General features: G+C 49.0%; 1 protein-coding gene across 1 annotated transcript; it reads right to left on the reverse strand.

The window, feature by feature from the left end:
* Positions 1–32,186: 32,186 nt before the first annotated feature.
* Positions 32,187–39,383, reverse strand: LOC109781720 (uncharacterized). The gene is made up of 4 exons (XM_020340319.4): positions 39,035–39,383; positions 35,318–38,347; positions 34,840–35,165; positions 32,187–33,967 (listed from the first exon to the last, which is right to left on the reverse strand). Exons 2-4 carry the CDS (start codon positions 38,250–38,252, stop codon positions 32,345–32,347), a joined length of 4,884 nt encoding a protein of 1,627 aa, XP_020195908.2. The 5' UTR covers positions 38,253–38,347; positions 39,035–39,383; the 3' UTR covers positions 32,187–32,344.
* Between the last annotated feature and the right edge of the window lie 32,706 nt (positions 39,384–72,089).

Raw genomic sequence — 72,089 nt, forward strand, 5'->3', positions numbered from 1 at the left:
CATCGGCCACCAGAACTATTGTTGCGGGACGTCGGGTGCCGGATTCACTTGTGGGATGTGGATCTAGTGTTCAACGCCGAGCGCCACATGTATCTCGCACCGACGATACTCGATATTTAGGGTTCCATCGACGCCAACGAACCCCCTAACCCGCTCGCCCTGTTGTAAATATTTAGTTAGGTCAACGGAAAAAAAACAAAATTGCTATGTTACTCATCTTTCGATTTAAATGTGCAGTTTTTTCGTCGCTGCGAGGGTCTAGTGTTCGACGAGCTCTACCCTGCGTTCGTGGGTGAGCACAAATGACATCTCCTCCTCCCCCCTTCATTTGCTCTGTTCCGGTCTTCGTGCTGATGAAACTTGCTAGCTATAGGTGTCTTCAATCATCAGTATGTGTGACCACTATGCGTCTCCCGTTCGAAAGGGTTACATCTATACATATGCATGCATTTGTAAATTTATAACCGTGATTCTTTCGAATTGTCCAACGTTATCCATGGACAGCCCGAGTATGTGTAGATTGGGTTCGTTTTCCCATATGCTCTGCTCCGGATCCGATGCAGAATTTCGTCAGTGCCTCCCTATTGTTCTCCGTGTACACATCCTCTCTGCTTATTGCCGAGACACGGGAAAACGAACCCAATCTACACATACACGGGTGGGATTAGGACCTATCTTTACCTATTAGCGTCTAGGTTGCATGGATGTAATAAAAGTGACAAACTCCAGTAACTGATGAATATATACATGCTGATATATATATACATATATATATATATATTATGTGTCCAGTAGCTAGGCAAGATGACTGATCGTGCGTGGATGTACACCGGTCACACTAGTCAGAAAGACATGACCATTGAATGGTTAACAAAAACCAAGGGGTTTCTGAGAGCCGCATTTGCAAATGGCCAGAGGACAACATGGTGCCCCTGTGCCGGGTGCAACAATTGGCACAAGAGGACAGAGGATTGATAACCCACAAGTATAGGGGATCGCAACAATTTTCGAGGGTAGAGTATTCAACCCAAATTTATTGATTCGACACAAGGGGAGCCAAAGAATATTCTCAAGTATTAGCAGTTGAGTTGTCAATTCAACCACACCTGGATAACTTAGTATCTGCAGCAAAGTATTTAGTAGCAAAGTAATATGGAAGTAACGGTAACGGTAGCAAAGTGATATTTTTGGGTTTTGTAGTGATTGTAACAGTAGCAACAGAAAAGTAAATAAGCGAAGAACAATATGTGAAAAGCTCATAGGCATTGGATCGGTGATGGAGAATTATGCCGGATGCGGTTCATCATGTAACAGTCATAACATAGGGTGACACAGAACTAGCTCCAATTCATCAATGTAATGTAGGCATCTATGCCGAATATAGTCATACGTGCTTATGGAAAAGAACTTGCATGACATCTTTTGTCATACCCTCCCGTGGCAGCGGGGTCCTAGCGGAAACTAAGGGATATTAACGCCTCCTTTTAATAGAGTACCGGACCAAAGCATTAACACATAGTGAATACATGAACTCCTCAAACTACGGACATCACCGGGAGTGGTCCCGATTATTGTCACTTCGGGGTTGCCGGATCATAACACATAGTAGGTGACTATAGACTTGCAAGATAGGATCAAGAACTCACATATATTCATGAAAACATAATAGGTTCAGATCTGAAATCATGGCACTCGGGCCCTAGTGACAAGCATTAAGCATAGCAAAGTCATAGCAACATCAATCTCAGAACATAGTGGATACTAGGGATCAAACCCTAACAAAACTAACTCGATTACATGATAAATCTCATCCAACCCATCACCGTCCAGCAAGCCTACAATGGAATTACTCACGCACGGCGGTGAGCATCATGAAATTGGTGATGGAGGATGGTTGATGATGACGATGGCGACGGATTCCCCTCTCCGGAGCCCCGAACGGACTCCAGATTAGCCCTCCCGAGAGGTTTAGGGCTTGGCGGCGGCTCCGTATCGTAAAACGCGATGAATCCTTCTCTCTGATTTTTTTTCTCCCCGAACACGAATATATGGAGTTGGAGTTGAGGTCGGTGGAGCGTCAGGGGGCCCACGAGGCAGGGGGCGCGCCCCCCACCCTCGTGGACAGGTGGAGGCCCCCCTGACGTGGATTCTTCTTCCAGTATTTTTAATATTTTCCAAAAAATACGTTCCGTGGAGTTTCAGGTCGTTCCGAGAATTTTTGTTTCTGCACATAAATAACACCATGGCAATTCTGCTGAAAACAGCGTCAGTCTGGGTTAGTTCCATTCAAATCATGCAAGTTAGAGTCGAAAACAAGGGCAAAGGTGTTTGGAAAAGTAGATACGACGGAGACGTATCAACTCCCCCAAGCTTAAACCTTTGCTTGTCCTCAAGCAATTCAGTTTATAAACTGAAAGTGATAAAGAAAAACTTTTACAAACTCTATTTGCTCTTGTTGTTGTAAATATGTAAAGACAGCATTCAGGTTTTCAGCAAAGATTATGACTAACCACATTCACAATAACTCTTAGGTCTCATGTTTACTCATGTCAATGGCATAATCAACTAGCGAGCAATAATAATAAATCTCGGATGACAACACTTTCTCAAAACAATCATGATATGATATAACAAGGTGGTATCTCACTAGCCCTTTCTAAGACCGCAAAACATAAATGCAGAGCACCTTTAAAGATCAAGGACTGACTAGACATTGTAATTCATGGTAAAAGAGATCCAATCATAGTCATACCCAATATAAATTAATAGTAATGGATGCAAATGACAGCAGTGCTCTCCAGCTGGTGCTTTTTAATAAGAGGGTGATGACTCAACATAAAAGTAAATAGATAGGCCCTTCGCAGAGGGAAGCGGGGATTTGTAGAGGTGCCAGAGCTCGATTTTAAAATAGAGATAAATAATATTTGAGCGGCATACTTTCATTGTCAACATAACAACCAAGAGATGGCGATATCTTCCATGCTACACACATTATAGGCGGTTCCCAAACAGAATGGTAAAGTTTATACTCCCCCTCCACCAACAAGCATCAATCCATGGCTTGCTCGAAACAACAAGTGCCTCCAACTAGCAACAGTCCCACGGGGAGTTTTGTTTGCAATTATTTTGATTTAGTTTGCATAAAGCATGGGACTAGGCATCCCGGTGACCAACCATTTTCTCGTGAGTGAGGAGCGGAGTCCACTCCTCTTGAGAATAACCCGCCTAGCATGGAAGATACTGACAGCCCTAGTTGATACATGAGCTATTCAAGCATACAAAACAGAATTTCATTTGAAGGTTTATAGTTTGGCACATACAAATTTACTTGGAACGGCAGGTAGATACCGCATATAGGAAGGTATAGTGAACTCATATGGAATAACTTTGGGGTTTAAGGGATTGGATGCACAAGCAGTATTCCCGCTTAGTACAAGTGAAGGATAGCAAAAGACTGGGAAGCGACCAACTAGAGAGCGACAACAGTCATGAACATGCATTAAAATTAATAAACATTGAGTGCAAGCATGAGTAGGATATAATCCACCATGAACATAAATATCGTGAAGGCTTATGTTGATTTCTTTCAACTACATGTGTGAACATGTGCCAAATCGAGTCACTTAAATCATTCGAAGGAGGATACCACCCTATCATACCACATCACAACCATTTTAATAGCATGTTGGCACGCAAGGTAAACCATTATAACTCATAGCTAATCAAGCATGGCACGAGCAACTATAATCTCTAATTGTCATTGCAAACATGTTCATTCATAATAGGCTGAATCAGGAACGATGAACTAATCATATTTACAGAAACAAGAGAGGTCAAGTTCATACCAGCTTTTCTCATCTCAGTCAGTCCATCATATATCGTTATTATTGCCTTTCACTTGCACGACCGAACGATGTGAATAATAATAAGAGTGCATGTGCATTGGACTAAGCTGGAATCTGCGAGCATTCAATAAACAGGAGAAGACCAGGCAATATGGGCTCTTGGTTAAATCAACAATAATGCATATAAGAGCCACTTCAACAATTTAATCATGGTCTTCTCCTATCGACCCCCAAAGAAAAGGAAATAAATAAAACTATTTACACGGGGAAGCTCCCAACAAGCAAAAGAAGAACTGGAAATCTTTTTGGGTTTTCTTTTAATTATTACTACTACAGCAAGAAAGGTAAACTAGCTTAAAGCTACACTATTTTTTTTTTGTTTTTCTTAAGATTTAACAAACACACAAGAAGAAAGCAAGAAAGATAAAATAAACTAGCATGGATATTACAGTGAAAAAGTATGAGCACCGACATCTAGCAATGAGTGTGTGAACATGAATGTAATGTCGGTGAGAAATACGTACTCCCCCAAGCTTAGGCTTTTGGCCTAAGTTGGTTTATTGCCACGGATGGCCTGGCGGATATCCATAGTTGTAATTGGGGTCGTACTCAGATGAAGCGGTCATTGCATCGTGTGCTGCAGCTTGGAGGCGAGCTATCTCAGCCCTCCTCTTATACTCCTCCGCCTCCTCTCTGGTTATGTAATGTCTCCCTTTTCCCTGAAAGTCAAAGAAAGCGGGAGCAGGGAGAACAATATTGACAGCGTGACGCCTGTTGAAGATTAGTCGGTACTGGAGAGGTGGTTGGTGCCTCTCGACAAACTGATGGTGAACCATAGCATTAAAGTCTAGATAAGTAGGAGGCAATTCAATATCATCATCACGTATGGTTACACCAAGAAAATCAACTAAGCGGGTTGCATAAATTCCTCCAAAGAAATCTCCATTAATTTTATTATTATGCAACCTGCGTGCAACAATAGCTCCCAAATTATAAGATTTATCTCCTAACACAGCACTCCTAAGAATACTGAGGTCAGGGACACACATGTGACATGCTTCATCCTTACCATTTATGCACCTACCTATGAAGAGAGCAAAATAATGTATAGCAGGAAAATGAATCCTCCCTATTGTAGCTTGTGTTATGTCTCTAGATTCCCCCACAGTTATACTAGCAAGAAATTCTCTAAATTCAGATTTGCGAGGTTCACTAGTACTACCCCATTGTGGAAGTTTGCAAGCATTGGTAAAATCCTCTAAGTCCATAGTGTAAGATTTTTCATAGAGATCAAATAGGACAGTTTCAGAATTACGTGAAGATGAATATTCAATCCTCCTCACAAATGAACTAGTGAGATAGTGGTACTGGCGGCACTTTTCTCCCTCGAAGCTCACAAGATCAGCGTTACGCAAATACGCGTTAAATTCTTCCTTGATTCCTGCTCGATCCATAAAGCCTTCTGAAGGCCACTCACAAGGCCGCACTGGAGCGTTCCTTGGTGGCTCATCATCGGCATCGCGCATTGTGATCCTGGGTCCTTGCTTCCTTGAAGGACCACCATGGTACATTTTCCTAAACATATTTCTTCCTCTGAAAAATTTCTGAAAATTTTAGTAACTTCAAATAAAAAGTGAACCAAGCTCAACAAAATTGATAGCAACTACTCCTACAAGTGCTTAGAGCATATATCATGCATTAGAACTACTTAGAACCATATAAATTTGACATGCAAGCTCAAGAACATGGTCACATAAGCAGCACAAAATTGCAATGAATAAAGCAGTAGAACAAAAACTTGGACCAATGGAGGAGTCACACACCAAGGAACAATCCCCTCAAGCAGTTTTGTGAGAGGTGCTTTGAGCAAGGAGATCGAAAATCGCAGCAAAATGAGCTAGAACTCGTGCTTGAGCTGGATAGTGATTTTTTTTGGGAGGAAGAAGTGTGTGGGTGCAGGAATAAGTGGAGGGGAGCCACCATGGGCCCATGAGGCAGGGGCGCGCCCTGTAGGGGTGGGAGCGCCCTGGACCCTCGTGGCCAGGTGCTTGCTCCCCCTGCTATGTTCTCAGTGCCAGATATTCTCAAATATTCCAGAAAAAATCATATTTCAATTTCGGGGCATTTGGAGAACTTCTATTTTTGGGGTATTTTTATATTGCACGGATAATTCAGAAAACTGACAGAAAAATACTATTTTTACTTTATTTCAACTAAATAACAGAAAGTAAAAGGAGGGTACAGAAGGTTGTGCTTTCTAACTTCATTCATCTCATGCTCATCAAAAGGAATCCACTAACAAGGTTGATCAAGTCTTGTTAACAAACTCATTCCGAATAACATGGAACCGGAGAAATTTCGAATAACACTATGTTACCTCAACGGGGATATGCACATCCCCAATAATAAGAATATCATATCTCTTTTTGACAGTAGGAAGAGGAAATTCAAAACCTCCAAAAACAATTGATGGAATTTTTCCAATAGAGTTGATACTATGAACTTGAGGTTGTTTCCACGGAAAGTGTACCGTATGCTCATTACCATTTACATGAAAAGTAACATTGCCTTTGTTGCAATCAATAACAGCCCCTGCAGTATTCAAAAAGGGTCTTCCAAGAATAATAGACATACTATCGTCCTCGGGAATATCAAGAATAACAAAGTCCGTTAAAATAGTAACGTTTGCAACCACAACATGCACATCCTCACAAATACCGACAGGTATAGCAGTTGATTTATCGGCCATTTGCAAAGATATTTCAGTAGGTGTCAACTTATTCAAGTTAAGTCTACGATATAAAGAGAGAGGCATAACACTAACACCAGCTCCAAGATCACATAAAGCAGTTCTAACATAGTTTCTTTTAATGGAGCATGGTATAGTGGGTACTCCTGGATCTCCAAGTTTCTTTGGTATTCCACCCTTAAAGGTATAATTAGCAAGCATGGTGGAAATTTCAGCTTCCGGTATCTTTCTTTTATTAGTAACAATTTCTTTCATGTACTTAGCATAAGGATTCATTTTGAGCATATCAGTTAAACGCATACGCAAAAAGATAGGCCTAATCATTTCAGCAAAGCGCTCAAAATCCTCATCATCCTTTTTCTTGGATGGTTTGGGAGGAAAAGGCATGGGTCTCTGAACCCATGGTTCTCTTTCTTTACCGTGTTTCCTAGCAACAAAGTCTCTCTTATCATAATGTTGATTCTTTGATTGTGGGTTATCAAGATCAACAGCAGGTTCAATTTCTACATCATTGTCATTGCTAGGTTGAGCATCATCATGAACATTATCACTAGTTTCATGTTCATTTCCAGATTGTGTTTCAGCATCAGAAATAGAAATATCATTAGGATTCTCAGGTGGTTCAGCAATAGGTTCACTAGAAGCATGCAAAGTCCTATCATTTTTCCTTTTCTTCTTTTTAGAAGGACTAGGTGCATCAATATTATTTCTCTGAGAGTCCTGCTCAATTCTCTTAGGATGGCCTTCAGGATACAAAGATTCCTGAGTCATTTTACCAGTTCTAGTAGCCACTCTAACATCATAGTCATTATTCTTACTATTCAATTCATTGAGCAAATCATTTTGAGCTTTAAGTACTTGTTCTACTTGAGTGGTGACCATAGAAGCATGTTTACTAATGAGTTTAAGTTCACCTTTAACTCTAGACATATAATCACCCAAGTGTTCAAGCATATTTGAATTGTATTTCAATTGTCTACTAACATAAGCATTGAAGTTTTCTTGTTTAACAATAAAATTGTCAAACTCATCTAAGCATTGTCTAGCAGACTTATAACGAGGAATATCACCTTCATCAAATCTATAGAGAGAATTTACCTTCACTACCTGTGTCGGGTTATCAAGACCATGAGTTTCTTCAATAGGTAATGGATTAAGATCATATGTTTCTTCAACAGGCGGTAAATTAAGACCATATATTTCTTCAATAGGAGGTAAATTCTTAACATCTTCAGCTTTAATACCTTTTTCTTTCATAGATTTCTTTGCCTCTTGCATATCTTCAGGACTGAGAAATAGAACACTTCTCTTCTTCGGAGTTGATTTAGGAATAGGCTCAGGAGTTGGCTCAGGAAGTGTCCAATTATTTTCATTTGTTAGCATATTATTCAATAGAATTTCAGCTTCATCCGGTGTTCTTTCCCTGAAAACAGAACCAGCACAACTATCCAGGTAATCTCTGGAAGCATCGGTTAGTCCATTATAAAAGATATCAAGTATTTCATTTTTCTTCAGAGGATGATCAGGCAAAGCATTAAGTAATTGGAGAAGCCTCCCCCAAGCTTGTGGGAGACTCTCTTCTTCAATTTGCACAAAATTATATATATCCCTTAAAGCAGCTTGTTTCTTATGAGCAGGGAAATATTTAGCAGAGAAGTAATAAATCATATCCTCGGGACTACGCACACAACCAGGATCAAGAGAGTTGAACCATATCTTAGCATCACCCTTTAATGAGAATGGAAATATTTTAAGGATATAAAAGTAGCGAGTTCTCTCATCATTAGTGAACAGGGTGGCTATATCATTTAATTTAGTAAGATGTGCCACTACAGTTTCAGATTCATAACCATAGAAAGGATCAGATTCGACCAAAGTAATTATATCAAGATCAACAGTGAATTCATAATCCTTATCAGTAACACAGATAGGTGAAGTAGCAAAAGCAGGGTCAGGTTTCATTCTAGCATTAAGAGATTGCTGCTTCCATTTAGCTAATAATTTCTTAAGATCACTTCTATCATTGCAAGCAAGAATAGCTCTCGCAGATTCTTCATCCAGAACATAACCCTGAGGCACAACAGGCAATTCATATTTATTAGGGGGAGAGTCTTCATCATCACTGTCTTCAATATTATCAGTTTCAATAATTTCATTCTCTCTAGCCCTGGCAAGTTGTTCATCAAGAAATTCACCAAATGGCACAGTAGTATCAAGCATAGAAGTAGTTTCATCATAAGTATCATGCATAGCAGAAGTGGCATCATCAATAACATGCGACATATCAGAATGAATAGCAGAAGCAGGTTTAGGTGTCACAAGCTTACTCAAAACAGAAGGTGAATCAAGTGCAGAGCTAGATGGCAGTTCCTTACCGCCCCTCGTAGTTGAGGGATAAATTGTTGTTTTCGCGTCTTTCAAGTTCTTCATAGTGACTAGCAGATATAAATCCCAAGTGACTCAAAGAATAGAGCTATGCTCCCCGGCAACGGCGCCAGAAAATAGTCTTGATAACCCACAAGTATAGGGGATCGCAACAGTTTTCGAGGGTAGAGTATTCAACCCAAATTTATTGATTCGACACAAGGGGAGCCAAAGAATATTCTCAAGTATTAGCAGTTGAGTTGTCAATTCAACCACACCTGGATAACTTAGTATCTGCAGCAAAGTATTTAGTAGCAAAGTAATATGGAAGTAACGGTAACGGTAGCAAAGTGATATTTTTGGGTTTTGTAGTGATTGTAACAGTAACAACGGAAAAGTAAATAAGCGAAGAACAATATGTGAAAAGCTCGTAGGCATTGGATCGGTGATGGAGAATTATGTCGGATGCGGTTCATCATGTAACAGTTATAACATAGGGTGACACAGAACTAGCTCCAATTCATCAATGTAATGTAGGCGTGTATTCCGAATATAGTCATACGTGCTTATGGAAAAGAACTTGCATGACATCTTTTGTCCTACCCTCCCGTGGCAGCGGGGTCCTAGCGGAAACTAAGGGATATTAAGGCCTCCTTTTAATAGAGTATCGGACCAAAGCATTAACACATAGTGAATACATGAACTCCTCAAACTACGGTCATCACCGAGAGTGGTCCCGATTAATGTCACTTCAGGGTGAGCATCATGAAATTGGTGATGGAGGATGGTTGATGATGATGATGGCGACGGATTCCCCTCTCCGAAGCCCCGAACGGACTCCAGATCAGCCCTCCCGAGAGGTTTTAGGGCTTGGCGGCGGCTTCGTATCATAAAACGCGATGAATCCTTCTCTCTGATTTTTTCTCCCCGTACACGAATATATGGAGTTGGAGTTGAGGTCGGTGGAGCGTCAGGGGGCCCACGAGGCAGGGGGGCGCGCCCCCCACCCTCGTGGACAGGTGGAGGCCCCCCTGACGTGGATTCTTCTTCCAGTATTTTTAATATTTTCCAAAAATACATTCCGTGGAGTTTCAGGTCATTCCGAGAACTTTTGTTTCTGCGCATAAATAACACCATGGCAATTCTGCTGAAAACAGCGTTAGTCCGGGTTAGTTCCATTCAAATCATGCAAGTTAGAGTCCAAAATAAGGGCAAAAGTGTTTGGAAAAGTAGATACGATGGAGACGTATCAAGGATGAAATGGGCAAACACCTGCAGAAGTGGGGTTTTACGCCAGATTATACGGTGTGGACATTTCATGGCGAGTCTGCCCAACGTGCCAGAGCTGAGGTGATTCGTCGCCGCACCGATGAGCATGGTACCGGGATGCAAGACATGGTGCAAGACTTTGATGATGCTCGGGACTCGGATGATGAGATGGAGGAATCTGCAAAGGCCTTCAATGGAATGTTGGAGTCTTCAAAACGTCCTCTCCATGAGCACACTGAGCTTTGTCAGCTGGATGCCATCTCACAAATAATGGCTCTGAAGGCTCAATTCAACTTGGGCAGAGAATGCTACGATGCAATGATGACAGTATTTGGACGTTTTCTACCCAAAGGCCATGTACTACCTGCAAACCTATACCAGTCAGACAAAATCCTCCGTGCTCTTAAGATGCCCTATGAGAAGATACATGCCTGTGAGAAAGGATGTGCCTGCAGACTAAGGCATAGCCTAGTGGTGGGAAGGGGCTGATGCCTTCCCACCCACCCAAGTTCAAGGCATGGTACTTGCAATTTGGGTTTGTTGCACCAATTATACTGTAGGGGGTTCCCTAACAGTCTTTCTGTCAAAAAAATAAAAAAGAAAGGATGTGCCTTATTTAGGCTTCAGTATGCGGACTTGAACTATTGTCACATTTGCAAGTCACCAAGTATGTTGTGGTAGACAATGGTATGGGTGAGAAGACGCAGACCAAAATACCCGTTAATGTTCTTCGGTATATGTCAATCGTACCAAGACTTCAACGTCCTTTCATGGTCAAAGAGACGGCCAGGCAGATGACATGGCACAAAACGGGCAAAAGAACCCAACTAGATGCAGATGGGAAGCTGATGATGGTGCACACATCGGACGGTGAAGCATGGAAGAGCTTCGATGCATTACATGATGACAAAGCGGCAGATCCGACGGCAAAGCTGCCACGTGTCAGCTACCTGTGCAACCTAGGGTAATAGGCTTGCTATTTGGATGCTTTGCCGTCTGCTGGCAGACGGCAAAGACCATTGCATCTTTGCCGTCAGCCAGCAGACGGCAAAGAAATCAAATAGGCCAGCCCCCAAGGTGCTGCCACGTGGACTGCTATGCCGTCCGCTGGCAGACGGCAAATATGCCAAGTTCTTTGCCGTCTGTCAGTAGACGGCAAATATGCAAAGGTCTTTGCCGCCTGCCAGCAGACGGCAAAGCACACTGTTAACCCACTAACGGCCTGTAGCTGACATGTCTGCCGTCCATGTCCTTTGCCGTCTGCTGGCCGACGGCAAAGACCATTTCATCTTTGCCGTCCGCTAGCAGACGACAAAGAAGTATTTGTCGTAGCTCGTTTAGCCGGACCTGTTACCGTCTGCTGACAGACGGCAAAGGCATTTGCCATCCGCCAGGCATGCCTTTGCCGTCCGCCATGGCTGACGGCAAAGTTCCTGATTCCTGTAGTGTGTCGTACTAAGCAAAATAAGATGCATAAAGGATAAACATCACATGCAATCAAAATATGTGACATAATATGGCCATCATCATCTTGTGCCTTTGATCTCCATCTCCAAAGCACCATCATGATCTCCATCGTCACCGGCTTGACACCTTGATCTCCATCGTAGTGTCGTTGTCGTCTTGCCAATTATTGCTTCTACACTATCGCTACCGCTTAGTGATAAACTAAAGCAATTACATGCCGATTGCATTTCATACAATAAAGCGACAACCATAAGGCTCCTGCCAGTTGCCGATAACTTCTACAAAACATGATCATCTCATACAACAATTTATATCTCATCACGTCTTGACCATATCACATCACAACATGCCCTGCAAAAACAAGTTAGACGTCCTCTACTTTGTTGTTGCAAGTTTTACGTGGCTGCTACGGGCTTCTAGCAAGAACCGTTCTTACCTACGCATCAAAACCACAACGATTTTTCGTCAAGTGTGTTGTTTTAACCTTCAACAAGGACCGGCCGTAGTCAAACTCGATTCAACTAAAGTTGGAGAAACAGACACCCGCCAGCCACCTGTGTGCGAAGCACGTCGGTAGAACCAGTCTCATGAACGCGGTCACGTAATGTCGGTCTGGGCAGCTTCATCCAACAATACCGCCAAATCAAAGTAAGACGTTGGTGGTAAGCAGTATGACTATTATCGCCCACAACTCATTGTGTTCTACTCGTGCATATCATCTACGCATAGACCTGGCTCGGATGCCATTGTTGGGGAACATAGTAATTCAAAACAATTCCTACGATCACGCAAGATCTATCTAGGAGATGCATAGCAATGATACGGGGAGAGTGTGTCCACGTACCCTCGTAGACCGAAAGCGGAAGCGTTATGTTAACGCGGTTGATGTAGTCGAATGTCTTCACGATCCAACCGATCCAAGTACCGAACGTACGACACCTCCGTGTTTAGCACACATTCAGCTCGATGACGCCCCTCGAGCTCTTGATCCAGTAGAGGGTCGAGGGAGAGTTCCTTCAGCACGACGGCGTGGCGACGGTGTTGGTGATGTGATCCACGCAGGACTTCGCCTAAGCACTACGACAATATGACTGAGGTGGTAAACTGTGGAGGGGGGCACCGCACGCGGCTAAGAAACAACTGTTGTGCCTTTGGGGTGCCCCTGCCCACGTATATAAAGGAGGGGGGAGGAGGAGGCTGGCCCAAGGGGGGCGTGAAGAGGGGGGAGTCCTACTAGGACTCTGTTCCTAGTAGGATTCGCCCCCCCCCCTTTCCTTCCAACAGAGAGGGGGAAAGGGGAAAGGAGGGAGAGGAAGAAGGAAAGAGGGGGCCGCGCCCCCTCCGCTTGTCCAATTCGGATTGGGCAAGGGGGGCACGTGCCACCTCCCGTGGCATGCCTCCTCTCCACCACTATGTCCCAATAGGCCCATTAACTTTCCCGGGGGTTCCGATAACCTCCCAGTACCCCGAAAAATACTCGATCTTCTTCGGAACCATTCCGGTGTCCGTATGTAACCTTCCAATATATCAATCTTTACCTCTCGACCATTTCGAGACTCCTCGTCATGTCCGTGATCTCATCCAGTGTCGGATTTTGGGTTCTGGCAAAACCCTTAAGGTTCGAACACTGGGGTGCGCGCGAAGATCTCCCCCTCACGGATCACGCCTTCACACACTTCGCGATCTCTAGGCTAGGCACGACGAACTCACAACACACGAGACACAAGATTTATAATGGTTCGGGCCACCGTTGTGGTGTAATACCCAACTCCAGTGTGGTGGTGGATGATACGTCGCCAACGTATCTATAATTTTTTATTGTTCCATGCTATATTATATTCTATTTTGGATGTTTAATGGGCTTTATTATACACTTTTATATTATTTTTGGGACTAATCTATTAACTGGAGGCCTAGCCCGAATTGCTGTTTTTTTGCCTATTTCAGTGTTTCGCAGAAAAGGAATATCAAACGGAATGAAACCTTCGGGAACGTGATTTTTGGAACAAATGTGATCCAGAGGACTTGGAGTCTACGTAAAGCAATCAACGAGGAAGGCACGAGGCAGGGGCGGCGCCTACCCCCCCCCCCCCCCAGGCGCGCCCTCCACCCTCGTGGGGGCCACGTTGCTCCACCGACGTACTTATTCCTCCTATATATACCGATATACCCTAGAAACATCAGATACGGAGCAAAAACCCTATTTCCACCGCCGCAACCTTCTGTACCCGTTAGATCCCATCTTGGGGCCTTTTCCCGCGCTCCGCCGGAGGGGGCATTGATCATGGAGGGCTTCTACATCAACACCATAGCCTCTCCGATGATGTGTGAGTAGTTTACCTCAGACCTTCGGGTCCATAGTTATTAGCTAGATGGCTTCTTCTCTCTCTTTGGATCTCAATACAAAGTTTTCCTCGATTCTCTTGGAGATCTATTCGATGTAATCTTCTTTTGCGGTGTGTTTGTCGAGATCCGATGAATTGTGGGTTTATGATCAAGTTTATCTATGAACAATATTTGAATCTCCTCTGAATTCTTTTATGTATGATTGGTTATCTTTGCAAGTCACTTCGAATTATCAGTTTGGTTTGGCCCACTAGATTGATCTTTCTTGCAATGGGAGAAGTCCTTAGCTTTGGGTTCAAGCTTGCGGTGTCCTTTCCCAGTGACAGCAGGGGCAGCAAGGCACGTATTGTATTGTTGCCATCAAGGATAAAAAGATGGGGTTTATATCATATTGCATGAGTTTATCCCTCTACATCATGTCATCTTACTTAAAGCATTACTCTGTTCTTATGAACTTAATACTCTAGATGCATGCTGGATAGCGGTCGATGTGTGGAGTAATAGTAGTAGATGCAGAATCGTTTCGGTCTACTTGTCGCGGACGTGATGCCTATATACACATGATCATACCTAGATATTCTCATAACTATGCTCAATTCTATCAATTGCTCGACAGTAATTCACTTACCCACCGTAATACTTATGCTCTTGAGAGAAGCCACTAGTGAAACCTATGGCCACCGGGTCTATTTTCCATCATATTAATCTTGCAAGACTTAGCTATTTTTATTGCCGTTTATTTTACTTTGCATCTTTATCATAAGAATACCAAAAATATTATCTTATCATATCTATCAGATCTCACTGTCGTAAGTGATCGTGAAGGGATTGACAACCCCTTTTATCACGTTGGTTGCGAGGTTCTTATTTGTTTGTGTAGGTGCGTGGGACTTGAGCTTGATCTTTTACTGGATTGATACCTTGGTTCTCAAAAACTGAGGGAAATACTTACGCTACTTTACTGCATCACCCTTTCCTCTTCAAGGGAAAACCAACGCAGTGCTCAAGAGGTAGCAAGCAGGATTTCTGGCGCCGTTGCCGGGGAGATTCGCGCCAAGTCAAGTCAAGTCAAGACATACCAAGTACCCATCAGAAACTCTTATCCCCCGCATTACATTATTCGCCATTTGCCTCTCGTTTTCCTCTCCCCCTCTTCACCCTTGCCGTTTTATTCGCCCTCTCTTTTTTGTTCGCCTCCCTCTTTCTTTTGCTCCTTGCACTTTCTACCATTATGTCTGAAATTGGGGAAATTATTGTCGATATGGACAATAATAATAACATGGAAAATTCTGATGCTCTTGTTGAAGAACCCCCTATCTTACATACAAAAAAATTCGGAATCGGTAGTGGTAATATTATTGGAAAGGAGTTATCCAAGATTTCTTTACTTGTGCCGGTGCTTTGCCTTCTATGGGTAGTTCTATTCTTCATAGAACTAGTAGTCTTGCGGACGCTATCGCCATGCTTGTACTTTAACTTGAAAGGCAATTTATGCACATGCATCCTTGCATACAAAGGATTTTCCTAGAATTTTCTAATATTGAGCATTCTTCTGTTAAGCGTGCCGCTACTATCTTTTTGGCTCATGAGTTCAGATTATAATAAAAGAGGCCAAATAAATCTTTGTGCACTATAGGGTGGACGCTGGCAGTCCTCCCATAGAGGCTATCCTCTTTGATCAAGAGGAAATAATGCGTTTTCAATCTCTAGACTATGTTGCTTTTAATGAAAACCTTAGAAAAAGGGTTCCTACCAATGTTCTAGTTGATAGAATTTCTGAACTTAATAATGATTTTGCTATTCGAAATAATGAGCTAGGATATTCTCTCGAGTCTAGGCTCACGAAGTTCTGTCAGAAGAATGCTTATAATGATGAATTGGTTGTGCAATACGAAGGGCCAAAGGAGGAACCTATACCTCCCAAAGTTGATCTTGGGGACATGTGTCCCATTAAATTTAGCCCTTTTGATTACTTTTGCTTGCCTCAAAGAAAACTTGCTCCTGAACGTAGAGAATATGAAATGAGTTTTCGTGATCTATCCTATTATTATGGCAATACCTAGATCTATCCTTACTTTTATGCCTAGCTAGGGGCGTTAAACGATAGCGCTTGTTGGGAGGCAACCAAATTTTATTTTTAGTTTTTTTTTGCTTTTTGATTATTTTTAGGAATAAATAATTGATCTAGACTCTGGTTAGATTTGTTCTTATGTTTTAATTAGTGTTTGTGCCAAGTTAAACCTATAGGATCTTCTTGGATGATAGTTATTTGATCTTGCTGAAAATTCCAGAAACTTTCTGTTCACGAAAACAATTGTTAAAAATCACCAGAACGTGATAAAATACTGATTCCAATTGCAGTAGACCAATAAACAAATTGTCTAGGTTGTCCTATTTTGGTAGAATTTTTTGAGTTCCAGAAGTTTGCGTTAGTTACAGATTACTACAGACTGTTCTGTTTTTGACAGATTCTGTTTTTCGCGTGTTGTTTGCTTATTTTGATGAATCTATGGCTAGTAAAATAGTTTATAAACCATAGATAAGTTGGAATACATTAGGTTTAACACCAATATAAATAAATAATGAGTTCAATACAGTACCTTGAAGTGGTGTTTTGTTTTCTTTCGCTAACGGAGCTCACGAGATTTTGTGTTGAGTTTTGTGTTGTGAAGTTTTCAAGTTTTGGGTAAAAGATTTGATGGATTATGGAACAAGGAGTGGCAAGAGCCTAAGCTTGGGGATTCCCATGGCACCCCAAGATAATCTAAGGACACCAAAAAGCCAAAGCTTGGGGATGCCCCGGAAGGCATCCCCTCTTTCGTCTTCGTCCATCGGTAACTTTACTTGGAGCTATATTTTTATTCACCACATGATATGTGTTTTACTTGGAGCTATATTTTTATTCACCACATGATATGTGTTTTTCTTGGAGCATCTTGTATGATTTGAGTCTTTGCTTTTTATTTTACCACAATCATCCTTGCTGTACACACCTCTTGAGAGAGACACACATTTATTAGAATACTCTATGTGCTTCACTTATATCTTTTGAGCTACATAGTTTTTGCTCTAGTGCTTCACTTATATCTTTTAGAGCACGGTTGTGGATTTGTTTTATAGAAACTATTGTTCTCTCATGCTTCACTTATATTATTTTGAGAGTCCTACAAAACAGCATGGTAATTTGCTTTAATCATAAAAATTGCTCCTAATATGATAGGCATCCAAGATTAGTATTTTTTTCTTATGAGTGTGTTGAATACTATGAGAAGTTTGATGCTTGATAATTGTTTTGAGATATGAGGATGGTGATATTAGAGTCATGCTAGTTGAGTAGTTGTGAATTTGAGAAATACTTGTGTTAAAGTTTGTGATTCCCGTAGCATGCACGTATGGTGAACTGTTATGTGATGAAGTCGGAGCATGATTTATTTATTTATTATCTTCCTTATGAGTGGCGTTCGGGGACGAGCGATGGTATTTTCCTACCAATCTATCCCCCTAGGAGCATGCGCGTAATACTTTGCTTTGATAACTTGTAGATTTTTGCAACAAGTGTATGAGTTCTTTATGACTAATGTTGAGTCCATGGATTATACGCACTTTTCATCCTTCCACCATTGCTAGCCTCTCTAATACTTCGCACTTTTCGCCGGTATCATACACCCACCATATACCTTCCTCAAAACAGCCACCATACCTACCTATCATGGCATTTTCATAGCCATTCCGAGATATATTGCCATGCAACTTACCACCGTTTCGTTTACTATGACGCGCTTCATCATTGTCATATTGCTTTGCATGATCATGTAGTTGACATCGTATTTGTGGCAAAGCCACCGTTCATAATTCTTTCATGCATGTCACTCTTGATTCATTGCATATCCCGGTACACCGTCGGAGGCATCCACATAGAGTCATAATTTGTTCTAAGTGTTGAGTTGTAATTTTTGAGTTGTAAGTAAATAAAAGTGTGATGATCATCATTATTAGAGCATTGTCCCAAGTGAGGAAAGGATGATGGAGACTATGATTCCCCCACAAGTCGGGATGAGACTCCGGACGAAAAAAAAGAGGCCATAAAAAAAGAGAAAAGGCCCAAAGAAAAAAATGAGAGAAAAAGAGAGAAGGGACAATGCTACTATCCTTTTACCACACTTGTGCTTCAAAGTAGCACCATGATCTTCATGATAGAGAGTCTCCTATAATATCACTTTCATATACTAGTGGGAATTTTTCATTATAAAACCTGGCTTGTATATTCCAATGATGGGCTTCCTCAAAATGCCCTAGGTCTTCGTGAGCAAGCGAGTTGGATGCACACCCACTTAGTTTCTTTTGTTGAGCTTTCATATACTTATAGCTCTAGTGCATCCGTTGCATGGCAATCCCTACTCACTCACATTGATACCTATTAATAGGCATCTCCATAGCCCGTTGATACGCCTAGTTGATGTGAGACTATCTTCCCCCTTTTTTGTCTTCTCCACAACCACCATTCTATTCCACATATAGTGCTATGTCCATGGCTCACGCTCATGTATTGCGTGAAGATTGAAAAAGTTTGAGAACACCAAAAGTATGAAACAATTGCTTGGCTTGTCATCGGGGTTGTGCATGATTAAATACTTTGTGTGATGAAGATAGAGCATAGCCTGACTATATGATTTTGTAGGGATAACTTTCTTTGGCCATGTTATTTTGAGAAGACATAATTGCTTAGTTAGTATGCTTGAAGTATTATTATTTTTATGTCAATATTAAACTTTTATCTTGAATCTTTCGGATCTGAATATTCATACCACAAATAAGAGAATTACATTGAAAATTATGCTAAGTAGCATTCCACATCAAAAATTCTATTTTTATCATTTACCTACTCGAGGACGAGCAGGAATTAAGCTTGGGGATGCTTGATACGTCTCCAATGTATCTATAATTTTTGATTGTTCCATGCTATATTATGTTATATTTTGGATGTTTAATGGGCTTTATTATACACTTTTATATTATTTTTGGGACTGACCTATTAACCGGAGGCCTAGCCTGAATTGCTGTTTTTTTTGCCTATTTCAGTGTTTCGCAGAAAAGGAATATCAAACGGAGTCCAAACGGAATGAAACCTTCGGGAACGTGATTTTTGGAACAAACATGATCCAGAGGACTTGGAGTCTACGTAAAGAAATCAACGAGGAAGGCACGAGGCAGGGGGCGCGCCTACCCCCCAGGCGCGCCCTCCACCCTCGTGGGGCCCACGTTGCTCCACCGACGTACTTCTTCCTCCTATATATACCCATATACCCTGGAAACATCAGATATAGAGCAAAAACCCTATTTCCACCGCCGCAACCTTCTGTACCCGTTAGATCCCATCTTGGGGCCTTTTCCGGCGCTCCGCCGGAGGGGGCATTGATCACGGAGGGCTTCTACATCAACACCATAGCCTCTCCGATGATGTGTGAGTAGTTTACCTCAGACCTTCGGGTCCATAGTTATTAGCTAGATGGCTTCTTCTCTCTCTTTGGATCTCAATACAAAGTTTTCCTCGATTCTCTTGGAGATCTATTCGATGTAATCTTCTTTTGCGGTGTGTTTGTCGAGATCCGATGAATTGTGGGTTTATGATCAAGTTTATCTATGAACAATGTTTGAATCTCCTCTGAATTCGTTTATGTATGATTGGTTATCTTTGCAAGTCTCTTCGAATTATTAGTTTGGTTTGGCCTACTAGACTGATCTTTGTTGCAACGGGAGAAGTGCTTAGCTCTGGGTTCAATCTTGCGGTGTCCTTTCCCAGTGACAGCAGGGGCGGCAAGGCACGTATTGTATTGTTGCCATCGAGGATAAAAAGATGGGGTTTATATCATATTGCATGAGTTTATCCCTCTACATCATGTCATCTTACTTAAAGCATTACTCTGTTCTTATGAACTTAATACTCTAGATGCATGCTGGATAGCGGTCGATGTGTGGAGTAATAGTAGTAGATGCAGAATCGTTTCGGTCTACTTGTCACGGACGTGATGCCTATATACATGATCATTCCTAGATATTCTCATAATTATGATCAATTCTATCAATTGCTCGACAGTAATTCGTTTACCCACCGTAATACTTATGCTCTTGAGAGAAGCCACTAGTGAAACCTATGGCCCCCGGGTCTATTTTCCATCATATTAATCTTCCAACACTTAGCTATTTTTATTTTGGTTTATTTTACTTTGCATCTTTATCATAAAAATATCAAAAATATTATCTTATCATATCTATCAGATATCACTCTCGTAAGTGACCGTGAAGGGATTGACAACCCCTTTTATCGCGTTGGTTGCGAGGTTCTTATTTGTTTGTGTAGGTGCGTGGGACTTGATCGTGATCTCCTACTGGATTGATACCTTGGTTCTCAAAAACTGAGGGAAATACTTACGCTACTTTACTGCATCACCCTTTCCTCTTCAAGGGAAAACTAACGCAGTGCTCAAGAGGTAGCAGTGGTGGATTGCCTCTTGGGCTGAGGATGAACAGTACAAGGGGAAGAACAGCCTCCTGAGGAGAGGTGTTCTTGTGCTTGGTGAACTTGTGGGTGTGAGGATGGAAAGTTGAACCCTCTCTCCTACTGTGGTGGCTAGTCCTATTTGTAGAGGCCTGGTCCTCTTCCCAAATATTGAGAGGGAAGGGATCCCACAACGGCCAATTTGAAAGGGGAGAGCTAGTACAGCTTATCTTGACAAAAGTAGTCTTCGCCTGCCAAAGGCTCTGGTGGTGACGCCGTCTTGGGCTCCATGGTGACCTCCGTCTTGCCGTCCTGCTGGTCTTGGTCTCGTTGCACCGATATGGAAACCTTTTCTTGACGCCTCGGTACTCCTCGCCTGCGCTTGCCTCCTTAGCACCAAAGAGGAAACAAGGACATTGTGTGCACTGGCGCCCGCCTGGTCTCGATCGTCATGGCTTGCATCTTGAGATCCTCGCGAGGTTTGCCTTGCCTTGATCTCTCCGCCCCTCGCGAGCCAGCCTGGCGAGGCCGCTCCTGAGGAGGTCTTGCGTCGTCCGCCTCGCGAGGCTTGGCCCCTCGCGAGGGTCTTGAGTGCTAGCTGGTGAAGATGGGTCGTACGGGCCCACTCGCAGAGCCACGCTATGGGCCGCAGGCAGGCAAGTCTGGGGACCCCCGTTCCCAGAACGCCGACAGTAGCCCCCGGGCCCAAGGCGCGCTCGGACTTGGCTTCGAGGCGAAGCCAAAGGGTAAGTGTGGAGCGCCGCGGGCCCCAATAGCCTGCCGCCTTGGTCGACGCGTGGCGGTTGATTGGATGTGGGCGTCTCCGCTTCTCCACGCTGCCTTGATACCCGCCTGGCTAGGCGGCCACCGCAGTCTACACGATTTCCTTCCCATCGTTGCGGCGCACTCCCCCAATTCTTCCGCTTCCCCAAAGCTCTACCCCTTATCCCAATCCGATCTGAGCTTAGTCCTCCCGTCGACATGGCACCGGACCAAATGGAGAAAGGGAAGGAGCCCCTGTCCTCCGCCGAACTTTGTCCGGCCATTGAGCCTGCCGTTGGCAGGTCGCTGGTGCTCAACCAAAAAGCCATGGGCAAGGTGCGCCCCATGCTCGCCTCTAGCTTCAATGAGTGGGGAAGAACGGTGGCCTAGCCTATGTCTCGAGCTTGTGTCGACAAGACAGCCAACGAGGTTCCATTCTTCGTCAACGCCCTCTGGGCTGGCCTGGTTCCTCCTTTTTCCGCCTTCTTCGATGCAGTGCTCGCCCATTATCAGATCCACTTGCTGCACCTTGATCCTCAATTCGTGAACCTTCACGCCGTCTTCACCTTTGTTTGTGAGGCCATGGTGGGCATTGCTCCTTCCGTGGCTCTTCTCCGCCACTTCTTCTTGTTGCACCTGATTGATCCCCGGCAGAGCTCGGGATGCCTGAGCTTCCAGACCGTGGCAGCGACGGCCGGCGCAGGGATTGACTTCGAGCTTCCACCATCCACGAGCGGTTTTCGGACACGGTGGGTATTTGTTGATGTCAGAGTGCTCAGCCCCCTGCTCTCTTCTTCGTCGGCGCCCGCCATTCCCAACTCCGGTTGGTGCCACCAGAGGCTCGCCGATCCACGCCTTGTCTCTGTCTGGCTCAGGCTGAAGAGGTTGAAAGACCACGGCGTGACCGCGCCTATGGTGGTGAAGGAGTTCGTCCGGCACCGAGTCGCTCCGCTTCAGCGCCACTCTCGACCAATGTGGGCCTTGCTCAGCAGCAATGACCACATGAGACTTCAGGATTCCGGGCTCCCCCTTGAGGCGCGGCGAACGGTGCTCGAAGTCCTGATGGGCGTCCAGTTGCCCGACGACATGCTAGGGAAGATTTGTCTTCTGTACCGCTGCCTGAACAAGGTGCAATTTGTGGAGCACATGCCCTCCTTCGATGAGTGGGGGTTGCATCCAGTCGGCCTCGTGGGGCCCCGCGAGAACCCCATCATCGTGGCTCCTCTCCTTCCCACCAGCCCCGACCTTGCCCCAAGAGTGGACGCTGGGGGGCAAGCACGGTCGGAGGCCGGGGGCGCGGGTGCCGATGTGTCAATGCTGCCTGAGGCTCCCGAGGCGTCATCCTAGGGAACCCGTGATTCCCACGCTGGGGCGGCAACTGAAGGGGCGACGCAGTCCGCTACTCCTGAGGTCGAAGCTCCTCAGGCCTCGGCAGGTCGTCGTGAGGCGGAGCCTGACAGCTTCCCCCAGCTTGGCGCTCCTGAGGCTTCCTCGGGCACCTCTCCAGTTGCGCCCCGTGACGGTCGCCACGTCCAACGCTTCGGCCGGCTTTGCGTGGACTTTGAGGAGCTCCGCAAGAGGAAGGGATCCCCAAGCGGCGGCGGCGCCTTTAGGCCGTTGAAGCGGAGGAAGTATATCGCCATCGATGAGTAAGTACCTTATCTCTGTCATTCCTTGTGCGCCACTTCCCTTCCTGACAGTTGGTTCCTCAGGGTCCCTTCCGCCAAGGCCGCGGGACCTCCCGAGGGGCATCCTCCCCTCGCTCCGTCTTCCTCGCCAGCCTTGAGCGCCCCGAGTCTGCACGCCGCCCCTGGCGCGGGGTCTGCCGATGGAGCAAGCCTGCCGGTGGGGCGCCTTGAGCTCGTGCCTTCAACGTTTCCCTTTTGCGTCCCTGCTTGGAGCGCGGCCAGTGCGCTAAGGGCCCCTCCTCTGATCGTGGACGGCTGCTGGTTGGCTTCGATCCTGGGATCCCCTTCAAGCAACGGGCCTCCACTCATCCGGGCCCCTCGCGAGGCTTGGCCAGCCGCCGGGCGGGCGCCAGCCCCCAGCCCCCAGCTAGAAGGGGCGAGCCGCTTCGGGCCCCGTCCGCTTCCCCCGCAGTGGAGGACGGAGTCAGCAGCGTGCTCTTCCAGGATGCGATGGGCGCGATGAACCGGCTTGGTGAAGAACTTGCGGACGTAGACGCGCGCCTTGTGGCCGAGGGTCTTCGGTTGTTGGAGGAGCAGCACAAGCTGAAGGTGGCCATCAACCTCGGGTGCCACCAACATGAGCTTGACAATGCGAAGGCCGAGGCATCCCTCGCGACCTCGCGCGAGGCCTGCTCCCGAGCCTTGGAAGAAGCCCGGGCAGCTGACCGCTGCCGCGAGATCGCGAGGAAACGCTGGTGGGAGCTCCAAGCCTGGAGCACCTCCTTGGAGCAGCAGGTGGAGGCGCGCCAAGCCGCCCTCGCGTCGATGCGGGGGACGCCTGCCGAGGAGGAAGAGATCCTGAAGCGTGAGGAAGCGCTGGCGCTAGAAGCTATGGAGCGCAGCCTTGAGCTTGAGCGGTTGGAGACGAGGGAACGCCAAGTCGCCCAAGCGGAGGATGCTGTTGGCGCGCGCGAGGCCCGGGTCCAGGAGGAGGTCGACCGCCGCATGGCCGAGGCTCACGCAGATCTTGTGGGCAGGTACGACTTGAAGCTGAAGCGCGTTGAAGCCGAGACCGCGGGCAGGACTGCTGCCCTCAAGTCCAAGCTCGCTAAGGCGGAGCGACGCGAGAAGGCCGCCGCAGATGCCCTGGTCTCGGCGCAGGCTGAATTAGCATCCGCCTGTGCCGAGTTGTCTCCTCTTCAGCAGCGGGTTGCCACCGCTGAGTCCATCGCGCGGCAGAACAGGGAGGAAGTGCTTCAGCGGCGGACGCTGGAGCGCGTGCACGCCCCCATGCTCCAGGGCCTCAGGAACAGGGCCAACATTGCGTTGGGCCACATTTGTGATGAAAATGCCCCTCATCCCCACACGGACGACTACGCCAGTCACCTCCGCTTCTTCACCGAGGTGGTGACGCGCCCGGAGAACCGTTCCGAGAGGGCTCGCCAGCTTGTCAAAGAGAGGAGTCGCAGCCTGCTCGGGCGCGCGTTCTCCCGCGTCTTCAACCATCTCCAGAACACCTATCCCAATTTTGACTATGACGCTGGAGGCCATTCGGGGCGACCTGGCGCGGTGGGTGGAAGACAATGTGGACGCGCTGGTCAGGGCCTTCACCTCCGAGGACGACGTAATTGTGGTCGCGGCGGACGAAGGCGACGTGGTCGACGATGGTGATGGGGGCACCGTAGAAGGTAATGGTGATGCCAGCGATGGTGACAACGATGCCAGCGACGCGTCTGAAGGCGACCCGGGGGACGCGGCGAGCGACATGTCCGATTGATTTCGTGTTTCCCTGCTGTTTATCCTGCACGCAAAAGCTCGGGCGCAGCCCCAGAGGTTGTAAGAGCATTTTGGGAGGGGAAGCCCCTCATGTAAACAAATTATTGCCTTTATTATTTTAGGCCAAGTTGAACATGTGCCTTCGTGAGCTCGCGAGCCTCATGGTGAGTTGCTGTTGTAATTTACCTTAACCTGGGCAGGTTTCGAACGGGCTCGCGGGGTCGTGAGTCTGTGAGGAGCTCCTGAGGGGCCTTCCGACCCATCTGAGAGGGCCTCGCGAGAGGCATGCGCCAGCCGCGGCATGACCCTGCGTGCGGTGCGCGTGCGTTGTGCCCAGCCCCGCTGAAAGATCGTGGATGTCGCCTAGAGGGGGGTGAATAGGCGCTTTAAAATAATTACGGTTTAGGCTTGAACAAATGCGGAATAAACCTAGCGGTTAATTTGACAAGCACAAAACCTACAACAACTAGGCTCACCTATGTGCACCAACAACTTATGCTAAGCAAGATAAACAACTAAGTGATAGCAAGATAAATGACAAGAAACAATATGGCTATCACAAAGTAAAGTGCGTAAGTAAAGGGTTCGGTTAAGAGATAACCGAGGCACGTGGAGACGATGATGTATCCCGAAGTTCACACCCTTGCGGATGCTAATCTCCGTTTGGAGCGGTGTGGAGGCACAATGCTCCCCAAGAAGCCACTAGGGCCACCGTAATCTCCTCACGCCCTCGCACAATGCAAGATGCCGTGATTCCACTAAGGGACCCTTGAGGGCGGTCACCGAACCCGTACAAATGGCAACCCTTGGGGGCGGTCACCGAACCCGTACACTTTGGCAACCCTTGGGGGCGGTCACCGGTACCCGTCAAATTGCTCGGGGCGATCTCCACAACCTAATTGGAGACCCCGACGCTTGCCCGGAGCTTTACACCACAATGATTGAGCTCCGAACACCACCAACCGTCTAGGGTGCCCAAGCACCCAAGAGGAACAAGCTCAAGGGCACCAAGCACCCAAGAGTAATAAGCTTCTCAACTTGTAACTTCCACGTATCACCGTGGAGAACTCAAACCGATGCACCAAATGCAATGGCAAGGGCACACGGAGTGCCCAAGTCCTTCTCTCTCAAATCCCACCGAAGCAACTAATGCTAGGGAAGAAAATGAGAGGAAGAACAAGAAGGAGAACACCAAGAACTCCAAGATCTAGATCCAAGGGGTTCCCCTCACATAGAGGAGAAAGTGATTGGTGGAAATGTGGATCTAGATCTCCTCTCTCTTTTCCCTCAAAAACTAGCAAGGATCCATGGAGGGATTGAGAGTTAGCAAGCTCGAAGAAGGTCAACAATGGGGGAAGAACACGAGCTCAAAGGATAAGGTTCAATGGGAAGAAGACCCCCTTTTATAGAAGGGGAAAAATCCAACCGTTAGTGTGCTCAGCCCGCACACGAGCGGTACTACCGCTCCACGAGCGGTACTACCGCTCTGGCGGAAGAAGCAGGGAAAAGGAGCAACCAAACATGAACCTTGGGGCGGTAGTACCGCTTATAAGCGGTACTACCGCGCACCCCAGCGGTACTACCGCTGGAGGAGCAGAACACGGGACCAAAAAAAACAGTAGCGGTACTACCGCCCGACCGGAGCGGTACTACCGCTTATAGGCGGTACTACCGCCCATCAGGGCGGTACTACCGCTTATAGGTGGAACTGCCGCGCCTTACTGCCGTGCAACTACTGCAAAACTCGACACGAAAAATGCAAGACCCAAAATCGAGGCGGTACCAGCGCGGAACCATAGCCGTACTACCGCTTATGGCCATAGGCGGTACTACCGCTTTGGACAGCGGTACTACCGCTTGGGGTGATAAGCGGTACTGCCGCTCTGGCCGCGGTACTACCGCTAGGAAACCAAGGCTGCCATAACTTCTGCATATGAGCTCCGAATTGAGCAAACTCAAGCTTGTTGGATAGAGAAAGACGAGTAGTATCAAAACCGAGAAGTAAGAAGAGGCAGGGGAGGTATGCCAAAAAATAGAGGAGTGAAACCTCCAACCGAGAAGAACCGGCATAACCTCCAACATCGAAAACATCATAGAAGATGCGAGTGAACCCCGTTTTCGATGAACTCGAGCTTGTCATCAAGATGACCATAAGCTCCAAAACTCACAAAGAGAAGAACCAAACCAGAACCAACAAAGATGATGCAAGGATGCAATGGTTTGAGCTCTCTATGAACGATACGATCAAGCTACTCATCGAGAGCCCCCCTTGATAGTACGGCAATCGATCCTATAACCCGGTCTCCCAACTACCATCATGAGACCGGTAAAATAGAAAACCTATCAAGAGCAAACCTTTGCCTTGCACATGGTCCACTTGAGCTAGATGATGACGATCTTGACTCCCTCAAGTTGGACCACCTTTCTTGGTTGTGTTGGCTCGATGAAGACTAGTTGATTGCTCCCCCGTACTCCACTATGGGTGAGCCACTCTTCCGCACATCTTCACCAGTCCATTGTCACCACAATGGACGGCAAGCTTCAAGCATTTGATCTCGTCATGATGCTTCACTTGAACTTGCGCACCGCAACATCTTCACAAGTCCATTGTCGCCACAATGGACGGAAAGCTTCAAGCATTTGATCTCTTCATGATGCTTCACTTGAACTTGCACACCGCAACCTAACCCCACAAAGAACTCTCACGAAGATCATGGGTTAGTACACAAAGCGTAATCGACAATGCTTACCACACCATGGGATCGCTTGATCCCTCTCGGTACATCTTGTGCGCTTTGTGTGTTGATCAACTTGATTCACTCTTGACTTAGTCTTGATCAACCTTGACTCTTTCCAACTCTCTTCATTTGGATGATGTCTTGAAGGTAAACATGAATGATCACACAATCTTCTTCTTCAAGACATGCTTGCAATAAGTTCTACTCTCACATGACCAATCTTTGGATAATTCCTTAATAACACCTTGGTCACCACATAAACTCCTTGAAACCAACACATGGACTTCAAGAAATGCCTATGGACAAATCCTTCAAATATAACTCAAGGCAACCATTAGTCCATAGAGATTGACATCAATTACCAAAACCAAACATGGGGGCACCGCATATTCTTTCACCCGCTCGCGAGGGGCTCTCGAGGGGAAGGCAGTAAGCGCGGGCTCCGAAGTAAGGCAAGAACCAGAATGCAAGAAATAGCTCGAACAAGAAAGGCACCCCCCGCGCGTTTCAATGAAAATTCAACTCCAACTTAAATCCAAAGCCAGAAAGCAGGGCTACAGAAAAAAGGTTAAAAGCAAAAGACCGCGTCCGGCGCCTAGTCTAGTCTTCTTGTCTTCGAGTCTTCTCACCAGCGCAGAGCTAAGTGCCGCCACTAGGATGTGGGAGGGAGCCCCCGAGGCCCGAGGCCGGCACTCCTGAGGCTCCGAGGTGTGTACAGCCCCACTCATTATTACGTGAGAGTGTCACGAGTGGAGACCTTCATAGGCGTGAGCCTTACTTCATATCGCCAGACGAGGGCCCCGCCTTGCGCCACCCTCTACCACCGTTGGGACGACCGGAAACCAGGACGGCACCAAAGGGGGCAGAGGGGACGCCAGCGGCGCCCTCGGCGACCACGGGTCCTCTGCCGGGGGAAGGCTCGCCGGCGCCTCCCCGGCAGAGGGCCTACCTCCGGGCAACGCCTTGCTCCGTGCGACGCGGGGAGGGGCCTTGCTCCTGGCTCCTCCCGCGCAGCCCCTAGTGAGTCTCTCCTGGTGAGACGGATATCGCCGTGCTGGAACTGTCACCTGGCGCTGTGACCTGATTCACTTGCGATTCATGGTTAGCGTAAGCCTGCCCCTGGGAGATTAGTGGTACCCTATAGCTGTTGTCGACGGCGTGGTTGGTGGGGCTCTCAGGCGGCTCGTGGAAGGCCTCAGCTCCTAGCGCCTCCTCTTCCCAACCTGGCTCGAGGAACGAGCCGGGGTCATCCTCCGGCGTGTACTCCTGGTTCATCATGCGGGGCACGTAGGCCTCCGAGGCCTTTGCCCCGAAGACCTCACCGAAGTGCCCCACGCTCCATGTCGCTCGGCCCATCACGCCGTCCTAGGGATGGTAGGGTAGTGCCCTGTTGGGGTCGTGTGCGGCAACGCTCGTGCCCGCACCCATCTGGGGTGGTGCGGGTGCGATGGGGCGCCCTCCACCGTGGATTGCGCTGATGTTGACGAGACCCCCAGGCGCACTTGGGGGCATGCGGGCGCGGCGAGGCCCGCCGTGGGATCTGGCCGCTGCCTGGGGCGTGATCTGGTAGCAGAAGGGTGGCGCTCCCGTGGCCGCTGCATCCAGTAGCTCGGCGACGCGTTCCAGCAGCGCATCCCGACTGTTCTCCACCAGTCGGCACAGTAGCAGCTCCCGCGCCACCGTGAGTGCAGCCCGCATGTTCGCCTGCTCCCACCGGGTGTGCAGCGCCGTCGTCGTGGCGTGGCTTGTGGCCCTTGCAGCAGCTCGCGCCTGTCTTGGGGTAAGGGTGGACGGCGCCTAGCCGCGCCGCCCGCGCCCCACAGTGTTAGGTGGCGCTCGTGCCGCCTGGAGTGCGGAGTTGAGGGCTTCCTGGGCAGGCGGCGGCGCCCGGGCTGGCCAGGCTGCCCAGTGGTCGGCGTAGGTCGTTGAGTCGCCGGACATCGGAACGGCGGAGCATCGGTGAATCGACTGGCGGGAGAGAGGCTCCGGCGCACCCCTACCTGGCGCGCCAAATGTCGGATTTCGAGTTCCGGCAAAACCCTTAAGGTTCGAACACTGGGGTGCGCGCGAAGATCTCCCCCTCACCGATCACGCCTTCACACACTTCGTGATCTCTAGGCTAGGCACAACGAACTCACAACACACGAGACACAAGATTTATACTGGTTCGGGCTACCGTTGTAGTGTAATACCCTACTCCAGTGTGGTGGTGGTGGATTGCCTCTTGGGCTGAGGAGAACAGTACAAGGGGAAGAACAGCCTCCTGAGGAGAGGTGTTCTTGTGCTTGGTGAACTTGTGGGTGTGAGGATGGAAAGTTGAACCCTCTCTCCTACTGTGGTGGTTAGTCCTATTTATAGAGGCCCTGGTCCTCTTCCCAAATATTGAGCGGGAAGGGATCCCACAACGGACAATTTAAAAGGGGACAGCTAGTACAGTTTATCCGGACAAAAGTAGTCTTCGCCTGCCAAAGGCTCTGGTGGTGACGCCGTCTTGGGCTCCACGGTGACCTCCATCTTGCTGTCCTGCTGGTCTTGGTCTCATTGCACCGATATGGAAACCTTTGCTTGACGCCTCGGTACTCCTCGCATGCGCTTGCCTCCTTAGCACCAAAGAGGAAACAAGGACACTGTGCGCGCTAGCGCCCGCCTGGTCTCGATCGTCATGGCTTGCGTCATGAGATCCTCGCGAGGTTTGTCTTGCCTTGATCTCTCCGCCCCTCGCGAGCCAGCCTAGCGAGGCCGCTCCCGAGGAGGTCTTGCATCGTCCGCCTCGCGAGGCTTGGCCCCTTGCGAGGGTCTTGATTGCTAGCTGTTGAAGATGGGCCGTACGGGCCCACTCGTAGAGCCACGCCGTGGGCCGCAGGCAGGCAAGTTTGGGGACCCCCGTTCCCAGAACGCCGACATCCAGGACTCCGAACAAACTTCGGTCACCAAAACACATAACTCATAATACAAATCGTCATCGAACGTTAAGCGTGCGGACCCTACGGGTTCGAGAACTATGTAGACATGACCGAGACATATCTCCGGTCAATAACCAATAGCGGAATCTGGATGCTCATATTGGTTCCTACATATTGTACGAAGATCTTTATCGGTCAAACCGCATAACAATATACGGCATTCCCTTTGTCATCGGTATGTTACTTGCCCGAGATTCGATCGTCGGTATCATCATACCTAATTCAATCTCGTTACCGGCAAGTCTCTTTACTCGTTCCGTTATGCATCATACCGCAACTAACTCATTAGTCACATTGCTTGCAAGGCTTATAGTGATGTGCATTACCGAGAGGGCCCAGAGATACCTCTCCGATACTCGGAGTGACAAATCCTAGTCTCGATCTATGCCAACTCAACAAACACCTTCGGGGACACCTGTAGAGCATATAAAAATCACCCAGTTACGTTGTGACGTTTGATAGCACACAAGGTGTTCCTCTGGTATTCGGGAGTTGCATAATCTCATAGTCAGAGGAATATGTATAAGTCATGAAGAAAGCAATAGCAATAAAAACTAAACGATCGTAATGCTAAGTTAATGGATGGGTCTTGTCCATCACATCATTCTCCTAATGATGTGATCCCGTTCATCAAATGACAACACATGTCTATGGTCAGGAAACTTAAACATCTTTGATTAACGAGCTAGTCTAGTAGAGGCATACTAGGGATACTATGTTTTGTCTATGTATTCACACATGTATCAAGTTTCCGGTTAATACAATTCTAGCATGTAATAAACATTTATCATGATATAAGGAAATATAAATAACAACTTTATTATTGCCTCTAGGGCATATTTCCTTCAGTTAGGTCTAGGTGTTTCAGAAGTTCATCCAGATTGTCATGTCCCGATCCCGCCGTCTTGGCGAAGTTAATAGCTTGAGGGACCTAGTCCCTGCAACACCACGCTCCGTCTGCCGGCAACCGCGGTGACAGACGAGCGCTCGACAATCGGTAGATAGATAGACGAAAAACCTCATGGGGCGATCAGATCAGCGCTGGAGTACTAAACCCTAGCAGAGAGGGTAACATACTCCAACCGTAATGCCCAGACACAGCTACGGGGCATTGCACTCACGACCCACACAAATCATACACATGCGGAAAAAGGAACAGCGGCTCAGCCCACGACGGAAAACTTACGCGACACGTACATGAACATAAACGGAGCGAGGAACATGCATCTTGGTGCGTCGATCGTGCGGTTAGTAAGTTAGACGAGACATAACTAATGAGAATTAGCAAATCCGTATGAAAAATAGTACTTCTATATTTTGCTCTCTTTTTTGCGAAACAGAGGGAAAGAATAATCTTGAATAGACCGTCGTTTTAGACGTGGTTTTGCGTTCCCACGAAAACCGAAGATGTACAATCGTCGCGAAATTCAATGGGAGTGGCTAAAAGATGGACCCCTATATATTTTAAAGGGGTCAGCCGATCCTATATATTTTAAAGGGGTCAGCCGATTCCTAACTTTCCATCTCAACCGTTGAATCAAGATTCAACGGCCAGGCCTTCATCTTCAACCTCAAAACGGTATGACATTGTTTCTCTTCTTCTTCATCTGTCCATCTCCAGATCCAACCCTTACCGAACCGCCTACCTCCGCGACCGGCTAGCGCACATGCCAGCCTGGCCGCCCCGCCCTTCCGCCGCCCACGGACATCCCTCTGACGGCGAGCCTGCCACCCTACCACCCTAAGATAGATCGTCGGCGAGCCTGTCACCCTCGTCACCGGCTTTTACCTCCAAAAATCAACTTACCCAAATTGTAAATTCAAACGACTTACATTACATATAGCTATTGTGAAATTCAAACTACCTGCGTGTGCGACACAAATATTTCTGCAGGAAAAATATTCCCCCCGTAAGTCCGGAACAGCATTGACGCGGAAATCTCAACGCACAGGCACAGACGTCTCAACGCATCCGAGGAACCCCTCCAAGCTCACCGCCGACGACCCGCGCGGCCCCTCCCAAGCGGCCGCCATCGCGCGCGCGATCACCTCTGCCTTCCTTCTCATCTCGCCGCCCTTCTCCGTCTCCCCCATCACCGTCCCCACGGCGTCGGCCACGGCCCCCATCGCCACCACCGAGCTCTCCATGTTCCCCCGCGCCACCTCCACGCAGACGCCCCACTCCACCACCAGCATCGCGTTGAAGAACTGCTCGGCCCCCAGCGGCCACCCGATCACCGGCACGCCGTGGCACAGGCTCTCGAGGATGGAGTTCCACCCGCAGTGGCTCATGAACGCGCCGGTGGACGGGTGCGCCAGGATCCGCACCTGCGGCGCCCAGCCGCGCACCAGCAGTCCCCTGTTGGCCCCGGCCGTTCGCTCCTCGAAGCCCGCCGGGAGCCACTCCGGCTTGAATCCGTCCTTCGCGTCGAGCCCCAGCGGTGGCCGGAGGACCCAGAGGAACGGCCGCCCGCTGGCCTCCAGGCCCAGTGCCAGCTCCGTCATCTGATCGGCGTTGATGCTGTTCTGCGACCCGAAGGATATGTACAGCACCGAGCGCGGCGGGTGCGCGTCCAGCCACCGGAATATGATGGCATCGTCCTGCGAGGCCGACGGAGTCGTCGGCGCCGCGAGAATTGGCCCGATCGGCCATGGTTGGACGTCGAAGGTCCTCCTGAGCATGTCTAGCCCGGAGGACTCGAGCTCTTGTACAGTGTTGACAAGGACCGCATCGGTCTTGCGGCAAAGCGAGATGACCCGCCGGAAGAAGGCCGTCCAGGGATCGGACCCGGTCGCCGCGAGCATGTACCGCGGGATCTGCGTGCGGTGGAGGACGACGCTGGGGAAATCGGGCAGAGGGAACTCGTCGCCGGCGGCGAGCGTGTGCGGCAGGTGCTCCCACACGGAGAAGAAGACGGCGAAGCCGAAGGCGCCGCCGGTGAGGAAGACCGCGTGGAACGCGCGGTGCGCGCGGGCGACGTCGGCCGTCCAGCCGAAGAAGGCGTCGGCGACGATGCAGACCGGGGACCGGATGCCGGAGACGAACCCTTCGAAGGCGGGGCGGAGGGACTCGGACGCCTGGAAGAAGGTGATGAACTGGTGGACGTGGAGGTCGGCGAGGCAGTCGGTGCCGGGCGGCAGGCCGTGGTCCGCGGGCGCGAACGGGAGCGCTTGGAGGCGGATAGGAGGGTTGGTGGGCGGGAGGGAGATGGAATCGAGGATGCGCGCGGTGGAGACTAGGGTGACGGCGATGCCCGGGCGCCGCTCGTGGAGGAGGCCGGCGAGGCGGAGGAAGGCGGGGACGTGGCCGCGCGCGAGGAAGGGGAAGAGGACGACGTGCGGGTGCTGCCTCCCTGCTTCCTCTGCTGCCATGGTAGTGGTCTGTCTGACCTCTGACGGGTGTCGCTTGTTCGGTGGAGTATAGTGACCCTGGAGGCCTGGACCTTGAGAACCACATTCGTAAGGGCAACTCCCAACGCGCGACGAATTTTGTCCGTCCGCGTGCGTTCGTTTTGGGTCAAAACGGATAGAAACTGCGGCCCAACCCATCGACATAAATGGACCCTATCCGGTTTTCATCCACTCGCGACCTATCTCCGGCCTAAATTTGAGCCCGGTATGCGTCGAGGCGGACATGGCGCATGGCGTGACTCCCACTCTTTTCTCCCCTAACCCATTCGTCGGTGGCACATTCATCTCATTTCCCACTCTCTCCCAAAACCCTTCGCCACCCTGCCCACTCACCATGGCCGACGCGACAAACCCCGTCGCCGCCGCTGTCCCCGCCGTCACGGTTGACGGCGTGGCTGTCCGAGCAGTGGACCATGCAGTCAACGAAGAGGGTTGGCCGGAGAAAGGTTCGCAAGTGTGCCGGTATGAACTACCGTTGGACGCACCGGCCAGGTTTGGACAGACGCAGCCGGACAGCATGCCTTCGACCGACCCAAACGGATAAAAAACGTGAATTGCCCTAAGTTTAGGAAGCTCAGATAAAAATTGCACCAAGGAAGCTCAGATAAAACTCAGTTGAGAGTGTCACAAGTTCAGAAAGACCATGTTGTTCCAGCAAAAGCACATTCATATTCCAACTGTGAGAAATACTAAACCCAAACCTAAGCAAGAGGCACAGCACCACGTCCAGGGAGGAACCCTGGCTGAACTACTCAGGGTTACTGCCTGGACTTGACGGTACCTTCTTCAGAGAGGCTAACATACATACACGATCCCACTGTTATCAGTCAGTATTATTTATCCCACTAGAAAACAATTGACAGAAAGAATGAGTGCATGCTCCCAAGATCCCCATCATAAGCAACAGGGGAAAGGGAGCAACGGGTATTGATTGCCTTTCACTAACTGAACTTATATATATAAATACATCATGAGCTATCCTTCTTCGAAGAACAATCAGAAGTAGGCGACGACGCCAAGCTCACCCGAGCCCTATCTTTCGACTCGCTTAACATAACTACAACATGCCGCATCGGCGGTCTCTCGTACGGCGACAGGTTACTACATAGCAGAGCAATTTTCAAGACCTCGATCATATGATCGACGACGGCTTTATCTTCCAAATCAAGATTACTGTCGAAGATCCCTGGAACCAGAGAATTGTCCCTGATGTAATTTTTGGCCCATGTTACCAGATCACCTCCCAACTCTATCGGTTGCACAGGCGCACGACCGGTTAGCAGCTCCAACAGCACGACGCCATAGCTGTATATGTCAGATTTCTCGGTCACCTTCATGGTGTAGGCATACTCTGATCAAATGAAAAGAACTGGATCAGTACTTTGTTGACCATTCATCGCGTAACTTACATATTCAAGTAAACAAAAAAGCATATAGAGCAAGATAGCAGTGACATGCAAATGGAATTTGCTTTGTAGGATGTGGAGAAAACTTAAGACTCACCTGGTGCAATATAGCCATATGAACCAGCAATTGCAGACATAGACTTTGAGACTGGCATGTCAATCACCTTAGCCAACCCAAAGTCACCAACATGAGCTTCAAAGTTGTCATCAAGTAAAATGTTATTTGACTTGATATCACGGTGGATGATCCGAGGCTTGCAATCATGATGCAAGTATGAAAGCCCTTCAGCTGCTCCAAGGGCTATTGTGAAGCGTGTCTCCCAATCGAGTGAAGAAGAAGATTCTCCGTGAAGTAGCTCTCCAAGGCTGCCTCTTGGCATGTACTCATACAACAGAAGGTTTGCACCCTGGTGATAGATGAAACCGTACAGTTTCACAATGTTACGATGTCTTATCTTTCCAAGAGTCATGATCTCTGCACGGAAGCTGTTGTCGGTGTTGCTTCCTTCCCTGTTAGAAGCCAACTTCTTTACCGCAATTATCTGCCCAGGCTTCAGGACGGCTTTGTACACAGTTCCACAAGCACCCCGTCCAATGACACAACTATCATCAAAATTATTTGTAGCAGAGACCAGTTCCTGAAATGTATACGCATCCTTCGCAGAAACAGGAATGTTAGACCCAGCAGATAGAATTTGCTTGTCTTGCAAAGGGGCTACTGTTTCTAATGGTTTCCTCATATGGTGCAAAAGTATGGCAATAAGAATAAGTGATACTCCTCCAATAATGGCGGCAATAATTGCTATAATCTTGCCCATAGGGCGACTAACCGAGTCGGATGACTGGGAAGAGGAGGGTGACTCAGATCCACACTTGCCAAGTTGTCCACCACAGAGTCCTCTGTTTCCAATAAAGCTGGTCACAACCATATTGTCAAAAAGCGGCACCGGGGGAAGAGTACCGGTGAGATTATTGTACGAGACATTGAGCTGAAGCAAACTTGACAGGTTTACAAATGTATCTGGGATTTCACCTGTCAGGTTGTTATTATTGAGAAACAAACTTTCCAATAATGCAAGACTGCCAAGCTCTGATGGTATATTCCCAGAGAGATTATTATAGCTCAAATTCATGGCAATCTGCAAGCTTGACAGCAGGCCCAGCTCCTTTGGTATTCCACCGGAGAATTGATTGCCACCAATCTGCAGTGCTGTCAAATGTGAAAGTTTACCAAGAATAGGTGGCATCTGCCCAGACAGCCTATTATCAGCGAACGAGAGAAGCTCCAGTTGAGGCAGTCTACCAACTTCATTTGGCAATGAACCTTCAAAGCTATTCTGGCTGAGATCAAGACGTTGCAATGTTGTACAATTGAAGATCTCCAGTGGTATGCTTCCTCCTAGCCTGTTAGATGAGATATTGAAGACAACAAGCTTTGACAATTTCCCTATTTCTCGGGGCAACTCAGATGTGAAATAATTATTTGCAAGGTTAAGCCTCTGCAGAGCGTTGCAATTCCCTATCTGAGGAGGAATAGGGCCATTGAACTTGTTTCGAGCCAGCTCAATTGTTGTCAAATTCACCAGATTGCAGAGATCAGTGGAGAAGCTTCCTGTCAGACTGTTGTCACTGAGACGAAGCTGCACCAAGGATTTACAGCTGGTGATTCTGTGAGGTATGTTTCCAGTCAACTTGTTAGACCCCAGATTCAACAAAATAAGGTTTGACTGCCTACAAAGATCTCGAGGTATCTGCCCTGTAATGTTGTTGTTTGAGAAATCCACCACCCACAGTCGACTGTAAATGCCAAACCTTGGAGGTATGTCCCCTGATAGCATATTGTTGAAGAGTTGCAACTGGATTAACTTGGTCATGTACTGAAATCCGGCTGGAATTGGGCCAGTGAGTGAATTGATGGAAAGATCAAGCTTGCTCAAGTTCCTCAATCCACACAACTCACTAGGAATAAAGCCAGTAAGCTGATTCTGGAAGAGGTAGAGTAGATACAACCCTGGTATGTTGCCTAACTCCTTTGGTATCCCTCCCGTTAAGAAATTCTCTGAAAAATCAACCTCTTCTGCGAAAGAAAGCTTCCCAATTTCAGACGGAATGGTACCATTTATTGAATTCCTGTAAAGATATAGCTTCTCAAGATAAGTAATGTTCCCAATTGTTGCAGGTATAGGACCAACCAGATCATTATCATAAAGGGCAATTGTCCTGAGATTTGTACAATTCCCAATCTCTGGAGGAATGGGGCCAGAAAGCTGATTTCCCCACAGGATTAGGTCTGTCATGAGACCCAACCTCCCAATCTCTTTTGGCAAAGGCCCTTCCAACTTGTTCTGCGCAAGACCAAACACGGTCAGGTTACGGCATTCACCTATCTCGGCAGGAATGCTGCCAGATATAAGATTCTGTCCCAGCCGGATAGTCTTGAGGTGCTTGAGCTTGCCGACAGAATGCGGTATAGAACCGGAGAGATTGTTACTGTACCCCACCAAGTCCTGAAGCGATGACATGTTACCAATCTCATCAGGTATTGGACCATGGAGCCTGTTATTGCACAGATTGCATCCGATCAGCAGGTCCAGCTTCCCGAGCTCAGGGGGGATTGTACCGTCAAAATTGTTGTTATTCAAGTTGAGCAACACCAGTTTTGAGCAATTCCCAATCTCAGCAGGGATAGTACCAGAGAACTCGTTGAAGGACAAATCGAGGCTAGTCAGCTCGGTAAGACCGCCGATGCCCGGGCCGACGGTGCCCGACAGGTTCATGTTGCTGACGTTGAGAGACACCACTGCTAGCCTCGACGACGACGAGGAGGAGCAGTTGACACCACTCCACGCGCACGGCGATGGATCCTTGGGGTTCCAGTTGTCAAGGTGGTGGTAAGTGTCAATCATCTGGCTCTTGAGCGCCAGGAGAAGCCAGCCCTCATGGTTGAGCCCCTGGCAGCCAGAGGCCAGCAGAAAGACCAGCACCACACCTAGTTGCAAACCCCAGGACGCGGATGCCGTCCCAGGGTCCATGCTATCTTCACTTCGCAGATCAACCGATGCTCAGAGCCGAACAAGGAGCAGAACAGCTGCTATAATCTTGTGCATCTCCGCGGCTTGCAGACTTCCTGGAACAGAATGCAAGCAGAGAATTGTGAGAACATGCCGCAAATGAAATGCTTCTGTTCTGGAAAGATTCTAACAGCATAACTATCTGCAGGATACTAGTACTTCTTGTTTGATTTGCCTTCGTTTTCAGAGAAATGGACACAAGGACAATCCAGGACAGGAATGAAAGCTATGGTAGTACTACTGAGCATAACTAAGAATCGAATTCGGGAGCAAACTGAGCAACTCCAAATCAAGAATCTAGCACCGGGAAGAATCGCTGAAAAGCGACAAGAATCGAATCACACGCCTGAAAATAATGCTTACTCGGTCAGGACCAATCGAGGAACCCGGAACAGGAGTAGCCGGCTACCAATCCCACCATATTTGCAGAAAAAGATGGAACACCCAATAAGAACCGTGGAGGGACCGCTGTGACACCCTCAAATCGCGGGAGGCCCCGGCCCCAGGAACAGCACCGCCGCGCACCACCACCGCCGAAACAGATCTGCGAGCAAAAGGAGCGGGCCTTTCACTCCGCCTAGAGCGAGCGAGCGAGCTGCGCGCAGTAACTAACGCCACCCCCACCACCCGCAACCACGAACCAGCACAGGAAACAAACAGCACGGCGCACCGGTGGGCTCAATAATGCGGACGCACGCACGCACGCACGCAACAAGAGCGATGGAGGAGGCCTTCCAACTCACCGCGTTTTCCGCCGCGCTTCTGCCACGCCCAGTCCCGCCGCCGGGGAGGCTGCGCTCTGGCGCCGACTCACTGCCGCCCCGGGCTAAGAGCAATGAATGGGCGATGTAGATGCGCCGCCGCGGAGTAGAGAGAGAAGAGAGGAGGAAGTGGTGTGGTGACGGCAAGAGAGCTAGCTAGCTAGGGGGGAGGGGGAGAGGTGATGGAGGTGGTGGTGGTAGGGGAGGAGGGAGGGGGGGTGGAGAAGAAATTGGGTCGGGCCGCGGACGGGAGGAAATGGCAGGCAAGCACGCTCGCGAAGCGTAGCAATCGCGGGCGGTCCCTCTCCCTCCCTCGATCTAGCCAGCCTCGGTCCCTTTGCTTTCCCTTCCCCCTTCTCTTTGCTTTGCTTGCTTTGGCTCGAGCTTGCTTTTCGTCCTAATCCGGGCGGGCCCACCCGGCACTTTTAGGCTGGGCTCTCGCGGAGTAGTCTTTAATTTCTCTTGTTTGCTTCTGGCTTTTAATTTGGGTGCTGGGGTTTGGAGCTAAGTGCTAGGGTAGGAGCGCGTACGTGTACTGATAAGTAGGGTAGGCAGGTGCCCTGCTGCAGCGGCGACGACGGATGTTCTGGAGCCGCTGGTTGGTTTGGGAGAACAGTGCTGGTTATCTGTCACTCCAGAAAAAGGAAATACTATCACTAATTGTAGTTTGGTGGTGACAAAATAGCGCTAATTATACGTCTTCCATGCGTGTCTCTACGGATTAGCATGGGAGCTGATTGGTTTTTTGTCCTGTCATGGGTGATGGATGGATGGATGGCTCACGGTCACGGGTGAGCTCAGCCGCTGCGTCGGAACACGGGCTGCTGGCCGGCCCTGTGCATGTCGACACACGGAGAAAGGCAGATGCGCACGCTTGCGACCACGACGACGAAAGCATCGCGTGTGCGCGTGATCAGATGCCCCGAGTTCGTTCGTTCGTCCGTCCTGCCCAACGCCGTGCATTTTTCTTCCCGGTCATTGGAAGTTCGCCGGCTCTGGTCCGTTCTAGTACCACTAGCCACCAGGTTGGTTTCACCGTCGCTGGAGTAGCAGCGGTCGTCGTACTCCTACCTGGCCTTGGGGTGCGCGAGCGAGAGGGGGGATCGCGCAAAAAGGATGTGCTCCTTTACGTGCGTGCGAGTGCGAGCAATGCAGCTATCTAGGTAGGGAACCGCTGCGTGGAGTTGCACGGACGGGCCGGGGTGCCTTCTACTTTACTCACCCTGCTCTCATTTTTTCTTTTCTTTTCTTTTCTTTTCTTTTCTTTTCTTTACCTGGGCCTGGATGGATGGTTGATCGATCAGTGCCAGTGCGACGTCGGGGGACTGAGGCAGGCAGAAACCGCGGGAATCCGCCCCGCGACAGCTGCCTGCATGGGTCGGCGTTTCACGTGCACGGCCAACTGCGCCGTGCGTGGACTCGAGGCTCTGTTGCCAGCCCACAGAGAAGCTCCTCTCCACTTCGCCTTGCCCGAGTTTCCCGGCGAAAGGCGACCATTTCTATGAACCGAGCAGCAACGATGCCTTTGCCCGCTCAAGTTCAAACATGACACGCCCTCCACCTTAAATGAAATTTATCTTTCTGATTTGATCCGCATCTGGTCTATAGTAAAAAAAAACGTAAGCATTTGAGTATTGTACCTGGGCTAGCTCAACAAAATTCGCCTTCTCGCAACAAAAGAAAGTCGTCTATCCCAATACAATTTTCTTCGAGGAATAAGATGTTTGTTATGTCAGCACCTTTGACACACCATTCGCTGGAAGCCGGCTCCGAAACCCTATAGTATTCAGTTCAGTAAACATGCCTATCCTTTGAAAGAACGGATCAAATCATGGGATAACTTGAGCACTCTGACTTCCCTTTATTCTGGGGAAGAAAGTCTCCGGGAAGACCAGAGCATCGGTTCCAGATCAATTGAATATGTCCATAGGTTTCATACACACGTTTCGGTAAACATTTCTTTTCTGGCTGGTATCATGACTTTGTAATGCGAGAACTCAACGGTATAATTATAAAGGCCGATCGAGACAAGCATCCGATCGCCGCGTTCAAATTCGTCTCTTCGGGAGAACGTGAGATCAAGCGCTGAGCAGCACAGGCGAGAGAGGAGGGATGGAGAAGGACGGGCCACAGCTCAGCGAAGTGGCCAGACGGTAGTGACGGTGCTAGGCTAGCTGCTAGCAGGTTGCAATGGGAACAGGGGTAGGATTGGCACGGGGAAGATGGTTGAATAGTGCTGCTTTTTCTTCTTCTGTAGTATACTACGAGAGCAAGAACTGTTGCGTGTCTTACGAGTGACGCGGACAGGGCCTGCTGCATGCGGATGGCCCGTTTGTCATCCTCTGCTGTCATAACCCGAAAGGTGCACGCTTTGTAGAGTGCATGCGCACGCACTTTTGTCTCGCCCGTGCGTTTCACCACCAGGAGACGCGACGATCTTTGTACTTTACTTTACAAAGGTACAATCACGATAATGGAAAACGTTTACGATGTTCCCCTCCCCTCAAAAGAAAAAAAAAAAAGAGTTTAGAGCATCTACAGTTGGGCGTCCAAGCCAGCTTCAAACGCTCGAGCAGCCCGCTCAGTCACGTAAATCTGATCCAGACGGACACCTCAAACAGGTTTCAAACGTCCGGACTGACCGGCACCCCTCATATCCAGTTCAAATATAGGGCGGATATGGGGGCGCCCGGACGCGTCCGCCACGTAGGACTGACGATGGGGTCCCACGCGGGAAATGCCTAGAAACCCGACGGTCCGATGGACGCCTCCACCATCGCCACGGTGTGAACGTCGCTTGGCGCCGCTCCGTCGACTGCCGCCCCCAACCCTAGCCCATCCACCTCCTCCCTCTCCGCGCCGCCACGCGAGCCCATCTGCCTCCTCTCCCCCGCTCTCCACCCTGTCCGGCATCGCCATGGTCTGACGCAAAGATCACAACGTACGCTATGCTCACACCGGAGCACCGGAGGCATATCGTAGAGGTGATCTAGGCGAGGAGAGGCGAGGTGCACCGCCCGCATTGTTGTCGGTTTGCCTTCGGACTCGCTGGAGACGGAGAAGGAGGAGGGAGAGCAGCTACCGGAGCCGATGAAGGTGCCGGATCCTGAGGAGGAGGAAGCGGAGCAGCTTGCTCTGGGGTTCAACATGGCGGAGGTGGAGTTCGCCGTCGCCCAAGCCGCGGAGATGGCGGAGTAGCAGGTCATGGATGGAGGCTTGTGTGGAGGCGAACCGGCAGGAGCAGGCGGCGTCCGACGCGCTCTTCGCCAAACTCGACGCGGATATAAAGAAGGAGGAGGCCGGAGCGGAGCAGTCGGAGACGCCGGAGCTGCAACTGCCGTTCATGTACCCGGAGCCGGGCACGGAGATCGTTGACATCTCCAATGAGGAGTAGCTAGATCATCTTTTTTTTTTCATGTTTTTATACGGATATAAGAATTTACTAGTATAAGATGTCGGAATGGAATTCTGTTAATTTGAAGAGCGTTTGAGGCGTTATATTTGTCATATGCGGCAGTAGGCTGCAGATGCTCTTACGATGCCAAAAAGTCGAGAGTTTTAGCAAAGAAACTGTCCAGCTTAATCAACAGATCAAATTACGGAGGATCCTTGCGTAATCTATCCAGCATCCCGTGGTCCTGAGTCTACCTACTTTACCGAAACGGACCTAACTCTTCTCTTCCGGCTCTTCTCATGAACATTATTATACTCTTGCAGCAGCGAGATAGATAGACTCTTTCTTTCCCCTGAAAAGAACGTGCAATCAATCGGAGAATCGTCTTCACCCCTGGCTCCACACACCGGTAATTAACAAGCGATCTCTGCCGGATCCTCGATCGTAACCCGTCATCACTGTAGGAAACGATAACGCGCGCGGGGAGAGGAGTGGGAAGGAAGCAAAGCAAGAATCTCGATCTTGCGCCGAGACCGAGGGCCTGTTACAAGTGGCCAAGGGGACGCCTACGTGCTTGCAGCAAGCAGCAAGTTCACGCGCAGGAGGATACCGCTACCGCTACCGCTACCGATGGATCAGTTCTCTTCTCCGTCACAGCACCGAGGACTGAGGTGGACGTGTGCATGCCGCCGCTGCCTCTTTCCACTTCCACCTTTCCGAGCTGGCGAGCTACGTATAGTTGAGAGTCGAGACCAGCCTACGAGGCGCTTTTGGGGACGCCTCATCGCGCAATATTCGCCGGCGATTTGATCCTATCCCGGCCGCCGCCGCTCTTTTGAATGGATCGGTGATGACAGGCCGGTCTTTTTGATGATCGAGCTAAAGGAAGCCGGTCTTTTGACGTAGCTGGAGTTACCGGCGGCGGCGGTACAGCTGAGTGCATTGGCGCGTCAGATCGTGCGCGGTTTTCAAGGATGCACAGGGGCGGCACGATCATGTGTCGCGCGTGTCACCGCAAGTGGCGGGCAGATGCTTTTTTCCGTCGAGAAGGAAAGAGATTGGCCGAGTGCGCTGGTCCGTGTTTTGATTGGTGTAGCAAGTGCTGTACGGACACGGTACACCAATTATTGCGCGCTGGTCCGTGTTTTGATTTGGTTTTGGTTTTCATTATACTATATAACCAAGCTCATTTAAATACCTTATTGAACGAGATGGTCGGGATCTGGAAACCATGAGCATTGAAGCTAGCTAATCTGAGGTTATCTGCATCTTGTTTCTCTGTTGAATCTCCACTGTCGTGCCGTGCCGACCGACGATGAACTGTGGTGCTAGCAAGTCTCTCGAGATAATGTGGCAGTCGAGTCACCTTTTCCCCTGACAGCACACAGGAGATCATGCGGCGCATGTGAACTCGGGTCACAGGGCCTGTCGGGTCCGGGACGGCGATGGCGCCGCCGACCGACGGGGCTGGGCTGGGCTGGATGGCGAGGTCGCGAGAGAGACGCGGGCACGGCAATTCGGCATGTATGGATTCTCTTCCGCCCACCAACGGGCAGGAAAGCAACCCCACGAGCACGCGCCCGCCCAGCACCCAGGAGCCACGGGAACGACGCCGCGACGGCCCCAGCTGCCCAAGTTGCGCCCGCGCCCACCCGCCCGGCGCCGATCGTTCGATCGATGCCAGGCCGCGCGCGCCGCTTTACTGGACTGCTAGTCCATTCAGTTCAGTTTGACAGTTTCCCTTCCGCTGGCGCTCTCCGTGCGCCCGTGAGACCGCCAGACGGCGAGAGGGACGTCGGCGCAGGCGCATTTTCCGACTTGGCACGTGACTGTAGTAGGTTTAGAGTAGTAGTAGTAGTAGGCGGCGGGTTTGGGGGGCTCGGCCGATGGTGGAGGTCCGCGTCGCGGGCTGCGCCTGCCTGCCTGCGCAGCAGAGCGACACGTCTGGCCTGGAGCATGGAGTCGGCCGCTTTGCTTTGCTTTGCTATGTGGAGTCCCGGACGTGACGGACTGGATCATAGACCGCACGCGTACATCTCGGGGATCGCCGCCGGTCCTAACTTGGTCTAACTTTTTCATTTTTCGCCGGTTTGGAGGACCTGGTGGCCGTTCATTTGGAGAGGCCACGGTTGAGGGGTCGGCTGGTGTCCACCAGAGGACCGAGCGTGGTAGACGAAGCGATGCGTGTAATGCCCGGTCTCTCTTTTATTTTCCTCGTTTCGAACTTTTTACTTTGAGAAAGAAAGATCGGCCCAATTCCATCCGTTTTCAAACTTAAGCGGTCACTCTTGTATGCCCGGTCATTCTAGGCCTAAAATTCCGGCGCGTAAGAGCATCTACAACCGGACTTACAAATCCGCCCCCGTATACGTCCGTGGACGCTGACCGGGCATTTTCTATATCCGCGCATCTACACCCGCATATCTCATATCCCCTCTCCTATACATGCAACGTTGATAAAAACTACGTAGATCATGAACGGACATACAAATGCACAATCGGTTCATCAAAATATCACAGTCGGAGCATCAAAAGATAGCCAAAGTTCACATAATACGGCGGACAAGTTCGAACTACATCTAAAAACTGGAAATTAAGACGGATCTTCACCACTTTCTCGCTGGCCCTTTGCCCTTCCGGTCGCCGGCACATCTGTAGGAGTCTGCGGCAGGAGGTGGGTCCACATCGGACCAGTCGAGGAGGAGGAATCGGAGATGATGATGTAGCCTTGCAAGCGTCAGACAACGCGGTCTTGCTTGCGCTTGAGCTTGGCCACCCTCGCCGCCTCCCGCGCTGCCTCCGCCGCCTCCTGCTCGAATCGCTCTATGCCAAGTCAGAGTTGCTTCGCGTTGAGCCTCCGGAGCCGTCGGGCCTTCGTCTCCGTCTCAGTCAGTGTCCGGCGGCACGCTCACTCGAAGAGACGATCCTCCTTGTCGGGTACCTGAGGCGGGCGGACTGCGCAGACTCGTCGGACCCGCCGCCATCTCCCTTGCCCTCTGCCTCTCGCGGCAGGCGGCACGTGCCTCCGACTCCGGAGTCCGCATCCGCGGCGTCGGGGACCGGGGACTAGAACCCAGCCCTGCCCGCGCGGAGCAGCGGCCGAAGGTGGAGGAGGCCGTCGGGCTGGAGGAGCAGATTGGGCAGGCTTCACAGATCCGTGCGCGGGGCGGGGAGGGCCGATGAAAGGATCGAGAAGAGGTGTCTAGAGGGGGGTGATTAGACCCTCAACAAGCAAAAGTAGCAGTTTTTAAGTTCTTCAAGTTGAGGTGGAGTTTTAGCACAAGTTTGAGCATTCACAATACATTTCAAGCAAGCATGGCATGAGTATATAAGCAGCGGAAAGTAAAGCATGCAAATTACAAGAAAGTAAAGGGATGGGATTGGAGTGTGCAAACGCAATTGAAGACACAAAGATTTTTGGCGTGGTTCCGATAGGTGGTGCTATCGTACATCCACGATGGTGGAGACTTCAACCCACGAAGGGTAACGGTTGCGCGAGTCCACGGAAGGCTCCACCCACAAAGGGTCCACAAAGAAGCAACCTTGTCTATCCCACCATGGCCATCGCCCACGAAGGACTTGCCTCACTTGGGTAGATCTTCACGAAGTAGGCGATCTCCTTGCCCTTACAAACTCCTTGGTTCAACTCCACAATCTTGACGGAGGCTCCCAAGTGACACCTAACCAATCTAAGAGACACCACTCTCCAAAAGGGAATAGATGGTGTGTTGATGATGAACTCCTTGCTCTTGTGCTTCAAATGATAGTCTCCCCAACACTCAACTCTCTCTCTCATAGATTTGGCTATGGTGGAAAGATGATTTGAGTGGAAAGAAACTTGGGAAGGCTAGAGATCAAGATTCTTGTTGTTGGATTGGAATGTCTTGGTCTCAACACATGAGTAGGTGGTTATCTCTCAGAAAATGACTAGTGGAACTGTAGGCACGTTCTGATGGCTCTCTCCTGAATAGAGGAGGTGGAGGGGTATATATAGCCTTCACACAAAATCTAACCGTTACACACATTTGACCCAACTCGGTCAGACCGAATAGATGAACTCGGTGAGACCGATTTAGTTCAAAATGTGAACGTTAGGTTTTTCGGTGGGACCGATGTGCTAGGGTTAAGGCAAAACCTCATCTCAGTTTGACCGGTTACACAAACTCGGTGAGACCGATTTTAGTAATAAGTAAACAGAGAGTTGGTCAGGCAAACTCGGTGGCACCGACCGCACATTTCGGTGAGACCGAAATAATTGCAACAGGCAACAGAGAGTTTGCAAGGCCATCTCGGTGAGACCGAGATCCTGTCGGTGAGACCGAGATCCTGCCGGTGAGACCGAATTGATTAGGGTTTCTGGCAGTGGCTATGTCAAGTGAACTCGGTGGCGCCGGATAAATCAAATCGGTGGGGCTGAGTTTGACTTTAGGTTTAGGACAAATTTGGAAATAAAGTGGTTGAGGGCTTTGGAGCATATCACTAAGCATTTTGAGCAAGTAGATCATTAAGCAACACATCATGCCCTTTTAATAGTATTAGTTTTTCCTATGGACTCAATGTGATCTTGGATCACTAAAATAGTAATGAAGAGTCTTGAGCTTTTGCCAATGTTTGTCCTTAGCATTTTGAAGGGGTTCCACATCCTCTTGTCCATACCACGCCTTTGTTGAACTATCTGAAATATACTAGATGAAAATATTAGGCCAACAAGAGATATGTTTACATTAATTACCAAAATCACCCAGGGAGCACTTGTGCTTTCAATCTCCCCCTTTTTGGTAATTGATAACAACATACATCAAAGCTTTAGATAAAGATGTGAAGAGTAACAGGTAAAGCTTCGAAAAGACATGTAACACGCATAGGCTCCCCCTACATGTACGCAATCATGTAAAGATGGTATGTAAGAGCATGTGAATGCATAAGCATGTCAGAGCAAGCAATGAGTTACATGTATCTTGGCTATATGCATCAGAGTAAATGATGTAAATACAGGAAATGTACCTTCATGTTCATGAGTCCTTCTTGTAAACAGTATGTACATCAGCAAGAGATCACCATGCACATGTGTGTGATGCATATACTTACCTTGTGGTCTTGAGCTGGCTTTGGAAGAGGTGAACTGAGAAAACAGGGTTAGATAACACAAGAACACCTACTAAACAGAGCAATTTGTGAAAACCACAAGAGTACTGATACGTCTCCAACGTATCTATAATTTTTGATTGTTCCATGCTATTATATTATTAATCTTGGATGTTTTATAATCATTTTATGGTCATTTTATATCTCTTTTGGTACTAACCTATTAACATAGTGCCAAGTGCCAGTTGTTGTTTTCTGCATGTTTTTTTACATTGCAGGAAATCAATACCAAACGGAGTCCAAATGCAACGAAACTTTACGGAGTTTTTTTATGGACCGGAAGACACCCAATGGGCCAAGGCAGCGCCTGGGGGGTGCTCCGAGGGGAGCACAACCCACTATGGCGCTCCAGGAGGCCCAGGCGCGCCCTGGTGGGTTGTGCCCACCTCGGGTGCCCCCCGGACCGCCTCTTTGCTCTATAAATACCCCAATATTCCAGAAACCCTAAGGGAGTCGACGAAAATCAATTCCAGCCGCTGCAGAGTCCAGAACCACCAGATCCAATCTAGACACCATCACGGAGGGGTTCACCACTTCCATTGGTGCCTCTCCGATGATGCGTGAGTAGTTCTTTGTAGACCTTCGGGTCCGTAGTTAGTAGCTAGATGGCTTCCTCTCTCTCGTTTGATTCTCAGTACATTGGTCTCTTGGAGATCCATATGATGTAACTCTTTTTGCGGTGTGTTTGTTGGGATCGGCTGAACTTTGAGTTTATGATCAGATCTATCTTTTTATATCCATGAAAGTTATTTGAGTTTCTTTGATCTCTTACATGCATGATTGCTTATAGCCTCGTATTTCTTCTCCAATATTTGGGTTTTGTTTGGCCAACTTGATCTATTTATCTTGCAATGGGAAGAGGTGCTTTGTAGTGGGCTCGATCTTACGGTGCTTGATCCCAGTGACAGAAGGGGAACCGACACGTATGTATCATTGCTACTAAGGATAAAACGATGGGGTCTATCTCTACATAGATAGATCTTGTCTACATCATGTCATCGTTCTTATTGCATTACTCCGTTTCTTCGTGAACTTAATACACTAGTGCATGCTGGATAGCGGTCGATGTGTGGAGTAATAGTAGTAGATGCAGGCGGGAGTCAGTCTACTAATCTTGGACGTGATGCCTATATACACTACAAAAAAGACACATCTGTGACATTTTGGGCCGAACGAATTTTTTTTCTGTCATACATATGACACTTCTATGACGATAATTGTGACAAAACCCGGTATCATCATAGATGTGGTGGGCTCCTACTTCTATGACAAAAAATCATGACAGAAAATGGGCTTTTCGTCCTGGGCGGGCCGGAGACGCAGCTGCATGACATTCTTTGGGCCGTCCATGACGGAAAAAACCATGGTAGAAGCGAGGGCGAGGAAAATTTCGGGGAGTTCCCGGTTACGGTGGGAGGTCGGGGTCGAGCGATGCGCGTTTCCCTCGTACACGTACGCGCGCGTGTGCGAGGCGTTGGCTCTAACTGAACCCGAGCGAGGCGTTGGGCTCTAACTGAACCCGAGCGATTGCACTGCAGGCTACGCGTTACTGAACCCGAGCGATCGATCGATGGCTGTTAACTGAACCCGATCGAGCGATTCCTTCGCTACTGCTGCTAACTGAAGCCGATCGATGCTGCCTCTGGGATGAACAGTGAGCGTTGCGGGGGTTTGGATGAACAGTGAGCGGTGGCATTGCCTCTGGATGAACAGGACCCCGTGGTGTGGTGGAGGGCTGGATGAACAGTAGATGGTGGAGGGGTGCCCGTGGAGGGGTGGTTGAACAGGACCCCGTGGTGTGGAGGGCTGGATGAACAGTAGACGGTGGACTGGGGTGGTTGAACAGTAGCCGGTGGAGTAGTGCGCGGTGGAGGCTGGATGAATAGGAGCCCGTGGAGGCTGGAGGAGGTCGACGGTAGCCCGTGGAGGCTGGAGGAGGTCGACGGTAGCCCGTGGATGAACAGTATCCCGTGGAGTCCCGTTTTGCGGTACGCCACACCCCTCCCGATGAACAGGACCCTCGTTTCGACCGTAGGAGGTCCGTTTCGTCCATTTTGCGGTACGCCACACCCCTCCCGATGAACAGGACCCCCGTTTCGACCATAGGAGGTCCGTTTCCTCCGTTTTGCGGTACGACACACCCCTCCCGATCAACAGGACCCCCGTTTCGACCGTAGGAGGTCCGTTTCCTCCGTTTTGCGGTACGCCACACCCCTCCCAATCAACAGGACCCCCGTTACGATCGTAAGAGGTCCGTTTTCCTCCGTTTTGCGGTACGCCACACTCCTCCCGATCAACAGGACCCCCGTTTCGACCATAGGAGGTCCGTTTCCTCTGTTTTGCGGTACACCACACCCCTCCCCATGAACACGACGCATTCCGTTGCCTCCCCATGAACACGACTCATTCCGTTGCCTCCCCATGAACACGACGACGACGTTGTTTCTCCGTTCCGACCCAGCCATGTACACGAGCCCTGGCCGTACGTATGCGCGAGTAGGCGTTCGAGACCCCGCCCGTATGTACACATACGTGGCCGTATTTTATTTCTTGCACCCTGGTCGATGTACGTACGTCTACATGCTACATGCGCGCCTCTACTACGACACGTACGCGCCTCTACTACGACACGTGCGCGCCTCTACATCCACCAGTATATATGTACGTACACGTTCGCGATCAGAATGACAACGCTACGTACGCTTCGACCAGGTGGGTCCCGACTGTCAGGCACTTCCTTGCCTGCGAAGATGTAGCTGGTGGGTCCCAGCAGTCACGGGGGCGAATCGTTTTTTTGCCCGGACGCACTTCCTCGCGTGCGAAGATGTAGCTGGTGGCTCCCAGCAGTCAGGGGCAAACTTTTTTTCGCGAAATACGGTGGCCCGTTCGATGGGTCCCCGCTGTCAGGTGAAGGAATAATTATTTTGCACGTAATAAGGAGACACTTCCTTGCTGCGGCCGTGGACCCAGCTGTCAGCCTCTCCACGTACAGTCCACGTCCGATGGAAGGCGTTCCTTGACCACGTTGACCATGCCGCGCCGAGAGCACCAGGGCGGTGGACGACGGCGAGGCCTAGGAAGGGGACGACGCGGAGCCGGGGAAGACGCGACAGTGGATGCCCACGCGTAGAGGAGTACGAGGGTTCACTGGTTCGCTGCGGTGTGAGGCTGCCATCGCCACAGAATAACAGGGGGTGTGGGTGAGTAGAGGGACGGCCTGGCCAGCGGTGGGAGTAGTAGGGGGCGGTGAGGCCTCCGCCGCATCACAGCTGGCCACGGGAGGCAGGAGCACAAGGCACGACCGGCGCTGGTTTGGGCGGCTGTAGCAAGAAGACCAGAGGTTAAAGAAGCACTACGGTCGTTGGATGGACATCGTACGGTCACTGGAGCTAGAATCGTGCATATTGACTAAGTTGACAAAGCCCTCCGTCCCCGTCAACTTAGTAGGCCCACAAGTCAGCCTGCCACTATACTGGGTCCCAGCTAACAGGGGGAGTATTCATTTTTTTGTGCGTAATAAGGAGGCACTTCCTTGCGTGCGAAGATATAGCTGGTGGGTCCGAGCTGTCAGCGGCGGTAACATTTTTTCACGAAGTACAGAGGCCCTTTCGGTGGGTCCCTGATGTCAGGTGGAGGAATCATTATTTTGCGCGTAATAAGGAGGCATTTCCTTGCGTGCGGCCGTGGACCCAGCTGTCGGCCTCTCCACGTACAGTCCACTTCAGATGCATGTCGGTCGTTGACCACATTGACCAGGCCGCGCCGAGAGCACCAGGGCGGTGGACGACAGCGAGGCCTAGGAAGGGAACGGCACGGAGGCAGGGAAGACTCGGCAGTTGTTTCCCACGCGGAGGGGAGTACGACTATACGAGGGTGTACTGGTTCGTCTACTGTCGCCGGAGAATAATAGCAGGTGTGGGTGAGTAGAGGGATGGCTAGGCCAGCGATGGGAGTACGGTGGGGCGGTGAGGCCTGCGCGGCAGCAGAGCCAGCCGCGGGAAGGAGGGAGCAGGCAGTCCCGCCGACGCTTGTTTGAGCGGCTGGAGCAGGAAGGGCAGAGATTGAAGAAGCACGACGGCCGTTGGATGGCCATCCAACAGTCACTGCTTGTGCGTCAACCTTTTTTTAGGAACGCCTCAAATCTGTGGAAAACAGCATACAACCCATCTGCCATTATTTCTAATAATTTACAACCCATTTGCTAATTATTAAGGTTTTTTTTGGAGCCCATATTCTTTTTGTTAGCATTACAGCCCATATTGTGGCCACGGTTAAAAAATTATACGAAATTTTGCATATTTCGGTGCGGTCCGAACTGTTTTTAATCCCGAAATTTCGACTCACATTCAAACTGATTTTAAAAATAAATGTATATCAATATAAAATCCAACAAATTCTCCACGCATAAAAATTAATGTAATTTAAAATCTCGAAATGAAAAAAAAAGATATTTGAAAATAATTGCCGGTTTGATGTGTTTTAAAAATGTACAGCCAATTTCTCATTACTGATGGGCCATTTTCTCGGCCAGCCGAATGAAAGCTCTCCTCGTCTTGAAAGATTTGCAGCCCAACAGGCCTGACAAAGCGACTTACTTGGCAAATCACAAAAAAACTGGGCTGTGGCCGTGGACCCAGTTGTCAGCCTCTCCACGTACAATACTCTTCCGATGGAAGTCGTTCCTTGACCACGTTGACCACGCCGCGCGGAGAGCACCACAACGGTGGACGACGGCGAGGCCTAGGAAGGGGACGACGCGGAGCCGGGGAAGACGCGACAGTGGAAGCCCGCGCGGAGAGGAGTACGAGGGTTCACTGGTTCGGCTGCGGTGTGAGGCTGCCGTGGCCGCAGGGCCTGGCCAGCGGTGGGAATAGTAGGGGGCGGTGAGGCCTCCGTGGCAGCACAGCCGGCCACGGGAGGCAGGAGCATGCGACACGACCGGCGCTGCTTTGGGCGGCTGGAGCAAGAAGACCAGAGGTTGAAGAAGCACTACGGCCGTTGGATGGACATCGTATGGTCACTGGAGCTAGAATCGTTCATATTGACTAAGTTGACAAAGCCCTTCGTCCCCGTCAACTTAGTAGGCCCACAAGTCAGCCTCCCACCAAGGTGGGTCCCAGCTAGCCGGGGGAGTATTCATTTTTTTGTGCGTAATAAGGAGGCACTTTCGGTGGGTCTGAGCTGACAGCGGCGGGAACGTTTTTTTCGCGAAATACGGTGGCCCGTCAGGTGGGTCCCAGGAGTCAGGGGGCAAACATTTTTTTCGCAAAATACGGTGGCCCGTCCAGTGGGTCCCTGCTGTCAGTTGGAGGAATCATTATTTTCCGCGTAATAAGGAGGCACTTACTTGCTACGGCCGTGGACCCAGCTGAGACTCTCCACGTATAGTATACTTCCGATGGAAGTCGTTCCTTGACCACGTTGACCTCGCCGCGTTCCGTTGCATGCATGCATCCATGGGCGTGGTGCGTCCCCACTGTCAGCCTCTCACGTACAGTCATCTTCCGATGACTCTCGATTGTTGACCACGTTGACCACACCGTGCCGAGCGCACCCAGACTGGAACGACCCGGAGATGGGGAAGATGGGACAGTAGAGTCGCAGATGGAGAGGAGTGGGAAACTTCACTGGTTCGGGTGCGCGGCAGCACAGCCGCGGTGCCGCCCACGGGAGACAGGAGCAAGAACAGAGGTTGAAGAAGGAGCACGGCTGTTGGATTAACATCCAACGGTCCAGCTGCTAGAATCCTTTGTTGATTAAGTTGACAAAGCCGTGCGTACACGTCCGCTTAGTAGGCCGACAAGTCAGTCACCAAATCTGACGGGTCCCAGCTATCAACGGGATGAATAATTTTTTTCACAAAACAAGGAGGCACTTCCTTTCGTGCGAAGATACAGCCGGTGGGTCCCAACTGTCAGGTGGAGAAATAATTTTTTTCGCAAAACAAGGAGGTCCCTCCTGTAGCTGGTTCGAATCCAAACCTAGACTATGACTATATATGGTGCTATGCTACTCTGCAAGTAATGAAACAGACATATCCAACGTTCGCTTCTCCTCTTCTCTACTTACTCTGCCTAGCATCAGAAGCTCTGGCCGCAGCAACCATGTCCGCTGGCTGCTCGTCCACCTGCTCTTCAGCAGGCAACAACCAGATATGCGCCAAGTCGCCACCCGTACCATCGCATGTGGGTCTCATCACACCCCCGCCGGCACGCGCACCGCAGCCGATTGCTCATCGCAACCCGCTGCCGTTGGTGTGGTGCCACTGCTGCAAATCACGCAGAGTCATCCGTCGCGTCTCAACCACAATCCGCAACCCTGGCTGAGTCTTCTACAAATGCCCGAATCATGGGGTAATAATATGTTTAAGTGTTGTTCTGCTGCTTTCAATTGCTGATTTTTTAATAGTTTGGTTGATGATCTTCCAATTTGATTCGTGCAGAAAAGGGAAGATTCATGTGATTTGTATTTCTGGGAAGTTGCTGATGTGGGGGAATGCAACTACGCTGATTATTTGGTTAGCCGAGGAATCCCAATACCAGCAGGTAGGGGTGTTGGACAAGTAACTGAAGGAACGACAGAAGAGGAAGATGCAGAGCAGAAGGTTAAAGATGCAGTTCCTCTGATCATGGCCAAGCAACAGCTGCTGAACGGCCTTGACAGCAATGTGGAGATGAAAGAGCTTTTGAAGATAATGGGCAAAATCGATGTGCTCTGTAGGATGATTGTCTCTTTATTTAAAGTGTATGTAGCACTCGTGATGTATTCAGTGGCTACGACATGAGCACTTTGCTGAAATTAGTAATGAATGAAACTTGTGTAGCAGGCTGGGCGTAGTGTTGTGAACATATAATGATTTTTATTAACGGAAATCAGGGGGTATCCCCTTTTGCTCATATAAATAAATAAATAGCAGAGGCCCTGTCGGGCCAGCTTTGTTCTAATTCGAAGACGTCGAGCAAATTGCAGTCCGATAACAAACTATGTCATCAAATTCAAGTTTCACAGCCAAATATGAGTACAACTAAACAACAATGTCATCATGTTTTAGTTGTCATACAATCACCAAACACAAATCAGCATACATAACAAGTGAAGTTCTCACAGCAAAATACTAAACAACATGTTCATCAGGTTTCAGTTGTCATAGCAAACACAATTTCACATAGTAGATAAAAAAACGTCTTCTGACAGGCAAATACGACAAAAGCAATGTAATCATCATCCGCAGCAGCAGCGTCAACATCTTCGCCATGTGTATCAGTCTGAATCGTAATTCCCCACGGTGTCATCTTCTTCTTCGTCCTCAACGTCCTCGAACGTTGGCTTCTTCTTGATCAACTCTTGTATGTCCACAGCACGACAGGCAATCTTTTCGCCGGCGTCATTGACGTGATGGTTCTCAAAGATATTAGGAACATCTGTGTTATCTTGTACATCAGGAGCAGTGTAAGCATCATCTTGTTGTGCAACTTCATTAAACGAATTCCTCTGCTCAAACCTTTGCAATACTCTCCAGTCATCGCTACGTGCAAATGTGTCTTCCAAGAAAAATATCTGTGTTGCTTGATTTGCCAAAATAAAAGGCTCGTTGGTCTGGTACGCCGCCTTGACATTGATGGATTTGAAATAATCATCAGCTCTAGGTTTTGCGATCCTGGAAAACAGGTTATACCAACGACAACACAACAGAACCACACACCGATGATCCTCGAAACTGGAGATATACTGCAACCGAACAATGTCTGTTATGTTAGCATACATTTCAGTTGTCTCTTTGTCATACGTATCCGTGCTCATGATGGCACTATTTTGTGTCTTCCTGCCTTCGTCTCGTGCAAGGGTGTTGTAGCGCACATCTCCAATAACGCAAGATTCATAATGTCTTACCCGAGTATCAGGACCCATTGCTAGTGAGTAAAGGGCATCATCAACTGCCTGCCCATCCTCCCGCATCTTCTTAACCTATGGTTAGAAAATAGACAAGCTGATCATCTTATGTATTCAATATATTAAAAAAACTGACAGTGCACTTCAAAAGCTTACATGGTTCTTGAACCATTTCGCAAATCCTGCCATAACCAGTTTGTCAATGTTTCTTGGATTTTGCGGCAGGAACTCCTCTTTGTAGATGCTGCACAACATAGTGATCGCGTCAAACATCTAAATAGATAAGAATGTGCTGCAAGTTTAGTAGATTACGATGTATAAGCTGCAGTACTGCACTTACTTGATATAAGGTAGTATCTCAGGACAGTTATTCAACACATACCAAACCATTTTGTCCAAATCTTTAGGTTTGTCCTCTTGTCGACTCTTCCCTGTAACTCGAACAGAATAATCAAAAACATTGAGCCCGGGATTGTCTTCACCCACCTCTTTGCTAAGCCGATTAGTTGTTTCAATGTATTTTGAGCAGAATGTCAACGCTTCTGTAGCAATGTAGGCCTCTGCAATGGAACCCTCGGGTCTAGCTCTGTTCCTAACATAGCCCTTGAAAGTGCCTAGCCGCCTTTCAATAGGGTACATCCAGCCATACTGTACTGGACCTCTAAGTAGTGCCTCATCAGGTAGATGAACAGCCAAATGCACCATCACATCAAAGAAGGCTGGAGGATATATCTTCTCAAGGTCGCATAGGATAGTTGGTATCTTGTCTCTAAGACGCTCCAAAGCATCTATCCTGATATTCCTACTGCAGAGTTCCCTGAAGAATTGTCCCAACTCTGCAACTGCTCTATATAAGTCAGGGCGGCCCAATCCTCTAAGGATAACAGGTAAAACCCTTTGAAGTAGGATGTGGCAGTCATGAGTTTTCAACCCTTGTACCTTGTTTCCATCTGCACTGACTCTCCTTTCAGGGTTGGAAGCAAATCCATGTGGGAATCTCACACGTGACAGGACCTCGCAGAATTCTTTTCTTTTTACCTTGTCCAAGACGTACACAGCTGGTGCCATATCCCGTGGTTTACCTTCATCTTGCACCTGCAAATCCTTTCTGATACCCAGGTGTGTCAAATCAATCCTAGATTTTAAGGTATCTTTCGTCTTGCCTTCAATATTAAGAAGTGTGCCGATAATGCTGTCACATATATTTTTCTCGATGTGCATCACATCAAGATTATGCCGCAGATCCAAATCTTTCCAATACTCCAAGTCCCACAAAGTGGACCTGCGGGTAAACAATAATCTCTCTTCTACCCTGCCACGCTTCCTTTTCCCGCTACCATTACCAGGATGGTTTCCTGGTGTAATATGCATGACCTTCTCTAATTCCACTTGCAACTCATCGGCGGTGAGCCTCTTTGGCGCATCACGGTTTTCATGCTTTGCATTGAACACATGTCTTCGGTATTTTCTAGGATGCGGCTTGTCCTTGGCAAGGAAACGGCGGTGTCCAATGTAACAGATCTTGCTAAGTATTGCGTATGACAGCGGATTCCTGTCACAGCGAACACATGCATTGTAACCATGTGTCGTTCGCCCTGACATAGTGCCCAAAGCCGGATAATCATGGATGCACCAAATTATAACAGCACGTAGAAAGAAATCAGCTGGTGGGCTGCTATATAGGTCTCCAGTGAGAACACCCTTCCATAGCTGTTGAAGTTCCTCCACAAGAGGCTCCATGAACAAATCAAAATCCTTTCCAGGACTTTTTGGACCTGGGATGAGCAAGGCCATCATGTAGTTTGATTCTTTGGTGCAGACATTTGAAGGCATGTTGTAAGGGATAACAAGCACTGGCCACATGCTATATGTGGCGCTCTGGTGGCCAAATGGGTTAAATCCATCTGAAGCTAAGCCAAGTCTAATGTGTCTCGGGTCAGCAGCAAACTCTTTGTGTTTATCATTGAAGCTTTTCCACTCACTACCATGAGATGGATGGCTCATTACATTCTGATCTTTGTACTCCTGGTTCCTAGAATGCCACAGTACATCCTCTCTTGTTTCAGCATCAGAAACAACCTCTGCAATCTTGGTATAATTGGAAAATGTCTCAGAACATTATGAGGAATCCTCTTCACAGCATCGCCATCTTTCCATCTTGATGATTTGCATTTCGGGCATTCACTTAAGTCGGCATAATCCTTCCGGAACAGAACACAATTATTCTTACAAACATGGATCATATCATATGCAATTCCAACTGCACGAAGGAAATTCTTCATTTTACTGTAGGTGTGTGGCAGCTCAGACGCATCTGGGAAAGATTCGCGGAAAGCAGCCAACATCGCATCGAATGATTTGTTGGTCATCCGCTCAGATGTCTTCACCTAAAGAAAGGTGACCATAGCTGAGAATACTGACAACTTATTTCCTAGGGTGACAGCAACGTTGCATTGTTCCAACATGCGGGCCCACCATTTTTCTTCTGCAGGTGAAAGTTCACGGAATGCACGAGCATTTCGTAGCATTGTTTCAATGTTGGTCAAACTCACTAGCTCCGCCACCACCACCTCCTCCTCCTCTTCCACCTGAGCATCAGGCAAATCAAGATGGTGATCTACTGCTTCCACGTAGTCAATAACATTGATGTTCACAGCTTCACCATGATGAACCCACCTAGTATATGTGACCGACATCCCATACAAGTGTAGATGATTTTGCACAGTTGACTGGGGTCTTATAACTGAATTCATACAACTGCTACACGGGCAGAGCACATCTGATTTCCGACCACCGTACTCAGCTCTGATAAAGTTCATGAAGTTTTCAACCCCCTCGACATATGCAGCGGAGAATCTTCAAGCAGAAGTTATCCAAGTCCTGTCCATCTGTTAGACATACAAATTAGTTCTTCTACTAGATATTACAGGAAAAACATATATGCTTTTTTATGAAGTCCAGAAAAAAATACCTAGGTCGATGTCTAAAGCTATGGCAAGATATTTGGACGAGCAGATCTAAGTAATGAAATATATGTAAAGCTAATTCAGCAAACAGATTTGAGTGCCAAATTATGGCATGATGTTTCAGCAGTCAATGAGGCCGAGCACACAGCCATCGAACTATCGAAGGCCATCGTAGCAACAAAGATCGAGTATAAAACGGTGTAGAGCTATTTCACCTAACAGATTGGCTACTAGACCATGGCAATCTACGTCACAATAAATATATGGCAGGATATTTTAGCACCTAATCGGCCTTGGCATGCCATCTCAGCTAAGCAGATTGAGTGCAGAACAGGGCAAGGAAGCTTCTTAAGCAGAGCATATTGACAGTAAACTACTTCGGCAAACAGTGAGATTAACAGCGTCTATCAGCTAACATTCAGCGCTACACCGACATGAACGGGGCCTCAGTCTAGAATGCGCGTACCGTGGGAGAAGCTGACCGCCGTGCGTCTCCACACGAACGTTGCCAGCGGTGGCGGCGCTGACCGCCGTGCGCCTCCACAAGAATGTAGCCAGAGGTGGCGGCGCGGCTAGAGGACGGCAGTCTACGAGAGCGTACTGTGGGAGCGAGAGGATCGCCGAACCGCGGCGCCGACGTATCGGCGCGGCGGGGAGGGCGGCTTTGGCGGAGCGAATGGAGTGGAGGGGGACAGGGGGGAAGGGGGGTTTGGGGAATATTATTGGCTAGTTGGCCGAAGGGCGGTTGAATCGGATTTGGGGGGAATTTTTGGGTGTGGGGGGGGGAAGGATTTTCGCGCGGTGGGCGGGGGGAGTTTGGCGCATGGTCGGTTTCTCCAAGTGCAGTCCCACGTGTCAGTGAAGAGGCAAGCCGAAGCGCGTTTCGTTTGCGTAAGCCGTGTGCAGGACCGAACGTGTGTGGGGTGCAACGCGACCGCGACAGGAGTGCTGTGAGTGTACCGCCTTTTTTCCTTTTAAACTAGGTGCTTCGCCCCCTCAAAATTTTTTTGTTGCTTCGCGCGATCCATCGATACTACTACTAGTAATCCGGTAATCCCGACTAAAACGGTGTGGCCGGGTCTTTTCCCGCGCGATATGCTGGGAGGTTGGATTAGTTGGGTTTTCTAGGACGAGTAATGCTACACCTACGTAATCCTAGTTACGTAATTAACGTAATGTGAAACATGTGAGCTATTGATTGTAGATTGGGGGGAGGGAGGGGCCCACCACCATGAAAATCAGGGGAGGAGAGAGAGAGGCAATTTACGTTAACCCTTTCGTAGGTTCCCGTAGATGTAGAAAGATGTGAAATGCGTGAATGTGTAGTGGACGTACTATTGGAGTGCCTAAGATAATTTGTGTATGTATAGACCCTATGTGTTTATTTTACTTCGCATGTTAGATTTGTCTCGGTTCAATAAAAAGCAGAGTTGGTGATGATGGTGTGCCTGTCATCCTGCAATATAGGCCGTCCGATTTATATCTAATGGATAGGAAGGAAACTATGACAATTTACCCGCACTCCTCTCCACATTTGCAGATAAGGCTTTCCCTCGTTCATCCTTTTCTCCCACAAAATCTTGATCTTCCATGCAACGCACGGGCATCTTGCTAGTACTGCTACAATATGTATATTATTGTGAAAGTTCATATACACCGGCCGAGATTAATGCAAACACGGCAGATTTTCATTACATTTCGAACTTTTATAGGACAGAAAAATAAAAGAAACCCGAACCTAAACCTATTCTACGGCGGCAACCAACGTCCTCCATCTGGGATCTCTATGTACGGGGGCGGGATTCAAGACCCGTGAAGTGAAGGTGCGGTCTCCGACGAGGAAGAGTAGAACACGGGATACGGACCGGCCAGTTGGCACACCATGCCCTGCCGCCTCCCATGCCCTACTCGTCCTCGGAGGAGTCCCCGACCTCAGCGGTGCCGGACGTTGGACGGCGGCAAGTAGGATGCATGGCTGACGGTGCTCCCGTCGTCGGCCGCCAGCATGGCCACCGCTTGTGCGGTCGCGTCCGCGTCCGGCTACGCCGCTATTGCGTCGCGAGAGGCGACTTGTGCGAGGGCGGCGACCTCGAGCTTCATCCCCGAAGACAAGCTCTCCCGCGGAGCGTTCGCACTTGCGGTCATGGCGGATGTGGTGCCAGGTAGGAGGACGATGCGCTATGGTGTGGAGGTTAGCTGGGCGTTGCCGCTTTAAGTAGCGCATTCCGGTGAGGCCAAGCGTCCGGGTGCGTCATTAAGTCGCCGGAGTTGGTTCCTCGGGCACCGAGCCTCTTAGCGACGACATACGAATGGACGACATGAATGCGGGCAGCTGGTGCCGGCTGGGAACGCACCGCGCGATGGCGCGAGGGACGAGGGTTTTGGTGTGCCAGGGTAGTCAGCTGCGGTCGTGGCAACGTTGGAGATGCCCTTTGCTCACATGCGATCCCCGCATGTCATTGAAAAAGCAAGACGACCCGGCATGGTCTCAGGTCCAGAGGATGCAGTTGGCCGCGCTACACCACTCCGCAGACGCGTCGCGGCGCCCCGTGCATCCTCGACGAGCCAGGTGTTGGGGGTGTGTTTGGATTGTGGCCAAAGTGCACCTTACCAAAATTTTGGTCATGACCCAAAGATTGGTCTTTGTTTGGATGGTTGCCATTTTTTTGGCATGCCAATGAACTCTAGCCAACTCTAGTTCATTTTTCTTGCCAATGTCGGCCAAATCATGGGCAACCAATACCTCAACCAAAATTTTGGTCATGACCCAAAGATTGGTCTTTGTTTGGATGGTTGCCATTTCTTTGGCATGCCAATGAACTCTAGCCAACTCTAGTTCATTTTTCTTGCCAATGTCGGCCAAATCATGGGCAACCAATACCTCAACCAAAATTTTGGCTACCCAATGCTTTGATGGGGCAACCTTGGGCACAAACCAAACATACCGTTGGTCGTGCCACAACACTAACGCCACCCTCGGCACACTGAAACCGACCGTGTCTAGCGACGATATGAGCGTGTCGCTCACCGCGGTCGCCGTGTCCAGAGGCGGTGCTGGAGCTGCGCCCCGTTGTTGGCCCCAACGACCCACATGAACGGTTGTCGGTGGCGAGGAGGTCGTGGGCCAGCTCCTCCATTGGACTAGTCTGCGCTACGTCGTCCCGACGGGTGTGCCCCACATGTCGGTTTCCCTGTTTTCCCGGCCATATTCGAGCGTCAGTGCTCCGCGTTGCGCATTAGGCCTTTCACTATGTAGGCCAAGCGAGACAACTTATTGTTTATTTGAGCCGTTCAAGTATAATCATGGGGCGTTTGCTTATTTCTCATTCCTCTCCAACGCTCTTCTCCATCGATCATGTCGCCCTCCAGTCGAGTCCATCCTCCCACATGCCTCATTTGAACATTCCGCCAAGTATCATTCGCATGTACCCACCCTAGTCCTCTTTCAATAGATCTCCGGACCCCGAGATGAAATCGAGAGGGAACGAGTGGGGGCACGTGATACCTAAGGCGGATCCAAAATTTTGAACCGGTGATCATAGCATCCACAAATCATATATAAAGGGTATTCAATGTTCGTTTCGTTTTTGAACGTACAATATACTCCCCCTATCCTTTCTAGTTTACATATAAGTTTTATGTGTAGTCAAAGTATCTCTACTTTGATCAAAAAGGTATCAACATTCAACAACGCCTAATCAATATTGTTAGATTCGTACGTACTCCTAGATTTGTACTCGAGATGGTTTCCAATTTGACTATTGACAAGATTAATAGTACATGAGATGTATAATGTGAAAATTATATCATTGAAACTCCTTTCACATACGAATTTGACCGTATGCTTTGTGTAAGTTGCATGTCATATATTATTACTCTAACATTTGGTCAAAGTAGTATAGTGGAAGTGGATCCTCTGACGTACGTATCCCTGCCTTACCCTCCCTTTCGGTCACTTACTGGCGGACCCCATGCTTGCTACGCCCCGCATGTCAGTTACTCAATGGGTTCGGCCACGTCAGGGGATCCTCATCCGTAGTATACTCCCTCTGTTTTTATTTACTCCGCATAAAACGGAGGGAGTGGTGGTATAATAAATGACGCGGGCGGGGGAGGGGGAGGGACGTCGGTTTGCTCTCAACTGCGGTCCCACAAGCGAGCGAAAATGCAAGACGAAGCGCGTTCCATTCGGTGAGCGACGTGGAGGGTCCAGCATGCCGGGCTGCAACGCGAACGCGACAAGAGTGATGTACAGTCAAAACCGATTGACCGGTCGTCACCGGAACCACTATTCACACCAGAACCTTTGCTGCTCGGCCTACGCCAGCCACTGCCCTAAAACCACACCAAATCTCCAGCCCATTCCCCCACCTTTCGATCCCCTAGCCCGCATCAAGCGTCCCCTAGTTTGCCGGAAAGCCATGGTGCGCCGCAAGATCACTTACTACAAGATGCTGACGCCGGAGCGCAGCGCAGAAATCGCGGCGGCGGTCGGCGCCACACACCTCCGTTCCCAAGCTCGCTTTGCGGCGGGCCAATCCCCGAGTTCTCTGGAGCCAAGCTACGAGGAGGAGGAAGCCTATCCAATGTTCATGGCGGAGGTCGCGGCGCAGAAGGCCCCCGATGGGTATGAGACGATGGACGTCGACTTCGTGCCGGCGTCCGAGTCCCCCATGGTGCAGGCGGACCAGCGGTTCAACATGGCGATACTAAAGGAGGACCGGGAGGCAGAGGCTCAACTCGACGCGGAGCGCGCGCATGCCACTGCCATCGAGGTTCTCCTGCAGGCGGAACCGGATGTCGTGGATGTGAACCGGGTGGCGGAGGCTCAACTTGAGGCGGAGCGCGCGGATGCCGCTGCCATCGAGGCCCTCCTGCAGGCGGAACCGGACGTCCTGGACTTGAACCGGGGGCAGAGGCTCGACTCGACACAGAGCGCGCGGATGCCGCTCTCATCGACGCCCTCCTGCAGGCGGAACCGGACGTCCTGGACTTGAACCGTGCGGCGGAGGCTTGACTCGACGCGGAGCGCGCGGATGCCGCTGCCATTGAGGCCCTCCTGCAGGCGGAACCAGACGTCCTCGACTTGTACCGGGCTGTGCTCTCGTCCATGCAGAGCGCCCGCACGCTCCGCTTGAACGAGTAGCTGGAGGCCGAGGACAACCATGGTGCGGAGACACACGTCGGCAACGACGGCTGGTTCGCGCCGGCAGCCAAAGACGACGAGGCCGTCTCTTTCCGCGAGCAGTGATAGTTTTTCTTTATGTTGTTGTTTTGATGGATCTTTTGCTGTGTAAAAACATATATTTGTTATGCAAGTCGCCTGACTTGGGTCAGTCTACCATTTCAGGCGGTTGGATGAATATCCTACGTCTCCTAACCCTTCTTTCCTTCTTCCTCACCTCTTCTTCTTCCCCAACGGACCACCGCACGGGCCGTACGGATACTCCCCAACATGCGGTTGGATAAACATACTCTATGAACGAAAATTATGTGTCAGCGATAGGATGGCTGAGTTTGGTTTGTTCACATGCGACAACACGTCTCAGTGAGGGTGCATTCCCTTGGTTGGGTTTGCGGCGTGCAGGAGCGACTGTGTGAGGGTGCGGTGCGACCGCGGCGTGCAGGAGCGACTGTGTGAGGGTGCGGTGCGACCGCGACAGTCGTGCGCAAGTGTACCTCCTTCTCATTTTGAAAACTTTAGGCAAGCTTGGCAAAAATGTGTGGCGAAGTTTGGCAATGCAAGGCCTAGACCCAAACAGGATAAGTACGTACGTACTAGGAGTACTAGTGTTAAAAAAGAAAGGCGGGGTTTTCCTTCGCGGGATTTAATCGATACAAATCCTCGTTTCACGTGTCAATTAATGCGTATTTTTTTCTCCAAAGACCAAAGAGCTAACCATCTCACTCCTCATCGCTTGATTAATGCAGCGCCATGCAAACCAACCTTCTCACTTCCGCATGCATGCAGGGGATATTAATGTCCTTGGTTGCTAATCCCATCAATTTTGCCTCGATTAGTGTTAGTGGCCCTTTGCAAATTGTAATTTTGATATACTGGCCTTGTGTACAAAAAAATGGAGGTAGTAACTATATTTGACTTCCTTTCCCATTGCGGTGACACGATATCTTTTTTTCGTGGTTTGGCGAAGTGCGTTCGACGGAGAACACCATTGAGGGAGACCACGGTAAGTCGTTCGCAAGTGCCGCCTGCAAGCCGAGACAACCGCCTTATTTGCATCCAGGAAGTCCTTTACTAGTACTACTAGGAGTACTAGTGCGGTGAGATGGTTTCTCAAAGAAGACGATGGAGAAGCGGAGTCAGCGAAGAGTGAAATGATGGTTGCTTCGTCCGTGCTTTTGTGATTTGACGCCTCACTGCTTTGTGATTTGTGATAGAAGGGACAGGGGAGTAGACTCTGTGCTCTATACTGTACTACATGCGTCCAAGCATGGGAGAAAGAGGAGAGACGTTGCATTTTTCTATTCCTTCAATCAATCAATCAGGGAGCTTCGGTTCCATCTTTTTGGCTTTGGCAACACCGTCCACAATGGTTCCCACGATGCCAAAAGCTATTTTCACATTTGGCTACACATTGTGGATGCCCTTAACCGTACCACTTGGTTTTGCTCCTGTGTGCTATCTATACAAATCTCAATTATATTGATCTAAAAAATTATTGAATCAAGATTAGTAAAAAGGAGGTGATTTTGCTGCGCGGATGGCGGGGGAGGTTTCTTATTTGAGCAATGCTACATCCACGTAATGGTTTACGTAAAGTTACGAACTGATGTGATGTGGGACTATTTGATTGGATTAAAGGAGAGGATTAGGCCCACCCCACCTGAAAATCAGGGGGGCATATATAGACTAGATGGAAAGTATACGTAGCAGCTACATAGCCCTTTGTAAGTCTAGGATTAGGCTTCTTATTTTCGGAGGACGTTGTCCTGGCGGTTTGCTAACATGCGGTCCCACGTGTCAGTGCTTTACCAAGCCGATCCGCATCCCACATGAGGCAGAATAACGGCAGAAGCAACACGTGGTTAAGTTGAAGAAGATGAGGGAGAAGCGGATTCAGCAACGAGTGAAATGATGGTTGCTTCGTCCCTCTAACTTAACTGCGGGAAAGGTGCAGCTTGTGATTTGACGCCTCATTGCTCATTACTACGCCGGCGCCATGACTGGGGTGCTTCACCCCGGCTGCTCTGCACTGTATTCCGGTATGGCACGTGGACCCGGTAGCTTGATGTCCCACATGTCGGTGAAAGGGACTAGAAGATTTATGAAAGCGAACGCTCCACTCTTACAATGGAGGAGTAGACGACACGACGGCCCAGTGAACTGTCACTTGTAGTACTGTATAGTACTATAGTTTTGCTATTTCGCACGATCCATCGATACAAACCCGATTAAACAGGAAAGGGCGGGATTTTTCCCGCGTGGTAGATGATACTGGCCATACATTTCAAAGGCAATTTTAATGTATGCAAACTGAATAATTATAAGTAACAATATGATATCTAGTAAAACTAAAAACACATATGATTTATTGTGTTAGAGTGTAGTAGTAGTGCTGTATTGCATAGTTGTTGGATGTAACATGCGAGAACGTGTAGAGATGTAGTTTTGGAGGGCCTACAGAGAGAAAAGCGTAATACGGTCACCGAACTTCAAAATAAGCTGATTACGGTCACTATATACGTTTTCGGTGATTATACGGTCACTTGCTCACAGTTCAGCATCGGATTGCACTCTGTTGACCGGCCAAATAGTCTGCGTGGCGCCATGTTGACTAGTTAAATTGACCATGTTCCTTGTGGGTCCCACCTGTCAGTTCGCATAGGCAAAAGGTCAGATAAACACAAATTTATGGAGGCGCGACAAGGCTCCAACCCGTGCGCGGGAATCACCTGGTTGTGTATGTGTCTGTCAGGGCCTGATGTGTGCGCATGCATGTGTAGGTTGAGCACTTGAGCGTGAGAGTGTGTGTTGGTCGTGTGGTGTACTGGTGTGTGCATGCATGCGTGCATGTGTGCGTGTGAGTGTTGCGTGCGTCCGTGTGAGTGTTGCGTGCGTGCGTTGGTGCATGTGTTTGTGTGAGTGTTGCGTGGATGCAGTTCGTGTGCATGCGTGCGTGTGTGTATAATCACCACACCACCTCCTGTGTGTTAAAACAGACGGCTCAGCATACCAATACAAGGCCACCTTGTCCGCTGTGCCCGCGGTCATGACTTCGAACCACCGTCCAAATATTTTTTTGTCGTTTGTTTTCATTCTTCCTAGCAAGATGCCCGTGCGTTGCACGTAACATCAAGATGCATTTGTATGACTTGTTTATCTTGTGAGAGAAAAGGATGAACGAGGGAAGGCCTTATTTGCAAATGTGGAGAGGTGTGTGGGTACCTTTTTGCAAAATTGCCATAGTTTCTTTCCTATCCGCCAGATATAAATCGGACGGCCTATATTGCAGGATGGCAGGCACACCATCATCACCAACTCTGTTTTTTATAAGAGTGTATTTTATGTATTTTATAAGAGTGTAGATGTAGAGTAGATACAAGTCGACAGGTGGGCACGATGGTAGTGAGATAATGTGATGCAACACTAGAGGTGCCACGTGGAGCGTTTAACTGGTCAACTAGTCATGTCATGAGCAAATACAGAGTTGTACAGTGAGCCCGTGACTGTATAATAACCACTAAACGTAAATGGTGACCGTAATGAGTGAATTCTGAAGTCCAATGTATGTATCGTGCTTTCGCTTCAAATACAATGATTGTCATTGCATATATCGCGAGAGAAAGATGAAACATGCGTGAATTTTCTGGGGGCTTACTTTTAGAGGACCTGGAGATAGTTTTGTGTGCATACGTGAAAGGGGCGTACATGGGGGGTATGCGATGGAGAGAGAGATGCTCTTCATTTCTCTTTATTATGACTAACTTTGTATAGTATAAAAATATACAAATTCATAGTGCGGAATAAATATCATTGTGGGCACCATGCAATGCAAATTAGCGTTCGTACTCCTCCATATAACTTTGTAATGTTGTATATATGTAGAAACTCTAAAATAATTTTTTGGCCACACTTTATTCAAAAGGAATGTTGTATGCGAAATAAACGTGAAGAGAGGGCTTTTTAGATCAATGGGGTACATGATGTAACATGTGTGAATGTGTAGTTGATGCATTTGGCGGGGCCTAGAGAGGTATGTGTGTGTATTACGTATTCGAGAGAGGCATGGATAGAGGGACCGACGTGGGGGGGGGCGTGGGAGAGATAGCACGAGAAATGAGAGTGTTCTAGAGAGAGAGAGACGAATATGACGTCACGACAAGAGATTCCATTCCCTTGAGTGTGTATATGCAAGGGGAAAGGGAATAGAGGCACCAGGAGAAATTTTCTGTGTGTGTGGTGTTTGTGTTGGTATGTGTGGGTGTGAGAAGATAATGAGACGTGGGGGCAGAGGGTGTGTCACCGCGTGAGGTCCGTTGGGTCGAGGTGAGGCCCTTCGTTCGGTTCCGACCTGCGCCACATTGGTCGGCCCGTGACGCATTTAGGAAGACCCATGGATGACTAGTCGTACAAGACAAAGATAGCAGAATTGTGAAGGACTCTATGTCCACTGACAAAGCCGGCTAGGATTTGTAACCCTAGGTTCTCGGACTAAGGTAACCCCTTTATCTCTGATATTACTATTCATCCAACCTAACTTTAAGGGGCATCCTACAGAATGCTCTGCTAGAATCATACTCGTCGATTAGGAAGAGAGGTGTGAGACAATGCGTGAGAGACAGGCGTAAAGATAATGTGCGTACATGAGACACGTAGGCAGGTCCATGTATATAGAAAGGGTCGATGAGGATTGTGCGTGTGTATGTTTGCGAGAGGAAGTGTGCTTGTGATAAAGGTTAGTGAAAACAGTTGTAAATGGTTACGAGAGGGAGGGAGGGTTATATCTAGAGCATGTGTGCGAGAAAGACACCTCGGGAGAGAGTGTGTGAGCATGTGTGAGAGACCACCGATAGAGAGTGAAACTACACGTAAAAGACTGCTCTACACATTGATTAAAGATATAAATTGTATCCATATATTAGGATGGAATCATGATATTTGCAATTCGCGTAAGGAGCGGTCATTGATCCATCAGACATCTAGATTCTATCGAATTTGAGCATGTCTATGTTATTATTCGACACAATTGATCCACATAGTTAGTATTTTGAACTCCAGACAATGCATCACTTTAGCAACCGAATATAAACGTGAGTATAGTTCATGTTGTGTGTGTAAAGCACATTATACATACGAAAGTTACACAATGGACATTATAAATAGCTACCTATGAACTAGCATACATTTGAATTCAACTTAAGGTGGTTTAAAAAATCAAATTCAACATGAAGTCCATTCAATTATTTGAATTTGATATCATGGCATTTGTAAACCATACCTAAATTATGGGGGCACCAATCTTTGCTCTGATTTTGTACATAATAGCATATGTGGTCGTGTACAAAATAGATTCAAATTTAGCCCCTCCATTCCAAAATAATCATAGTTATAGGATTTTCAAGTGTCAACATTTCAAAAAGAAGCGGATAATTTAATGAGGTTTTCAAACATACAAGTTCAAATATAACGTTGTCTATTTAGGTCAATCCTCATAGTTCAAGAGTACTCTAAACGTGAATGCTTGTGTTTCAAAATTTCGAACGAAGCGCCAAAAGAGCCTCTACTCGCCCGAAACCGCGTGAGACCAATGTTTGGTAGTACAAGAAAATTACTTTTCTAATAACTTCGACCCGTGAAACCTACCGGCCCGACGTCCAAAGGTCTAAACCGGGGTAGGTTTGTAGCTTCATCTAGACGCCACGCAACCGCATCCGAAAAACATTCATACACAATGGCTGCCTAAGCACACATGCGCGCGGCCGAAATCGCTCCCGCCCACTATTTGGGACACCTGGGATTACCATCCTACGCCTGACCCGCAGTAGGTCCGAAATTTAAGAGGGGGGCAAAGTTTGTACTTTCCCCAAATTTCAAACAAGCGCGTCCCATCTTCTGTTCAAAAAAGCCAAAAACAAGCGCGTCCCAGACCAAAACATGGTTCCCCCCCACCCGTCCGATTCCCCATTCGTACTCCGTGGGCGCCAAAACTACCTCTCCACCAGCCGCGAAACCCCGGCGTCCTCCGTCCGCCACCCCATCCCACCCATCAACCGCCGCCCTCCTCCATCACGCCGGAGCCGATACCCCGACGTCGTCGTCCACCGCAACCTCAACCGCAACGCCCTCCACGGCTAGTAGTTGAAGCCGAGGCCGAGCCGTCCGTACCCGAGCCAGTTCAACCACGCCGTCCTGCGCCTCACCGCTGCCGCTCCAACTTCGCCACCCTCCACCGCACCAGAGCTGTTCCTGCTACGCCGTCCTTCGCCGCCTCGGATCTGCTTCCTCTCCGCCGACATACGGCCACGGCAACACAGTCAATAATTTGGCCATGGGTTCGTCCAAGCCTGCACCCTCCAGAACATCGGTTTCCCCGGTAAAAAGAACAAGATCGGTGCGACATGTGGAGGTGACCACACCGGCAACCAAAAAAGGTACTCCTCTTCCCTTATTCGTGCAAATCTTACGTCTCTGCTTGCGCGGTATTCATCCCACAGAAGACACTAGTTGATCGCTCCTTCTTGATACTAGATGTTCCTAGTAACTCGCGATGCACAAGGTTTCTCCTCATATACTATTTCACCTTAGCTAGAGGTCCGTCGCCCCCCTGAATTTCAATTTCTGGCCAGCTGATTCCCAATTAACGGAAGCATTCCCCGGCGTAACAGGCGCTAGCACGCCTATTACGCCGGGGAAGCAGCGCCTTGGTGTTTATCTTAGGGGCGTGTGCGGCCTAGAGCTACTAGCGCCCGATCTGGAGGTCGGCCGGGATTAAAGGGATGGCCTGGGGGCGCTGCCAAGCACGGCGGTGGTGTGAGGTCGATGGGAGGGCGGGGCGGCGGAGGCAGGGGTCTGGGCCGGTGGTCGCTGGCGGTTCGAGAAAGATCGTCTACAGTGACTGGCGGGAGGTAGACGAAGGCCATCTGCCCGTTCCTTATAGATCGGACGGTTCATTAAAAAAATCAACTGACCTATTTATTTTCAGTCGACTGTTATCTTAGATATGACCACATGTGGTGGTGTGCTGGAGGAGTACCTGCATTTCCTGTGCTCATATATTACAAAATCATACGGAGTAGAATCTAATTTTGTTTGCCATGCAATGTTGTAGAGCTATCATATGTCTCCTGTCATTTATTTTTCAGCCACCTGCTATCTGCTACTTTTACAGTGCACTAGTTCTGCACACACTTCACCCTTACTCTCACTATTGTGTTTTTATGCAAGGGTATTTCAGACTCTGCTGCCATGAGAGAAGCCAAAAAGAAAAGAGATAAGTCGCTCCAGCTTTGTGTGCGGTTAGGCAAGACACGTTACAACGCTATAAAAGGTGCAGTGGCAGCAGATGGAGACGGTAAACGTAGCTCTGGAGTTGATGACCTCACTCGCAATGAACCACCATCCCAGGTGCTTGCTTTAAGTTCGCGGTGTCATATGTGGTTGCATGTTCCATATGGTGTCTAGCTTGTATTCGAAAGGCCGAAGTCGGTAAGATAAGGAAAGATATTTTTTTACATGAACCACCATCCTATGAGCACCAGAAGACAAATAGCTAGTCAGGGCACTGGCCGAGGCAGTGACAAGCCCAGCAAAGATAGGCATCACCTGGATGCCAACTAAAAAGTTGTGATGGTGGCGAAGCAGCCCGCCTCCCACCAGGCTCTCAGGTCCTAGATGATCATGCTCACCACTCCAGCCGGATGTCTAGCTTGTATTGCTTCCAATTTGGCTAAATTGCATCTGCTTAGCTTACACATTATACCTTTGAATATGACATGCCTTTCTGTTTTTGGTACATACTAGTACATCTGTGTATTAACCATGTTCTTACATCAAACTAATGTTCTTGTGTATCCCTCATCAATCACTTATGACGAGGCAGGCAGGCAAGGGGACTGCTCCTCATTTAAAGAATGCAGCGTCAGCCTCCCGACATGATTCTCAAGAAATAGAAATGCTAGATGAAGATAGTGAACGTACCTCTGTAGTTGATTACAGCATTTCCCCTACACTAGCATCGCAGATGCTTGCTCTAACTTGGCAGCATGATATGTGGTTGCATGTTGCATATGGCGTCTAGATTGTAATTCTTCCAATCTGGTTAAACTGCATGTGCTAGTCTGCTTAGCTTATACATTATACCTGTTAATGTGACATGCCTTCCTGTATTTAGTACATAGTACATCTGTCTATTAAGCATGTCCTTACATAAAACTATTGTTTTTTTTGTATCCCGCATCAGTCAACATGACGAGACACCTTTAGTATATGCAGTGCGATATTAGTTGCATCTTTCATATGATTTATAGCATGCGCTGCTTCTAATTTGTTGAAATTCCATTTATGATGGGACGCTTTTAACTTGGCAGAGTCATATTGGTTGCATCTTTCATGTGGTGTCTAGCTTGCATTGCTTCTTATTTGCTGGAATGGTTTCTGCTTAGTTTACACAAACAGTTGTGA

Source organism: Aegilops tauschii, chromosome 2 (genome assembly GCF_002575655.3).
Source record: "Aegilops tauschii subsp. strangulata cultivar AL8/78 chromosome 2, Aet v6.0, whole genome shotgun sequence".
Lineage (NCBI taxonomy): Eukaryota > Viridiplantae > Streptophyta > Magnoliopsida > Poales > Poaceae > Aegilops > Aegilops tauschii.

What these genes read in the sequence shown, in the direction of transcription:
- LOC109781720 (XM_020340319.4), bottom strand. Translation starts at nt 38,252, where the DNA reads ATGGACCCTGGGACGGCATCCGCGTCCTGGGGTTTGCAACTAGGTGTG. An exon ending in ATATGGCTATATTGCACCAG is followed by an intron (nt 35,166 to 35,317) that starts GTGAGTCTTAAG and finishes TCATTTGATCAG; the next exon opens with AGTATGCCTACACCATGAAG. An exon ending in AGTCGAAAGATAGGGCTCGG is followed by an intron (nt 33,968 to 34,839) that starts GTGAGCTTGGCG and finishes AAAACCGGATAG; the next exon opens with GGTCCATTTATGTCGATGGG.